Here is a 72,089-nt window from a genome sequence, read left to right as displayed (position 1 = left end):
CTTGTAGACAACCTCATGTCACCTGAAACAACATTATTTATAAAATGGCAATATTCTGAAAATTCTGAGAGGAGAAAACATGGAAAGTTTCTCTGTAGTATCCAGCAGGGGCAACCCAGCTTCTTTTACGCATTTTATAAAGATTGTTTTTATTTTAAAGTTACTTTATTTAGCATGGTCACTCCATATATATTTTAGAAAAACTAGTTTTTAATACCTACAACTGTTGTAGTATGATAATTTAGTTTCTTCTTTTAGTTCCACTTGAAGTAAGAAATTATTTTTAAGTCAAAATACTTAAAAACCTAAGATTGCGAAGCTTTAAGCAAATAGCTGTATTTGTTTCAGCAACAATAGAGATTTCTTGCAAAATTACTATCAGCATTTGAATACATTTGATAGCCTGTTGGGCACCTTCTGAGAGAATGCTGAAGGACATATAAAAATTGTTGCTTTGAACATCTGTAGAAACATTTTTCTTTTGCAAGAATCAACTGTTCCTGTTCATCTGCCTTGTGTCTGGAGAAACATTTCGTTGAACAGTATACTCTTTGTGTGGGTTTCCAAAATGCAGTTGTGTTAAATTATTCTTTCTAAAAACCGTCTTACCTTCGACCACAAACCCTGACCCTTGGCATTTTGGACTTTGGTCAACTAGTGAATGCTCCAGAATATTGAAAACTAGATGACCATGTTTGGGTGCAATACTAGCTGAAATGAAAGCTAGAAAAGACACTTTACTGAGATTTTCTGAATATACTTTTCATATTGCCTTAATGTAGCAGTAATGTGTGTATGCATTTGTTTCTTTGCACAGACATTTTGTCAAAATATTAAAACTCTACTTTTTTATGGCACATTAGCGTATAAACCTTACTCCTAAAGGTATTTATTTTTTCACTTTGTAAAAAGTTTCGTTTCCACATGAAACAAGAGCTCCTATATGGTAGACAAATTGTCTTTTTTATATATTCAGGTTAATAAAGGACTTTTTAAATAGAATTTGGCAGTAGTTTATTTACCCATTTACCTTGCATATTAATGTTAACTAAATGTTCAGTTCATCTTGAGAATAAGGTGGCAATACTCCACATTTAGCTGAGAATATGTCCCAATGAACTCACTGGGATTTACTTCATAGTAAACATGTATAGTATTGTGCTGTGAAGAGATGTATTACCAGGCATTTGTAGCTACTTCTCAATGAGTAGTTAGACCCTGTAAAAAAAGCTTTCTTTTATTCCCATTTTGTATATTCCATGCATTCAAAGCATACCATTGCAACCTGATCCAGGTGTAGCTTGCATACAGAACTGTGCTAAAATAAAGAAACTTATCCGCATTGATAATGTTGAACAGCATGAACCCATCCAACTGCTCAGCAGTTCACCTGGATACAGACCAACTCCTGCTTTGCCCTTGGATAGTGAAAAGGTGTCTAGTTCTAAAGGGATGAAAATTCAGGTACATGCAGCAAGGCAACTGACCACCCAATTGCCAGAAGTTGAAGTGCAATGAAATAAAAGTACAGGAGAAGAGCTGCAATGACCCAATGAGCTAGTCCACACAACATGGCTGACTTTAACCCACAACTGAGCCATGCGGTTGCATGCCAAGCACATGTGGTCATCTTTTAGACAATCCAACCCTAGATCAAGGCAATCGGGGGTTGCACGTGTCATGCATACCCAGCCATTGCGGGTTATTTGAGGGTTAAACCTCTTATAACCTACTAATTGAGGTTTGTTTAACCATTGATGGCTGAGTTTGCATGATATGGCACATATCTTGTGGCCACACTTACTGCTATATCAGAATAAGAAGGCTGTGTGTTATTAAAGAGGTTGAAGCAGCCTTAACATAATTATAATTTGAAAGTTGTCTTTTTGTTTGAATTATGGCACGTAAATCAAAATATCAAAACCTGATGAGGAAGCCTGCTTTGTGAATCGCAATCATGGTGTAGTTAGCCTTCATGGATAGAAAGTTCGACATCCTGAATTGCAAAGTACTTAAGGGTTTTTTTTAAATGGAAAATCACAGTTTTGGCAAATGTGGGATGAAGTTCACAGTACAAACAAAGGAAAATATACTCCTAAGCATGCATCTTTTTGAATGAGAGTTGGTTAAGATTTTATTTAGTTGGAAAGCTGGTAATCTTTTGTTTTAATTTAGTATACAACACTCCTAATACTTAACTTCTAAAAAAATACTGTAAAGTATTAAACAGCTGAATAAAACCACTAACGAACTACAAGTCAGTGAACTTTTTAAATTACTGAATGCGTGATACTTTTTTATTATTTAAAGATTTAATATTCACCTTGGAAAACAACTGGTCTTTCTGCAAATGCTTAAAAATACAAGTGACAAGAAAGCTTTTCAGATAAAGGAAACCTTTACGCATTGTGTGCAAATCTTGAATATTGACCATAATTCAATTAATAGAACTGATAGGAATTTTGCCCCACACCACAGTGTGGTTGTCAGTCTAAATCCAAGAACAGTAAGTCAACTATGATAGATGAAGTGTAAAGTTAAATGCAATCTTTATTCAAGAGCTTAAGAATATTTGATTAGTACTTGGAGTGATGACACTATTTAACCTTTTGTACAACTACTCTTAAAGAACAGAGAACAATTACATACAGATGCAGGGCTAGCTATGTACTTGATTTTTTTTATTTAGTCATTTTAAACATACAATGTATGAAAATTCTATTCATTATAAAATGGACAAATGGACAGTATTGAAGTTAATATGGAGAATTTCTTTGAGATGTATAAGCTATCCAGATTTCAGAGAAAGATAAAAAATGTGTGACTTAACAGCAGCTTAGCATTTCTGGCTGATGGGATGATTTGCACTGTTCTTGACTCCTTTGCCGGAAAAAACCCGTAAAACTTAGCTTTTTGGATTTGGAAAATAATTTTAACCCCCAACCATGCAACTGGGCTGAGCTTTCAGTTGGCCTGAAAATCCACAATGTAGTTTAAAAGGTAATGTTCCCATTTCTTTCAGTGGAGAAGAGGGCAGAAGAGAAGCTAATGTATGCAGTGCAAACACACAAAGTTTGTGGTGTCTTCAGGATTAACATGTGGCATAAGCTTTGGTGGACTGGAGTCCACTTCATCTGACACATGAAATGCTATGCTGAGTTACAAGGATGGAAGGTGTGGTAAGGAATTGTAAACTGAGGTCAGGGAAATGAAATGCACTGGGCATTTACAAAAGAGGTGGTCTTTGCATTGGTGTACTGATCAACACAGTAATAAAAACAACCTTTTTGTCCCAGTGCAAGCTGTTGAAAATGAGTTGAACATTGTGATGAATTGTAGTTCAGCTGTTTCACGTTGCAATCTGCCTTGACACCTTGTGGAGGATTGGAAATGTCCTCCCACTAGTTTTTGAATATTGCCATTTCTGATAGATTTGTCTCCATTTATTCCTTTGCATAGAGACTGGACTGTCTGTCCTATGTAGAATGCAAGAAGGCATTACTGGCAAATAATAGCATAGAAGGTGAGTAGGAAGTGGGCACCAATAGGTCCTTTAATAATGGTACCTGAATAGATATGGAGACAGACTTGGCATGTGAGTCTGCCACAGGGTCTTGTTCCTCTGTGCAGATCTCTTACATGATTGATGGCAAGTAGCTGTTTTAAGTTGCTTTCTAAGCAAGTACAGGCCTATCACCCAATGCCTATGAGAGACAATTGTCATTGTCTAGTATGAACTGTAGACTACTGATATGTTTTGAGTGGGTTTTTTAGCTGGGAACTCTAGGTGACAAAAAGTGCTGTTCTATTTTTCTTGTGGGTCTAGCCTGTAATTGATTAGTCCTAGGCACCAGTCTGGCCCAGTTGATGTGTTCTTTCAGTTAGTTGGCTGGTTATTGCAGTTTGAGAAATGTCAGATTTATATTCTTAACTTGTGAATCGCTCTTCAAGTCTGAGCAAAGATGGTTGCATCATAGGGCTTGACTGCAGGCATTGGATTTTGCAGTGTGTTCTAGGTGGAAACTGGAAGCATGTAAGTATTTGTAATGGTCAGCAGATTTTCGATATATGTAGTTGCACAGTAGTGGACAGAGAGTGAACCTGTTGTGTGGATTGGCCTAGGATCAAGTTGATCATGGGATTAAAACTGTTGGACTCCTGGTGAAACTTCACTATGGCCTCCTATCTATCAGTCCAGATAGTAAAGATGCAGTTTGTGCTAATGAAGATAGCTTGGAAAGAAAAGAACAGAACTGATATGGAACAGCCTGCAACAAATATACGAGAATATTGCTGGCTGCTCTTTGCAATGCTATGAACCAAGAAGCACAGTATGGCATCTACATATACAAGGAAATCATGTTCATATAGAAATCAGAGCTTTTCTAATTTTTGTAAAAGTAAATCTCAAACAGTAGGAGGAAGGTATCAAATTCCCCAAACACTGCCACAGTGCCACATACTATCAAAACCATTTTTGGGAGACCAAATTTACCAGCAATTTTTGTCATGACATTTTCTTTTTAGAGAAGTAACAATGGCAAAATCACAGAGGAGCCAATGTAACACTAAGTAAGGTGAAAAATTTACTCTCCCACCCTCGCAAACCGCTCCTGTAATTATGTAAATTTTCTTTCCAAAGGACACGGAAATTTGAGAATCAAATAACCTTCAGTTTAGGAAAAGACTAAAGCGTCTTAGAAATTCAGTCAAGCAGACAAAAGCATGGAAAGTGTATGAAAGTTCTTGCCTTAACTTTTGTGCCACGTAAGCAAATTAAGATATACAGTCTTATTGTGTTGTTCTACAAGGCAAGTTCCACGCACTTATACTTTCCCTTGACCTTTCGACTCCATTTGCCTTCCCCTGCAGTTGGAGGCAACAGTGAAGCTGAGGTAAATGCGATGTCAATGTTTAACAAGACATATGCTTATAAATTCTGAACTTTAACTCTGACAGCCACATTCTTGAAAAGTTTGTCTTCTGCTACGTGTGTTGAACCAAAAGTAAAAACAGGGAAGTAACTGTTCAGCATTATCAGAACATCACTTGCTCCATTCTGGCTGTAAATTATAAAAGGCTAACCTCTTGCGAAACTCAAAACTATGTGTGTTTACTTATAAGCAGAACTTAACCACCACCTTTCTCCTGAAAACGTCTAGCCTGATGAACATAGGGATACTTGTCCTAATGCCCAGTTGCCTCTAGCTTTGAGATGCTTTTTACAAGTTGCATCTATCAACCTTGTATACAGCCTACCATTACTAATGTGTGCTATTTTCTCTGATCCAAAAGAAAACAAGGAAAGCTAGTATGCAGTACATTAGTGCCCCACTGCCCTTGTTGCCAACGCTTCAATGTTGCTCTCAACATGCAAAGGGGAAAATATTGGGGCTGAAAAACTAAGGGAAAATGTGCATTCATGGAGCATAACTTGTAAGCACACATAATATACGCACCTGCATAATGTGTTTAGCTTATGTTAAAATGTCCATTTATTTATTTTGGTGCATAAGTGTCCTAACTTTCCTCTAAAACTGAAGGTGCTTTGATGCTAGAATGTATGTTCTAGTGTCATATATGTTCTGTTAGGGGAAAACATTTAACCAGGTATAAGTCATTAGAGCAGTATTAAGGAGAAAAACGATCAAACACTAGAATTGGTGAATAAAATTAAATATTTCAAGAAAAAAAATCTCCCGTTAAATATATATATATATATATATATACACACAGAAAGTTTTATGAACTTTTCATATTGTATTTTGTATTTGTGTTTTTAAATTGTTGGTTGTTTTATTATGCTCTTCATGGTTTTAATTTTTGAGAGCTTCGGCTATTGGGCGGTATAGAAATGAAATGAAATGAAATAAATAAATAAATAAGTTGATCAGTTCTAAAGCACACAATGTTTTGCACTTTCCATCTTTTATGTCCTGTACTTTGTTCTGTGACGATTATTTTGAATTGCTGCAGTTAAATAGAAAAGGCTATCAGTTAACAAACCTAAACTAAGATGGCTTATGAGCAAAGTGCACCTATTTTTAAATGGGCATCAATCTAAAGTCGATCACATATAGTTCACTGAGCTCCATTGACAACTAAGCAGAGCGGACGTACAAGTGACAATGCCGTGCAAAACATTTACTTGCTAAACCATTGCTGGGAACTCCACCTCACTGACACCCATATGAATGCACCCATAAAGAGGTTTTTTGAGGGTGGGGGAATTGCATAAAGGACACTGAGTGGAGAAGCAGAAGGCCTGCAGTCAGCATCATGCTATGGTATATATATACCACAGGAAACTGACTATTTTGCAGGGGTCTTTTGCAGCCATCTGTAAATTGAGGTTACTGACATACTTAATAAGCTGTTACACGCAACAGTTTCCAGACTGAGTATATTCTCTACAATTTTCCTTCCTTGCCCATATTCTGTTTTTTTTTAAAAAAATAACAACAAACCTCAATGCCTGTGTTTCCCACTATGCTGTTAGAAGCTGATGTGGAAGGAAGATGGAAATCCTTGAAATTATGCTGCAGTGATCGCCTTTCTGCATCTGGCACAGAAGCAGGAGGAGATGATTCAGGAGTGACTCATACATCTTCTTTTTTTGCTTTCGCAAAGTGTCTCGTGCAAAAGGGCAACTGGCATATGCCCATGATGAAGCTCTCAATAGGAGTAGTTTGTGCGTCTCCCCATGGGGAAGGTTTGAGTTCTGTAGTAAAGTGTGCAAAAGACAAGCTTGTTCAGACATGTTTATTTGGAGTTGCAGTTAGAAAGCAGAACTAAAACTGCATAATGTATCAAGTGCCTTCTTCAAAGATTTTTCTTGTTCTACACTTCAGTGCAGGGCTGGGAAACCATTGCCATCCCAAGGATTGAATTGGCTCTGGGCAAGCATGATGGAGCGAGGCAAGGAACACGCCACCAGTGGGCAGGGCCACATCCCAAAGTTCTAGATTGTGGCTCCCAGTGTGATTGCCCAGATCTCCCTCTCGCTCACATGCATGTGGACCACCCAGAGAGCTTCGGCTATTGGGAGGTATAAAAATGCAATAAATAAATAAAGTCTGTACACGCGCGTGCGCACACACACTTTTTAAAAAAATGCCCCCACCATGCTGCAATTGGCATCAATGTAGGCTTTTAAAAAGCCTGATGGCACTGGAGGGTTGGAGGAAGGGGTAATTTTTCAAGCCAGGGGTCAGTGTTGGGGAGGGTTAGCCCTCCCATCCCCAGCAGTACTCCCTCAAAAGATTAGATTCATCCTTCTCTTACTGGTTCCTAGGCCACTTTTCTGTTCTCTGTCTATTCTTCTGTTCCTCGCATTTGATGGACTTTAAACTACCTAGTGACATGAAAAGCAGATCTTTGTTTCTTTTTGCTGTTTGGGGTGTTAAGTCACATTTTCTGAAGTCCGTGTATTAGCAGACAATCAATGTCTTATTGTAAACATCAGGTAGGGAACAAAGAATGACATGAGAGCTGCTAAATAGTTAAGCTTCTGTTTTTATTTACCAATATGTTGCCAATTCTCCATTTGCAAAGTAATTAACACCAACACTGATCTTAAGCCAACTTAATTATAGGGATATGAGGTATGCAGTAACTGGGTGTCTGGGTCATGACCGTGTTGAAGCAAAAATAAAACTTGTTAAGTAGTTCACTGGTAGAACTTCTCTGGTGGAACACAGTACCATAAGATGTTGTGATAACCTCAAAAGGGGATTAGAGATATTCACAGGGAGAATTAGGCTGGCATTGGCTGCTAGTCATGATAGCTACATGCTGCCTCCAGGATCAGAGGTACCAGGAGAGGGCTATTTCCCTCATGTTCTGCTTGTGAACTTTTCATAGGCATCCGCTTGGTCATTGTGATGCTAAGCAAGATAGGCTTTGTTCTGATCCAGCAGGGCTCCTATGTTCTTACCATGGAAGTTGAGGAGTCCTCTTATTTTATTAAATTGATTGATTGATTATTTTTATTAAATTTATATACTGCCCCATAGCCAAAGCTCTCTGGGCAGTTTATAAAAGTTAAAAACAGTGGACATTAAAAAAGTATACGAAATTTTAAACCATCAAAAAATATAAAAACAACAGTATAAAACAGTATCTATTTTAAACAACAACAGTTCTGGGGTACATTAAAAAACAAACTTAGCATGTTTTTAAATGCCTGGGAGAAGAGAAAGGTCTTGACCTTTCTCTTTATTGTGGGGTTTGAAAAAACAATACTGTTTTCAGTAACCATACAACTGAATAGAATCATAGAATAGTAGAGTTGGAAGGGGTTTAAAAGGCCATCGAATCCACCCTAAAGCATACCTGACAGATGGTTGTCCAGCTGCCTCTTGAATGCCTCTACTGTGGGAGAGCCCACAACCTCCCTAGGTAACTGGTTCCATTGTCGTACTGCTCTAACAGTCAGGAAGTTTTTCCAGATCTCCAGCTGGAATCTGACTTTCTGTAACTTCAGCCTGTTATTCCGTGTCCTGCATTCTGGGAGGATCGAGAAGAGCGTTTTGGATTTTTTTTTTAATAAATTGAGTCAAATGAATGACAGACCATAATGAACAGTGTAGTGCTGACTAAAGGTGTTCACTCGCCTGGATTACCATACCTAGTGGAAAAAGACAACTAAAGGCTGAAAAATGTGAAGAATGACAAGGAAATTGTGAGCCCAATATACACAAGACAAAAAAAATTGAGCAGGCTCATTCTGGATTCAGAGGTAAAATTACATAGTCTCATGAAATGTGCCCAAGTTTTAAGTGACTCCATGTCCTGCTGCTGAAGACCAGAAGCAGGAAGATAAGTTATGACGTATAACATGGCATGTCTCTAGTGCCAAGACTGCTCCCAGGCACAGGCAGAATTTGAGAGTATGGTCACTAATAATTAAGCCTGTGCTGCTCAGGTTTTGCAGTCTATTTCAAAACTGAATCATTATTGGTGCAATGTTCCCTAATGTATGTGGCTTTTTTCCTAATTGTGTAATCATAATGGAGGTGTTGAGACTTACACATTTCTGTGTAAGGATGATGCTTCTGTTCCAAATTACTCATCAGAAAATCCTTGGAATAAAGACTGCTCTTGCACATTGAGAAAAGGGATGTGGTACAGTCTTCCTGGGACTTGTACCACTTCACAAAGGAATTGGGAATGATACGTTTGAGTGGCACCACATCAAAAATTCCTGTTTGTGGTAAGCCACAATGTCAGGAGGAAGAGATCTACTCTAGCCTTCTCTCAATGGTAGTAGTTTTCTGTATGGGCTTTGCAGGGGAACATTCAAAATGCGATCTCCCATCAGTGGAGAAGTATAATGCCAGGAATGATGCACCATGTGCTTTTTCTAAGGAGACAAATCATTCCTGAGTCTGTTTTTCAGTTGGCTGCAGGTACTATTTATAATTCATATGCGAGCAGCCCACAAATAAGGTGGTTTATTTTAAAATGTTTTTGAAATGTTTATCCTGAATATAGTCATATGCACCATTCATTTTATATGCACATATTTGGTAAACCTAAATTTGCAAATTGACAGCAAATTACTGTTTTGATCTCTCCAGGCAATTTACAACTGAAACATTGACAGGGGTAGTACTGACAAACAGTTGTATATAAATATAAATAAATAAAATTGGAATAATAGTGCATGTAAGGTTTGCCTGCATTTTTGTTGTTTTGTTTTTAAGTAGGAGAAAGTTCTTTGGTTCAATCAGTTCTTTCTTTTTTTCTCTTTCTCTTTTCAAAAAATGGAACATGAAGTTCCATGGTAAGCAAATTCTGTAATGCCAGTAAAAGCAAAGAAGTTATACAAATGTGATACAAATATGATGGTGATGATGATGCATTCAAAAGTGGACCAAATGGACCAGATCATGGTAGACTATACAGAAGCTCAACTCTCTCGTCACTCTCGTAACTAGTAGGGTTGGCGTTCAAGAGGGCTCCTTTCGCATGCACTGTGCAAAAGGAAAACTCTGTAGTTTGAAGAGACTCAGCCTTGTATGCTGATAGCATGCTGCTTTTTGTAAATGGCTCTTCAACTTCAATCCCAACCTTTATAACACAGGTTCAGAAGTATGGTTACTTCTCAGGGTAGTACACTACAAATTGGACCAAATCCAAATTGATGCTGCTAGGAAAAATATGCTCCAGGCCCTCTTCCTGCCCTGTAACTTCAAAGGGCCTATAGCACCTTTGACTTCCCTAGATATTAAAGCACCTAGGACCACCTCATCCATCTATCTATCAATCATCTATCTATCATCTATCTATCACACATACTATGTCATATGTATTGTTGCCTTCAGTGTTCCCTGTGTCACTGAAAATATTGACGTGAGAAAGTATGGATATAATTCCCCAATGCTCTTGCTAGTGATTGACACTGGCATTTTCGTGCCACTTATGTCAGAGAGTAATCGGAAGGCTGCACTTCACCAGTCCATTTTCATTCTTCAGGGAAAAAAAGCAACAAATCAAACTATTGGAAGGGTAATCAATTTGTTGTTGGTGATGGGACGGCAGGCACTGGATTTCTTTAATTGAATTCTTACTGACAGTGGAATTGGCGCAATCAGTTTAAGTGACTCAGTTTGCAGGAATGAATCACCAACGACGATTTGTAGATTTTTGCTAAGCAATGCCTTGTTTGCCCAAGTTTAATCAGAATGTGTTGAGAAATGAGAGCATATTATTCAAGCTGCCAGTAATTAAAATGTATAGAAATGTAATAAATAAATAAACAAATAAAACCTTCCCAGCCTACAGTTTATAAGAGCAACATACAGTATGTGCTTTACAACAGAGTGACAGAAGAGACACACCTTTCCTTTGCAGCGACTTTGAGAATATAATTTTATATGGCTAACAATAAACAAGGTTATGTATACTCTGCATTTTTTAAAGTATAAAATTGTAAAGTGGTCTTATATGCCAAGGAACACTTACTTTAGCATTGCCACAAACTTTAAAATGAATCTTGCCGCATGCTCCATGGGGACGTCCATCTGGCCCTATCAGTATTGGTCTTCCATTGGCTGGTTAACACACACACACACAAGCATGACAGTTCTGCAAAGCCTGTTGAGTGTGGCCAGGGTGACCATATGAAAAGGAGGACAGGGCTCTTGTATCTTTAACAGTTGTGATGAAGAGGGAATCTCAGCTGGTGTCATTTGTATGCATGAAGCAGCTGGTGAAATTCCCTCTTCATCACAACAGTTGAAGCTGCAAGAGCCTTGCCTTCCTGACCAGATACAAGAGAGACCAGAGACACCTCTTCATCACAGCTGTTAAAGATCCTCCTTTTCATATGGTCACCCTATAGCTGCTACTTTGGGTGTTTCATTCTGATTGATGTGCTCCTATTGCAGTTAGTTGGTTTTTACTTCAGTTCTGTTGCTTTGGAATTACTGACATTTTGTTACGAAAGTTGCTTATTTGCTGTCTTGTTGCAGTGGAGGCTGTTGGCTCCGATGTCAGTGGTTGGTGAATCTGCTCTGGGTTTCAGTCAGAACTCTAAAGGTGCTATCAAGTTCTGACTGAAACCTGGAGTGGATTTGCCGTCCCACTGACACTGGAACCACCAGCCTCCACTGTCTTGATGTTTCAATATTGTTTTGAATTGTTTATCTGTTGGTTGATTTGACTTTGATTCCAGGGAAAAGTGGTTTTTCTTTTTTTAAAAGAACAACGTAAGGGCGAGGAACTTCCTCTTTCTCATTCTTCTTCCTGGTTTTATCTCCTCCTCCTCCTAGTCTCTAGAATGTAGTGAAACCTGAGTTTTAGTGGTTTTTCAACTCTTGCACACAATACACACACCACTGGTTTCAGTGACCAAAACCTTAGGTTGAGAACTTAAAAAGCGAAGCCTCTGTATTGCAAAGGGTTTCAAAATGGAATCAGCCATCCGTTACCTGGGCTCTGGCAGGTAATATGCATTTCACATAGCAAAGCATCCGAAGAAGAGATTCACCAGGGATGAAGAGAGAATTTAATTTTCTGGGAGATTTGAGTCCTGTCTTTTTACAGAGGAACTATAAAATTAACAGATGGTATCCATTCCCTGGAGAGTGGGAGGGATCAAAGGATAGCTGACAAGCCTTTAAAGAAGTGGTAAGAGAACAGGCTTATGAAAAGCAACCAGTAATGGAGAAAGGAAAAAATGAGGCCATGTCTACACCAAAATAACAAATCCTACTAATGGGATTCATATTTCTAATGGTAGTGTGGAGGCAGCTTCCAAAGACAGAATCCCCCACACCTGTGAAGAAGGCCAGAGCAAGGAAAAAGGTGTTTTTGGCTCCTGCAGGCAGGGCTGGCGAAGACATTTTGCTACCTGAGGTAAAGGACAAGGTGACATATTGCCCCCCTACCCACCTAGTCTTCCATGTACAGAAGCCAACTAGAGTGGCAGTTGAATCGTACTTCAATACTGGCAGCGTTCTCCACCAAGCCTGATGCTAGTTTAGGGGCACAGGGCAGGATGTGGTGGTATTTAGGGGCACAGGGAAGGATGTGGTGGTATGGCTGTGGTATTGAGTAGCTCTGTTCTCCTAATACCTCACCGTTATTCTCTACTCAACCAACATCCACTGCCTGAGGTCTCACTCAAAAGGTAGGGCTGGCTCCACAGACAGGAACACACAAGGAAATTAACCAAACACACATATAAAGCTGGGGATGAGGCCTTAAAACAGCTGGAGCAATTCAGATTAAGAGAACAATCCTATTATAGCCCCAGACAGGACCCCAGGGGCCAAAGAATGCAGTGTATCTCCGTCTGCTGAGGGCCTTCTATATGCAGCCACAAAGTTATATGACACAGCCCCAGATTCACAGCCACTGTGGGGCTTTCTAGTGAAGATGCGCTTTGAAAAAGTTAGGGCCTTACCCGACTTTTTCAGTGAGAGCGAGGTCAGTTGCAGCTCTTCCACCATCTAACCTTGCTCTGAGACTGATCCGGGGAGCAGTCCTGGTGCAAGGCGACCAGCGATTGGCTGCCGGAAACCAGGAAGAGGGTGGTGGGTGGGTGCTTCTGGTACCCGGATGAGCCGCACACACCCGTGCTCCCTCCTTTGCCTTGGGATTACCTGAGGCCACCCCAAATAAGGGAAACTGTGGGGTTTGGGGGGAAGGCAGTGCCAACTTGTGTAGCAGGGCTGTGATGGTGCAATCTATCCAACAGCTTCTCAACCCCCAGCTATTCCTTTATCTCTGGGAAACATAAATGCTTTCAAGAGCATGTCTAAATGTTTCCCTTCCATTGCTGACAGTGAGAGGGACTGGGTTTTTTCCCTTTGGCCACAGAGAAAAAATACAGGAAGCCTCACCTCCTACCGGAGCATAGAATGCAGTGGAAATCTGGCCAATATAAGCCATTTTCCTTATATCTCTGCAACAATCCTAAACATGCTTACTGGGAAGAAAGTTGCACTAAAATCAGGCATTAAAGGCACAATCCTATACATGTTTAGGCAGAAAAAGGTCCTACAATTTCCAGGGAATGCTGGAAGGACTTTTTTAGTTTATTCATTTATTTACAACATTTGTATACTGCTCTATATCTAAAATAGATTCTGGAGCAGTGAACATTAGAAGTAAAATAGTAAAGATGAAAAGATAAAAACACCATATTTTTAAAAAATCTGTCTAAATGTGCATAAGTTTATGCCTGAAATGATTTTATTTTATTGTTAATCAGAATTAGCTGCACACTTTATTTCTTACAACCTAAAAATAATTTTCGGGGGGCGTAAGTGTAAGATGAGATTTTAAATTTAGAACAATAGTGTGCCTTAGCTGTGGCTTGCAGCATAGTCTCCAAACTGTCAAAAATCACTCATTTTGAAGCTAGCGTCAGAGGAGTTTTCCTTTCTTGCTCTTTCCATTTTGTTTTTCTTTATTGGAGTTGCTGTATTCCACCAGGCCTAAGAGAAACTGTACTTTCTGGCCCATTGGAGACGTTCTGTCGCTCTGGTTCGCAAAACCATTCAGCCTTATTATAACCCATTTTCTCAATGGAACACTTCACAGTATTGTGTTCTGTATTGGACTTTGTCCACAAGCTTCATTAGAAATAGTTTATTTTCCAACTTTGGCATGTTATGAATGGCCCTTTACCTTTTTAGCATCTGGTATCAAGTGTTCTCTGCTTAGGCAAATGATACTTACAAAGGAGCCTGCTGCATTCAGCCATGCTTTGAATAGTTTTGCTTTAGCTCAGTTTCAAGTTTAAGCTTCTATGGCATGTTGTTGTTTTATGCTATAAACTACTCAAATGTCATGCGATATCATCTCCAGTTTGCACATTTCTTGGAAAACCTCGCATGCAGATGACCTGTCAAAGACAGATCTTTTTTCAATCAAGAATATGTACAGGGTGTTTTAAATATGCCGTAAAAAGTTTCTGGGCTCATTCCAACTGTCTTTCCCAGCATCACAATCTAGGAAGAACTAGCTTCCTGTTGCACTAGCAGCAACATAGGCTACCACCCAATGCTAAACAGCCAAACTCTCATTGATAATATCAATCATTTCCCCGCTTTTATTTCTCTCTTGTTCGTTTGGGTTTTATCTTGAATGTTACAGCTATTTTTCAGAATGACGGCATGCCTCTATAATTTTCTCATATTCCAATGGTTTCAAAAGTGCTGTTCCAGGAAACCCCAGATTTCCTAAATGTGAAGGCCAGTAATGGCATGAAGTGGAAATGTGTCCTTTTATACAGGACACTCCTCTGTTTGAAAGGCTGCCAGAAGACTGTTCTCTATTTTGAAGACATCCTCTCTTTGAGGGACTGTCCAGCCCAATTCTGGTTTAAACAAACCATCAGAAGAAAAGATCTAGGCCTTGAAGGTTCCCATCAACTGCACCTGGACAGTAGACTGAGCAAGGCACCTGGTTGCAATCTTCCACACTACGGTGAGAGGTATTGCATTTCTATATAAATAATAATTTTAAATTTGAATCTATAATATAAATTAGCATATGAGTTTTATGCAAATAGATGTCTTCTCTATCCTTTTTTGATATGCATATCCTCTGTTTGGTAATTCAGAAGTGACTGCCCTAATGACAACTACCTTTCCTGAAAGTTACCTTGTCCTCCATTATTGTTCTTCCTCTGCCATGTGCAACCACAGGAGAGTATGGTGTACATTCTAGGCTGCACGGTTGGTTGTAGGATGGCCATGTGTTTTACTTTACAGAGGACAGCCCTGTTTGAAGCTGTCCTCTCTTTGGAAAGCAGTCTATCAATGTATGAGGCAGAACTAGGTAGGATGGATGGAATACCAGTCAGGAATAGTAGCTCAAGAGGCAAAGATGGAAGCCACACATTGAGGGAATAACTATGACTCATCACCATAATGCAGAGTCAGAGCTGTGCAGTAGGGAGAAGTTGGAAGCATGTTTAACTTTATTTCATAACTCCCGACTGGTTCTTTGGTGACTGCAAACACCACTTGAAACACAGTCCTAGCCCAATTTAAAGATAAAGAGACCCCTACGAAGGGAGCCAGCCTCTAACAGGGGTTAGGATTGCTCTGCCCACTGTATTACCTCAATTTAAGAACTGATGGTAAGAGCAGTTTGACAATGGTAACGGTTAACTAGAGGCATGATGGCTCTTCCTCATTGGAGGTCTTCAAACAGAGGCTTGATTTCCTGTATTGAGCAATGTTACAAAGCACCCTTCAATTCTCTGATGATTGAAATATAAATTCCTTTCCACTATGTCCATTACAAGACAATTCATTGGAATTAAAAACAAAACAAAAAAAACTCTAAATATTTTAAGATGGGAGGATAGGATTAGGCAAATTAACTGTAATTTTGAGTAATATGTCCCCATGTGTTAATATCATGGGAATTGCCAGCTTTTTACCAGTTGTAATATACTCATTTGGCATTTTTTAAAAAATTAAGTCAGGGATAAGTACTTTTTAAAGACATAATGGTACATTAGTTCACACACAAAAATATTTAATCCTCGGTCAGAAACGTTCCACAAATGTTGAACAGTAATCGTTCTACTTAAAAGCCAGAATGTTCAGAACACTGAATTCAAAAGTAGATACAAAGCTGCCCTCTGCTGGTGAATCTTTTGAAGTACGTCCTCCATGAGAGCATGAGGAAGAAGAAAAATGCCGATGGTTTGATTTATTTATTGGAATGTATACCCCACCTTTTCCTAAAGGCTCAGTCAAGGCAGCCTAATCCCAGTTCGCGAATACCCATCGAAATGGAATAATAGATTTCTATTGTTTCTTAAAGATACCCAAGCTTGAGTTTTTGTGAATTTTAACATATTTTAAAATATTTAAATGGTTTTAAATATTAAAAACATAAAAAAATAAATATGTAAACATTTTAAAATATTTATTTATTTAGAATATATGGTTTGATTGTTTAGATGCGGCACAGAGATTACATGGTTTAGACAAGGGGTGGTATATCCACCGGGGCCTTGTCAATTCTCTTCCACAAACAGCCAGGAATTCCATTGCGCAAGACCTATGCACAAAAGCCAGGAAAGCATCAATCAGTGCTTTGGGGGGGGGGGGGACCAGGGGATTGGGACTTCAGATGGGCTGCATTTGTTCCCCAGGCCTGAGGTGCTGAACCCTGGCTTTAACCGTGTATCTGAAAGCTTCATGTGCAATCAATTCCTAAGCATAGGTTTGCCTCATGCATTCAGAATGCAAATTCTGCATTAGCTTGTGTAGGGGGCATGTAAAGGCACATGGGTTGCCTCATCCCTTTCAGCTGTGCTCATTACAATAAAGTGAGACTGATATTGCTGATAACTTTACTCGCCCACTGTTGCTTTGTGGGCAGAGACTTTTGTTTCCTAGGTAGCCTGCAGGAGAGTTAATTGGGTTCCTGCTGTTTTGCCTTTAGTCAATGTATTTTAGCTGTCTGGAAGACATGAGCATTCACTGGCAGGATGTAGATTCACCTGGCTGATGCTTTACATTTCCATTGTGTAAGTTTCGAATTGCTTAAGGATCTGTATAAGACTTAAGGTGGCTACTTATGCATTGCCAAAAAAAGAGTGAATGTATACCCAAAAAGAGAACAAAAAAGAATACCAATTTCCAGAACATTTTCAAATGAGAATATGTTTGGGTGCAAATTTAGAAAAGATAACTATAAAAATGTAACACATCTCATCATAGTGGAGAAGACTGACTAGTTATGTTGCCTGCCCAATCTGCAGTGCAGGTGCTAACTGTTGATGTGCAGTTTCAAGGCCTCTCCTTCCATCTCATTCTTGACTTTAAACCAGATTTTGAAAGGACACCTTTTCAATTAGTGGATAACTTCAAATAGAGGACTGTCCCCTGGCAATTTTTCAAAACAGAGGACGTCCCTCTGTAAAGTAAGACATCTGGCCACCCTAATAAGACCTAGATGATAATAAGATATAATACTGTGATCTCGCTCTAGGACCATATTAGTCTTTTTTATTTTCTATATAATTATGTACACTACTATGGTAAGTATTGTACATATAATGTACTGATCTATGATAGTAATAATTTATCTAAGTAAGAGTTATTTTTTGTTATTACCACAGCTGTGTTATGAATCCACCAGTTCATAATAATTTCAACTATTAATAAATGTTCAACATGGCTGACGTTCTATGCTGCCATCAACACATTCCTTGTCTATAACCACTTTTGAGTGCAAGATCTGAACATCAATTGCATTGAAAAGGCCTTTTGAAAGAAGTATTACCGACTTTAGAGCAATTTCAAAATATTTTATTTAACAATAAACAAAGTGTATAAGCATTCAGCAACAAAGAAAAAATAAAACTGAAATATGTCAAGAGTTATATTAAGAAATTGTACATCTAATGAATAGGTGCAAGTAATGAGCCTTCTGTATCAGTTTGGGCTTAGGGTGACCATATGAAAAGGAGGACAGCGCTCCTGTATCTTTAACAGTTGCATAGAAAAGGGAATTTCAGCAGGTGTCATTTGTATATATGGAGAACCTGGTGAAATTTCCTCTTCATCACAAAAGTTAAAGCTGCAGGAGCTATACTAGAGTGACCAGATTTAAAAGAGGGCAGGGCACCTGCAGCTTTAATGGTGTGATGAAGAGGAAATTTCACCAGGTTCTCCTTATATACAAATGTCACCTGCAGAAATTCCCTTTTCAATTCTACTGTTAAAGATACAGGAGCCCTGTCCTCCTTTTCATATGGTCGCCTTAGGCTTGCAAAGCTATGTAGTTATTGCCACTATCATCTACTTCATAATTCCTCTTTGTAATTCTCTATTACCTGTGTTAAATGACTGAAATAATAATTTCTCCTGTTAGGACTTCCTTTGCAAAGCAGAACTTGTAGCAAACCTATGTGTTACAGGCTGGGTTTCTCTTTTTAAATCATATAATTTTAAATAATCAGAGGGATTTCTACTTAGAACATCAAAAATATAGGGAATGATAATCAACAACAAAACGTATGTATATCTTTTTTATATATATACCTCCCTTGTGCTGTAAGCTTTCATGCAGTAAATGAGAAGGAACTATTAGCAGAAGCCACTGATTGCATAAAGAGCCAGTCACTGAGCATAATAATTTCTCTTTATTAAGTTGAATTCATATGGCAGTGATTATAAACCTGCCTGGAGCAAAGGTTCATTTTATTATGGAGATTTTTTGACAATTTAATCTGGGGGAACTCAAGATGAAAGTGGAGCTTATTAGCACTGTGTGTCCTGAGAAAAGCAAATGAATAATAGCTTAGACTATCACAGTTTTCATCCCTAAGGGTCCCAAAGCACTTTCTGTATGGTTTGCAAATGTTTCCTCAGCCTTCATTTAAATGTGGCCACCTGTGGAGAGAGATATGGAAATAGAACAGCTAAGGCCTGGGTTCATATATAGAGGAGGAACCAGGGAGTAATCTATTATTAAAATAACAAGCACTTTGCCTTGAAAAGGGGGAAATTTTAGACTACAAGTTACACTTACATTTTCTAGTAGTGTCTTATTTGATAAGATAAGGTATAGTACATAATAGAGATAGCAAGCATAAAGGCCTATATTGAACTGCACTAATATTTAAGTAGCTAAGTAACCCTTTTCAAAGTACATTAACAGTGCTTCTACCACAGCAATTATTAACACAGCAATTATTAAGAACAATTATTAACACAGTCTGGGGGGGAAAACCTAACTTGCTTCCATTTGACAATCTTATAAGAATCTTAACAGGCATATATTGTTCTGATCATAATTTATTTCTCTCTCTCCTACTCATTTATCCAACAGTCTACAAGTCCAAGTAAGTCCAGGGTTTGTTTTGTATGGCTTCTATGTTGCTCATACACAACTGGTATTTAATAAGGATAATTACATTTGTGATGCCTCACACCAGTAGATGGTGCTATCGGGGATGTCAGTAAATATTTGATTTACTGTGACCCAGCCATGGTTAGTGTGCTTGTAGTAGTTTTAAATTGCTATGACCTAACAAATTCTGTTTCAAGTAAAATGTGTGATTTCATGCACATATAGTCCACAGTTAGGCAATAACTTTACTAGGACAACCAAAATGCCACAAAAGACAAACAGAACTGCAGAACTCTTCCCTCATGCTAGATGATACATTCAAGGTCTGCAGAACTCTTCTCTCATGTTAGATGATACATTCAAGGTCTGCAGAACTCTTCCCTCACGCTAGATGGTACAAGTAAGGGCTGGATGTGAGAGGGACAAAAAAGGCCAGATGTTATAGCCATGAGTTTTGCAGCTTAGACTTAGACCTGGTTCACAGAAAACAAGTTGAGTATGGATTATCACTGAATTGTGGGTTATTACGTGCAAAACCTGAATTATGCTTTAACGATGGGTTGCAAACCACAAACAATCCAGCGTTCACAACCCAAAAACAAACCATGGGTTCTCTTCCTGGGTTGTTCATAACTATAGTACAGGGTCTGCATGTAATGTCAACCCATGATTCAACAACAACCCATACTTAACCTATACTCCGGGTTGCTGTTATGTGCGAACCAGGACTCAGTTTCAAGATGGAGATCTCAGATTGAATGAAATAGTCACTTGCAGGTATCAGATTACACCTAGCACTCTGGGACAAAGAAACAATGGCTGGGCCTCCATTTCTGAAACCATAAAGGCCGGTTGTAACTCAAATCTTCCTCTTGCCTTGAATAAAACACACAGGTTTCTGGTAGGTGGAGAGCAGAAATAAAACATACTTGTCTTTATATTAGCAAATATTGGGAAGTATTGGTCAATATTTGTGTTGTATTGTGCAGTATTAGGGCTTGGTAGCCAGATATGCCCTCCTTGCCAGCTTATAATTGTTGTTCAAGGATAGTGCATCTTGTAGTTATAATACCCACCCAAAGAAGTGAAGAAATTTCTTGACAAGTCAAGACATATCAAGAACACCCTGAGATGAGGTAATGAATATGTCCTTAGTGCAATATTCATTTTTGCACACGGTATTTCCACCAATAGTGATTTTACAAATTAAGTTGTTTCACATACATTTTCTAGTTTAATGGACTCTATGCTCTCTTTGGCATATAGAGCAATCCTAGCGCTCAATATGCCCTTCTCTGTCTTTTCTATACGTGCATATCCATGAATAACTATATACCACTGATTTTCCCAAAACAGATATTATGTTAAACCTGTATTTAGCAGCTCTGTCTTAAAATCCAGATCTTAAAAGCGCCACCACCAATCCTCTTGGTTTTATTGTTTTTATGTACGTTGCCCTAGGGGCTTCAGCCGAAGGTCGATTCATAAATTTAATAAATAAATATAAAAATACATATTCCCCCTCCTGCTAGGATCCTGATCAAGGGACCTTTACCTACTTTAGAGTAAAAATGAAAAAGACAGAGCTGCTAGATATTTATTTAAAATAATGTCTATTTTGGTACACACTGTTCCATAAGTTTTCTTATATGCCTTGTCTCTATGTTCTCTTTTAGTCTAAGCATTCCAATTCCGCCATCTTGGAAATTGGAATGCTTACACTGATGGTGCTTAAATAAAATAATAATAATGGTTCTGCCATTAGCATATCATCTTATACACTGTGTTCCTCTTCAAATGTATTTGTATGTACATTTTTCCTACGTCTCTTCAAGCACTTTTCATTTGGTCCTGTATGCTTTTGACAAATTCTTCCTATACCTATTTAAAAAATCTAGCTCATTTACATTTCACTACCATTCCTAGAGGATAAATCGTCTTGAACTGGATGCTTCCCAGTTCCTGTTGGCTTTCCCCCAGAACTCAATTTAAAAGCTGCTCTGGATCTTTTTTGGTTTTAAATCCCCTTTACATTTGTGTGTGTGTGTGGGGAAATCCTACTGAAATTAAAAGCTGAAGCAATATAAAACGGCAAGTAATCATCTTGTGAAATATACAGAAAAACTATTTTTCATAAGAACAGTGCCATAAAATTAAATAACAAGTAAGGGCTGGGTCAAGATTTAAATGTGAACAACTGGGCTGATGTAAGTGGACTGCTTCCTTCTTCCGAGGGCGGCCCCTCCAGCCCCCTGAAAATGCTACACAGAGAATCAAGAGTCCCTGCTGAATGGCGTGAGCTGTGGTGATGATGGTGGGATACCCCAAAATCAGGCAGAAGCAAGACCTTTTGCAAGTGGCCTTTTTGCTCATGGAAGGTGCCGTCCTCTTACAGAAGGCAGATCCTGAATCCAGACTCTTGGTCAGCTATGGATTAGACTGAATCATGAACTTTACCTCCCACAACTCTGGAAAACCTACAATTCAAATACAACGGCGCCATCAATTGCTGCCAAAATAGGGTTGTGCCTACAATACTGCATGGAAGGTACATACAATAAGAAAGTACATTTCCCCCCTAAGAGCTATAAGTTTCTACAGCAAGGATGGGGAACCTCTGGCCTGCAGGCAAGATATAGCCCCATCTGGCCTACCAGCTTCTTCCTCAGCCCCTCCCCCTTCTACAAATGAAAAGCTCTTATCTCTGACGAGTATTTTATCGGAGATAAAAGTTTTCCCATGCTGTGCCTCAAGAAAGGGAGGTTTTGTCACTCTGCAGCAGGGCATGGCTCTTGCTTTTCCCTGCAGGACAAAGGAGGTGGTGCCTAGGGAAGAAGCTGCTGAGTGATTCAGGATGCAATTCTGGGAGTTGTAGGAATTTTTGCTATCCAAATCGTGCCCTCAGTCTGAGGCTTGTCCCGCTTACTTGTGATTAAATAGGTTGCTCATGCTTATTTTTGAGTAGATATACAGATTCTTGGTATTTGGATGCTATTTGAAAGTTCTGAGTGATTCAGTCCTGCTTACTTCTTCTGAGTAGGCTTAAAATCAGTAATAATCCTATTTTGGCCATGCCCACTTTGCCATTTGCTACACTACAGATGCAATGCAGTTCCAAAGAGCTTTCCTAGATTGGAATTCAACCCTTGGCTGAAAGATGTTTTCCACCCCTGTACTACAATACAATTGTCCCTGAGACTTGGCTCCTGGCATGCAATGCCCTTGCTCTACCCATTATTCAGCTTCAGATTATGATTAAATAATTAAATAAACAGTTAGTACTTACCTTCTCCTTGCCTAGTTGCTTAACCTGTCTGTCTGCTTAAGTGTTTTCCTTGATGCTTTATCATCTTGGACTCCTTTTCGTGCTGGTAGAACTGGGCTTCTTTGCAAGCTTGTTCTAAATGTATACGCCTGGCTAGTTTCTCACAACTTCTGTTGCTAGAAACTACTAGGTAAGGAAGATTATGTGAAAGGTGTTAAATGGGGAGGGCAAGTGGTTAGATGTGGTTAGAGAAGTTCATTTATGCAGACAAGGACATATAAGGCTTTAATATGGGTTTGAAAGGGGCAGTTATCTTGGGAGAATTATAAACTTCTCTGAACTCTCTTTAGCCCCTGATTTGTTTATGCATTCAAGGTCTGAATCAGAATTTGAAGCTGGTAAAAAGTCAACAAGATAATGTTCTCGGGCTTCTAACTCACTGCTCTTTTATCCCAGAAAAAAAGCCATGCAAACAATTTTTATTTATTTATTTATTGAACCTAGATCCTGCCTTTTCTGTGTTAGTGGCCAAGGTGGCTTAGAACAGCATCTACTGTAAAATATGCAATGAAAATATACATTTAAAAATAAACACAATACAAAATAATACAATGGGGTGGTGGCGTTGGAAAAAGATTTAAACCACCAAACAGAACAGAGCAGCAGTTAGTTTTGGGAAAGTAAAAATATCACAAGGCAACAGAACAAAAGTTCTGAACTCCCTGTCCAAAAGCCTGTAAGCAGAAGATAAGCTGGATATTATAGTTGGAATAATAATGATGTGTTAAAGGGTTTTACCTTTTAAGCTAGTAACAGACACAGTTCTTGTAGACTTTATTAGGTTAGAACTTTGCTGTGCAGTGAAGTATTGGGTTACACAGAGGCATGCTAGGACAAATAAGCAGCGGAAGGCCTTTAAACAACAGTACTATTGTTTCTCAGATAGGCAAAGTTCACCGTGATCTTGTTCATGTCTCTGGATAGTCAGCAAAAGTCCGCGGGGTGGTTCATACTACTGAAAAATGGCAAGTGCCTCACTTCTGAATACTGGTAATTCAAATAGCATTTGAAGTGGGGCTCATGAATGCCATCCACAGTTAAATTCATCAGCTCAGCTCCTGATGACTACATATAAGAACATAAGAAGAGCCATCCTGGATCAGACCATGCTGTTCACAGTGGCCAACAAGCTGTCCACAAGGAAACTCACACGCAGGACACGAGTGCAAGAGCACCTTCCCACCCATGTACCCCAGCAATTGTTAGACATAGGCATACTGCCCTTTACAGCCATGAGCATATAGGCATGAGGACTAATAGCCATTGATAGCCTTCTCCTGCAGGCACTTTTCTAGACTCCTTTTAAAGCCATTGTTGGCCATTATTATGTCTTGTGGTGGTGAATTCTATAGTTTAACTATGCACTGTGTGAAGAAGTACCCAGATCTCAATTCAAGTAGGATTCATGAGTCCCACTGAATGTGACATCAGAACCGCATGGTGCAGAAAATGCAGTTCAGAGCTAGTTCATACAATATTATTCCTCAGCTAGGGAATTTTGAAACCTGCAGATGTATATTCATATGAGAGGAGGGTACTATGCAACCATGGGTGGGCTTCTGGAATCCTAGCTCCCTCCAGGAATCCAACACCCTTTCCCTGACTGTCACTTAAAAAAGAGGAACTAACTCTATAGCCCCTTTATTTCTAGGCATTTGAAGAAATGTGTGCTGGCACTATCCTACTCAATTGCTTAGTAAGAAGTAAACCCTTTCCCACCTTCCAGTAAAATCCTGGCCAATTAGTATAAAGGCACTGGATTAGCAGAAAAACGCTAGGAACTTGTTATAAAATATTATAAAATTTAAATACATTTTATTAATTTTTAACACAAATGTCTTTAAACATATTAGGCTGCCTGAATTCTGAATGTGGCTATTCAGCATTAATTCTTTCTCTCCCTTCCCTGTAGTCTTAGGCCCTCTAACCACAACATTTCTGTCTGTACGCCTGTCTGTAGCTCACTTGAGTTTCCTCCTGCGAGGCTCTTTTCAAGTGTGCATGCAGATCATCTGATATAGCCAACCTTGACTACTGGCTGTGAAATGTGTGAACTGCTTCTGCTGAAAATCTCTACATTCGATGTGATGTGTGGTGATATGAATGTTCTATCTGTGAGAGCTCCATTCACAGATGTTGAATCTTCACTTGATACTGCAGTAATCCAATTATGAACATGCATATGGGTTCAGCACATTGTCTGAAGACACATGATTCAGCAATCTTACTGAAGCTAAGTGGGGGGGGCTGTCTATATGCTGTCTTTGCCCCAGGGCGGCTCTGAATCCACGCTGCATTGGTTATATGACACAGCTGATGATTTGGATCCACCTCAGGGCAAAGAGCCAAAGATAAGGAGCAGAAAAGTCAGGTATTTACCCTGACTTTTCCTGCCTGGGCGAAGTCACTATGTCTCTTCCCCATCTGTCCTCACTCAGGTGTTGCTCTGGTGGCCGTTCTCAGGTGAAAGGCGACCTACCATTTGTCACCGGAAACCATAGGAGAAGGAGGGGGTAGGCCTGGTGAGCCTAATGGCGCCCAGAAAGCCTGTGCTGCCTCCCTCCGTCTGGATAACTTGCCACCACCCCGCATCAGCAAAGCCACGGGGCTTGGCGGCAGAGCGGCGCCAACTCAATGCTGTGAAGACAGGGTCTGGGTCTGGTTAGTACTAGAGGTCTGACTACAGCCATTTGAGCATTCAACTTACTTTGTATGTGATCACATGCGCTGGGCTGTAGCACATAACTCCACCCCTGACGTCATTTGATCCCTCCTGTTGGTGTCCATGTGTTGAGCCTGAATGTCTGCAGAGAGGAAGCCTCTGTATACATGCTGTACACACGGAGGCCTCCATACAAACCACAATCCTGTCATACACAGAGCATTAAATACCCCAAATGGGGTTTATCTGGATTTCCCAGGTATGCCTTCTTGACTTCTATCATCGAAGAAGGGGGAGATAAAATAAAATAAATATGTGAACCAGTGCAATGCTGCACTGTTTACATTGTAGGAATGAAAATGTTGAGGGGTATAGGCTGACCTCCTTAGGGGTAGAAGTTCCTGACTAAAGGAAAACTTTCAGGAAAACACAATCAAGAAACCTACAAGTGTCAAGTCATGTTCCCTAAGGGCCAGAGAACTTATTGTAGAGCTGACAGTGAGGCCCTGAGAAGCAAGACCTGAAGAGTACAAATTATAATGAAATTCTCAACAAGCTGAGATGTAAAGATAAAGCACCAAACTATTATTTTTTCATACCTTGGCAGATAGTCACTGCTTTATAGCATTAAGTGTCAAGGCATGCATCCCTTTCAAATCATGTGTCTCGGGAGTATCTATCAAGGAATAGAGTAAGAAACTGCCCGTTTTTACATAGAATTATGTGTATAAATCATGATTGACAGACATTTTTTGCAAGTTCATCGTAAAACAGCATCCACTGAAAGTTTAATCTAGGTGAAACACAGCTAGTCCAAATTATTCCTCTTCTGATAGCCACTTTTGTTGAAAGGGCCCTATTTGTTGGAGTCATTGTTTTCAGTTATGCCATCTTTGGTATGTAATTAATATGGCAAATTTATATTAATCTTATTCTACATGCTACAGTGAGTAATGGCTCATGTGAGCTCTTAAAATGTTCAAGATAACCAGCAAGATATTGTATGAACTGCCTCATCTCAAACACCAGTGCATTTCTACATCTCTACCAGTGTAGTGTAATGGTTAGTGTTGGACTGAGACACCCAGATTCAAAATTCCGCTCAGTCATTAAATTCACTGGATGACACTGAATTAGTCACAGTCTGTCAGTGTAACCTACCTCACAGGGTTGTTGTGAGAAAATTATGTAAGTCACTGTGAACTTCTTGGAGGAAAGATGGAATTTAATTTAACAACGAAATTAAAAACACGAGGTCAGATTACCTATGGGAAAAAACACTTCAGTATACATGTGTTTACACAAGGCACAAGGCCTCCATGGGACCTTGCATTCCCAACTGCATGTACCATCCTATTTCTGACTGTTCATTAAAGCCTTAACAGTTTGTATTTAGGGGAAGAGTTTCCCCCACCTCTTTCCGGAGATTGCAAGCAACTTTGGTCCGTTTTCTCAAGGACAAAATAAACAATATACTGTTCCAGAACAGGCCTGCAGAACAAACGAAGCATGCCCGCTGGGGAAACCCTCCCGAAGCCCAACGAAATGGAGGAGACGGAGGGGGGAAAGGAGAGAAAGCGAGGACCGCCTGTTATTTCCATACGAGCATAAATACGGACGATTTGGGGTGAGGGGCGAATCACATGGGCGCTCCCGGTTTCCTCTGCCCTTGGGTTGCCCTCAATTCTCCTCCACACTCGGCTCCGGAATTTGGAGTTGCTGCGTCGGAGCCACTTCTGCCCGGGGCCTGATTTCCTTGCCACTCCCCTGAAAAGTACAATCCCCACCTTTTCGCCGGTCTCTCGCTCACCCGGTCCGGCCTCGGCTCTATCGATCAGATAATAGGGTTGCTGCCACCGCCGCTGCCGCCGCCTCCTGTTCGAAAGTGCTGCAGTGTCTCCGGCTGGCCGCTGCTGACCTGCATTGCTGTAGAAACGCGCAGGCACCCACAGAGCCGGCAGCCTGCAAGCCAGGAGAGGGAAAGCGAGGCCGGGAAAGGAGCCGGCGGCGGGACGACAAGCCACCTGACCTGCCCGCCGGCCGCGCACATTCCAAAACCGGCCCGTTCCTAATAAAGCGATGGGGCTTGGACACTGTCTCCCGGCGCTTCTCTCCCTATAAATACTCGCCCTGCAACGAAAGCAAGCTTTGGTAGCTCGCTTCTGTTCTGCCTACCCCAGACAAGGACCGGCAAAAAAGCAGCGGCGGCAAGAGCCAAGGCAACGGAGCCTCGGGCGAGGAGCACCCTTCCTCCAGCCTCACTAAACCAGCGAGATGCCCCGAGTCGATGCAGATCTCAAACTGGACTTTAAAGATGTCTTGGTTAGACCTAAACGAAGCAGCCTCAAAAGCAGAGCAGAGGTGGGGGCATTTCCAAACAAGCATGCTCCCTCCCCCCGCCGCGCTTAATACTTCGCATCTAACCTCTTTTCTCTTTATTTGCATTTCCCCGGCTAACAGATTAATCGTCCTGTCCTTCCCGTCTCTTGTCTTTTCTTCCCTAACCCCAAATATAACAATCCAGATCTTTCCATTTATGATCTCATAGGTGGGTTTGGTTCTTGTGCATTAGCTAAAGACACACTACAGGGAGTGTTTTCATCCATCCATTCAATTTATTTAATTTTCGCTTCGCCCTTTGCAGAATGAGATCCAAGGAAGGGTCCCTTGCATAATCCTTTTTATAGTGAACTTATCAAAGACGGGTCATTCTCCCTTCTCTCTTGAACGGGTCCACTCGGTCCGGCTGGTGCATCTGCGGGAGTTTTTGTCTTATATTTGCAAGAAACCAGAATGGGTTGGGCAGCATTGTGCTCGGATTTGTTTGTAGAGGCGCGGATAAACTAATGGCATGGCACATCATCTTGCAAGCTAATGGGTGGACTGGAGCGGGGCCGATGGCTTCAAGTTACAAATCACAGGCCTGCGGTTTTGAGTGAAGGCAGGGAAGATAATACCAGAGAGAAGCGGTTTTGTGAGGACAGGGCAGGTCAGGTGTCCTGAATACACACTCAACAGAGGAAGGGTGGACAAGGTCTGAATTTTTATAGATTGGCTGCATCCAAATAAAAAGATTCTTTTTGTGACTAGCAGAACTATTCACTGTGTGTGTGAAGCATTTGTATATTTATGGCTGAAGTGGGATCTTCAACAACCTTGAAAATATATTTAGATTTTTGATTAAATAATCAGTGCACTTAAATTTTACATATATGGATGTTGAAGATCCATAGTATCTAGGCCATAGAAGTAATAGTTTTATCTATGCATTTATTTAATTTCTATACTGCCCAATTGTCAAAGCTCTATGGGGAGTTCACAAAGTAAAGTTTAAAACTGTATAATATAAAAATAAAACATAATGTAAAATCCTAAAAAAGTTTAAAACAGCAACAGAATAAAACCAAAGTAAAACAAGTGACACTGCAACATCTAAAAAACACTAGGACAATGTTTTCAAAATTGAATGACTGCATTAGGCCACATTGCAGTATTGTGTCCAGTTCTGGTACCACATTTTAAGAAAGGTGTTGACAAACTGGAGTGTCCAGAGAAGAGCAGCCAGGATGGTGGGGCCTGAACCAAGTCCTATGAGGAACAGTTGAAAGAGCTGTGTATGTTTAGCCTGAAGACAATATTAAGGGGAGACATGATAGCAGTCTTCAAATATTTGAAAGATTCTCATTTGGCAGATGGAGCAGAGTTGAAATCTGTTTCTCCAGAGGGTGCACTAGATTAGAACCAAGGGATGGAAATTTCCTAGAACCAGAATTTGTCTAAACATTAGGAAAACTTCCTAACACGGAGAACTGTTTGATAGTGGAACAGACTCGGGAGGTGATGGGTTGGATATATTCAATCAGGAATACTGTAGCTGCGTCCTGCGTTACAGATCTTTTGTTGGGCAGGGGTTTAGACTAAGTCAATATTTCCAACCTGGTGATCTCCAGATGGGTTGGACTACAACTCTAACACATCTGTTGGGCACCAGGTTGGGAAAACCTGGACTAGATCTCCGAGGTACCTTCCAACTGTATGCTAACTTCACAAATGAAGTCTTTTAAAGAGGGAATCAGGTCAATTGATGAAGATTGGGTCTATCAGTAATTGCTAACCATGTAGGTAAATAAAATCTAATCTATGTTCAGTGGAAGCATGTCGCAATTTGGTTGGTCACCGTGGGAGACAGAATATTGGTCTATATCAGTGGTTCCCAAACTTTTTCAGGTCACCGCCCCCTTGGTTCCACAAACTCATGCCCAGCGCCCCCCTACCATACACTATAAAAATCATTATTCAGAATAGTGGTTTTCAACGACCCACCAAGGAAGATAATAACAATAAAATTCAAAACAGTAACAATTAATTTAATACTTTATTCAAAATCCAATTGGTGTGCCCCGCCACGCTGGCTGCAAACAGAGGTGTTCGCTCTCTTTTCCCTCCCTCCCTCGGCAAGCCTGGGGCAGGTGCTTCCCATTTAGAGGGGATTCTAGGAGTTGAAGGACTTTTTTCTGTCTAAACATTCATAAAATTGTGCCTTTAACTTATCATGTCACACTAGCATGAATACAGGAATCAAATAGGATTTCCTTCTTCAGTGGAACACACTTACTTAGGAGTAAGCACCATTTTGTTATAGGAAAGAATTATGTATTTTAATTAAAATTTTAAAATAATTATCTGCCACCTGGTACAGAGTTTTCCTATGGAAAATCTGGCTGGGACTGAAGTAGAGGGGCACTAATTTTACTGTACTTATTGTCTTTAAATATGGTTAAATATCCCACAGTTACCTTGCTATTCTATTTCTACAATTCATTTTCTCCTGTCTTTTCTTCACCCTCTCTTCGTTTTTAGGCTGAATCCTATGCACATTTACTTCAGAGTAAGTTCTATTGAGCTCAGTGGGGCTTACTTCTGAGTAGACATACTTAGGATTGTGTTGCAGCTCTGTTTTTATGGTGACACAAGATGCACACATACCACATTTACCAAAAGAACGCTTGAAAAAAGGGGGTTGGACACCCTGAAATAAGCAAGGGCAGATAGGAATTGTTTCAGCAAGCATTCTGGAAAAATGTGCTGCTGAATCTTCTTTAGCCAGGAAGGACCTGGGGAATTGCAATTCTCTCTCCCTCCCCCTTTTCTTTTCTCTCCCAATCCTGTTGTAGTCCAGGTTTTTGGGGGGGTGGGAGCACACACAGAGACACACAGCATCTCTCTCTCTCTCTCTCTCCAACCCCGCTCCCTCCAAGCCCCCCCTCTCTCTTCAACCCCCCCTCCCCCCAAGCCTCACAATAGCTGCCGGGCTGATTACGACAGGAGGGCAGCAGCTCAGAGGGGAGATGGCCCCAATCTGCAACTCCTGACAAGGGAAGGGAGCCTGGTGATACCTTGCAGCAGCACAAGCAGTCCTGCTCCCCACCCAGCCTGCTGGCTGACTGCTGTTCTTGGCAGCTGCTCTGCCGCCCGCCGTCCTCCACGTGCTCCTTCCTCTCTGCCACATGGCTGCTGCTCCTGCCTTGTGCAGCAACTATCGCGAGAGGTCTGCCGGGGCAGCTTGTAGGAGGGAGCAGCTCTGGCCGAGGGATCGAGCGGGCGGCGGTGGCTCCAGCAGGAAAGAAGCCCTGGGCCCTCCTAGGCAGGAGAAGAGTGGGCAGAGCAGCTGAATTCGCCGCTGTTTCCTGCTCTGCTGCCTCCTGTGGGCGCTTCCCCCACCCCCTACTTCTGGTGGGGCCGCTGTGGGCTTGAGATAGGAGGAGAGAGCGGCTGCGTGAATGAGAAAGGCCTTCCTGAGCAGGAGCGGTGTGGGGAGAGCAGCTGAATTTGCCGCTCTTTCCTGCTCGGTCCCTGGGTTTTAGGACCTTCTGGAGAGACCACCTCGTGCGCCCCCCTGCTGCCCCTTTGCCTCTTAACGCCCCCCTATGCAATCCCACCCCACCCCCCAAGGGGGCAATACCGCCCACTTTGGGAACCACTGGTCTCTATGGACCTTTGGGTCTGATCCTGGCGCAGGGCTTCCATTTTCACACACAACACATCTGTTTTGTTCTCATCAAAAATAACTTGGTTGGCTGCCAATGAAAGTGAAGTCTTCCTCCTCCCTCCTATTGCCCTCCCCCGTTATGTAAATTCCTGCAATATTGTTGGTTGTGGTCCAATGATTTGCACAATCATCTTAGAACTTAGGTCCATGACTGGAGGCTATTCTCTGATTAACCAGCAGCTGTCATTTCTAGCACAAGCATTTTCAAGTAAACAATCTCGGGTTATATCTCCGTAACCAGAATAATGTAAACTGCCCAGAGAGCTGTGGCTGTGGGGCAGTATAGAAATGAAGAAAATAATAATAATAATAATAATAATAATAATAATAATAATAATAATAATGGAAATCCCTCTGGAAAGTGGGTTTATAGTATCCATTAACTCAACACGCTTACAGTGATGTATGGTATGATGTCACCTTGGGAACAACATTCCAAAGATAAGGGGAATGCTAGAATTGTGTTGCCTTTTCTATGGGGTACTATAATGGTTAAAAAAATGAATGGTCAGACAATTAGTCAAATTTTGGGGGGTTAATATTTGCTTTAATTTTTATGTGGTTTATATCTTTGGGGGTAATTCACACAGATTTACATTGATGTGTATTTCTTAAAACAACCCTAACATCAAATGTTTTACATCCACTCCTAAAAAATGGAATAAGTAATGTAACGTTTTTGACTGCATGTATCATAGAGGTACACAAGCAAGGGAAGGAACTGGGATTAACTGTGGCTTGGCACAAAATATGGCAAATACTTGTAGTCCAACAACATTTAGGATTGGGCTCCATGCATGTTTAAGATTGGCTTTAAATTATCTCTCCTCCCCTCCCTCCTGTCATGTTCTGTTCTGGACCAAAGAGTTGTTTTTTAATTAAGGAAAATCTGGCTGCCTAATTTGGCACCACTGCCCACGATTAAATACAGATTGATTTCTCAAACCATTTCATGCTGTTAGAAATTGGAGAGAATATAAGATTATGAATAACTCCAGAATATGGTGCTTCTTGTAGAGAAAAATTAAAGATCGAAAAATTTCAAATCTTGAGCTTTAATAGCCGAAAAGTATGCTTCCACATCCTGGCCAGGGGCTCGAGGCAGTCAGATCTACAGCTCTCATGTAAGCTCTGTTCTGGGCAGGCGTACAGGGAGAAAAACGCAAAGGCAGGGTCAGAGGGAGGGCCTTGGGCTTTGTGAGTCAAGCCCACTCTCAGAGCAGCCATCTTGGTGGCAGGGATGGTGGTGGAGGTGGCAGAGGTGAACTCTCTGAAGTGGAAGAGGAGGAGAAAAAGAAGTGGCCACAGGAAAAGCCAGGTTTTAAAATATGGAGGAAGCGGAAAGGAGGTAGTCTTGAGGCCTGAGGGGAAGAAGCCATTGTCATTCACTGGTGATAGGTATGAGGAAGTGAGGGCCAAAAGACTAAAGTAACCATACAGCTACTGGGGATCTGACATAGTGGGAGTCAAGGAACAGTATGTTTCACCCTCAGTTACTAGCGCCCATGGCGACATGGGCATTATACTAGTATAATCAGATTTGGCACTTCAAGGAGCAAAAGTGTACCTAAATAGGTCGTTAATGACTAAAAAAGGGCCAAAATCTGTAATTGAGTGAATCTCAACAGGCATTTAGCTCCATAATATGTGGGTCACTTGGCTAATTGATGGAATGATCAAGAGGTTTTCTGAGCTGGATCTTCATGAATTCATATGGGGGCTGGGGAAATGATCCCAGTGATTTCCTGAAGGGCTTAAAATGTGAGAACCAGCATGCTGAATGTGTCCTGAAAGCAAAGTGGCAGCCAGAACAACTAAAATTAGTACTATCTGCAGTAATTTGGCTACCATATTCTGGACAAGTTGCAAAATTTGTGCCGCCTTCAAGGGCAGCCCCGTGTAATGCGTATTGCAATCCATTTGGGAGATTACCTGGCCATGTAATCAAGCATCCAAGCCGATTTATTTCAGGAATATGTGTAGTTGGTGAAAAAACCAAAGTTGATAAAACATGTTCTTTCTGCTGCCTCATCCTAATCATCCAGGAGAAGACCTAGATCTGGAAGCATTCCCAAAGTACACACCTGCTCTTTCCAGAGGTGGTGATTCCATTGGTATTATTTACAAGTAGTTAAGGTCAAATGAAGCATGTGAGTTGACTAACATGCCTTAGACCAGCCTACAGGATGTAAACAAAGTGGTTGGCTTGAAATATATGCTCCCTCCCTGCTATCTTACGTACGTGTTTCTTATTATAATGTAAACATGCATTATGGAACTATAGAGACCTGTGCGGGGAAAGAGTGGTTTAATTCACATTACCTTCTTTTTAAGTGTTTACATTTTCCTAACCTTATGCTGTTATTCTATATTTAATTAGGATTTTGACATAGAATAATTTATAAAAACTGTCATCCTTTGCCGGTACAAAGTGCAGAGTAAAACATTTATTTATTTATTTATTTATTACAGGTAGATCTCTTGCGCACCTTCACATTCCGGAACTCCAAACAAACCTACACAGGGATCCCCATTATTGTAGCAAATATGGACACTGTGGGAACTTTTGAAATGGCACAGGTTATGACTAAAGTAAGTACATTTTAATTCTTCCTCTCTTGCAAATAAAATTATCTCAGTGATCTAAATTGTAATCTATTTACTATGAGCTGTTCCATTTTTTTTTAATAAAACTAATCTGGAGTAAAAGGATTCTAGATTCCAGTCATATGACTTGTCTACATTACAAACATGTGACACATGATCCATCTGAAGTTAAGAATATTTAATGCCACATTTGTTGTGGAAGTAATTTAAGCATGTGTTTAACACTCTTATTGAAATCAGTACATCTTAAAAGGACTTAGCTTTGTGTTTGTCATTCCCAAACTAACTTAACTGTTATAAATCTGTGAGGATAAAAAAAAGGCTTTAACAGATTTCACATTACCTTGACAAAGATACAGTTTACTTCATAACTTTCATTTATAGTAGACATATTCTCTCATTGTGATTTTTTGTAAACTATTTTTTGGAAATAGTTTTTAATATATAGTACTTTTGGGATATTTTAAAAATAGCACTTTTGGGAAATGATGATTCTGAATTCGTTTCTTGTCTGTCTTTTAACTGCTTCAAAAATGTGCATGGCTTCCCATTGGAAACATACAATTGCCATGTTTAATAGACTGGTATAAAGTTAAAGTACTATGGACTGGACTCTCCTAAGTAAGGTAACTTATTGTAGGAAAGCAAAAGATGCATTTTATTTAATATGCACTGAAATAGTAAATGTTAAGATATATGTAGTTTTGTTTTCTCATATGTAAGCAATAACTAAATAAAAGTGTAAGCAATGATTATAAATTGAACCATTCAGTCTAGGGTGACCATATTTTAGAAACCAAAAAGGAGGACAACATGGTCGCCCCCAAGGGGGCATCTCCAGTACCAAGGGGGCGTGCCCACCCGAACATAGCCTTGGTCACATGTCTGATTTTACAGCACACATTTAAGACAAATCTGTTCTACATAACATCTTAATGTTAAAATCACGGAAATAAAGAACAAGTGAGAGATTCAATGTATCTGAAATTAACTTCACTCACTCCTACTTTTGTAGGTTTTGCTGTACTTGGAAGCTTTTGCTATACTCTGTGTGTTACATTCTCCCCTTCCCTCAAATATCTTTTCTGACTGTATCTTCACTCATTGCAAGCTGCTGTTGTTGTTAACAGGGTTTGCTACTGGCCCCAGATCTGTTTCAAATTTGGTATGGCTAAAGCTCTACCTAAAAGCTATCATGGTGCCAACTTTCAGCTCTTTATCTTTAAAAATGACAGTTTTAAAAATAATAATTTTAAAACCTCAATTTTTAAAAAATTCCTAAAAAATCAATGGATGAACGGATCTGTTTCAAATTTGGTGTGGCTAAAGCTCTACCTAAGTCCTATCATGGTACAAAGTTTCATCTCTTTAACTTTAAAAATGACAATTTTTAAAATAATAATTTTAAAACCTCAATTTTAAAAAAATTCCTAAAAAATCAATGGATGAACGGATCTGTTTCAAATTTGGTGTGGCTAAAGCTCTACCTAAATCCTTTCATGGGGCAAAGTTTCATCTCTTTATCTTTAAAAATGACAATTTAAAAAAATAATAATTTTAAAACCTCAATTTTTAAAAAATTCCTAAAAAATCAATGGATAAATGGATCTGTTTCAAATTTGGTATGACTAAAGCCCTTCCTAAGAGCTACCATTGTGCCAAGTTTCATGTCTTTATCTTAAAAAATGACGGAGTTATAAGCATTTTTGTTAATTCCCATTAGAGCTGCTCTTTGAAAAAAAATCCGGATTTCCCCTCCCGGATTTGCCATCAAAAACTCGGACAAATCCGGTCATATGGTCACCCTAATTCAGTCAGTTTATGCCCTGCTTTTTGACCTACAGGTACTCAAAACACCTAACATACACAAAAACACTATAATTTCATGCAATTTTTTTAAAAATCTAGTCATCAAATTAAAGAACTAAATGCAGTAAGTTACATTACTTTTCATCCATCCAGCTAACACCATTTCTTCAAAGTCATTAGACCTTCTGTTCAACAACAAAAATATAGAAGGGCTAATAAGCATTCCCAAACAACCTTAATTCTGTGGTGTTCGTTGTTTATGTTATTGAGGTCCCATCTGGTTGAGCTAGTTTTACTTTACTTTCTTTTTCTACACCACCTTGTTCGGTGTCTTAAGGGTTCCAACATATACATTTCCAGGAGGGTGTGTGGCCTGGCCCAGTTGAGGTGCAATTCAAGCCTGTCTCCCACTGATTGCACAACATGCAGGCCTGGGTTCTTTTCTCTTCCTGTCAATAGGGCTGCAGCACCTTTTCAAGGCTTGCTTTTTCAAGGGTGGACAGGGCCTAGTTCCTTTGAGCTAGGAACTAGGCCCTGTCCACCTTGATTTGTCAGGCAGGCCTGGGTTCTTGTCTCTTTCTCTCAGTTGGGCACCAATGTCTTTCTCTTAACAATGTCCAGGGATGGATGGGGCCTGGCCTAGCTGAGGTGCTTAGCTTATGCTTAGTTTCAATATATCATTGCATAACTGTATTTACTTTATGGCTACAAAGGCCTTGAGAGCCATTTTTGGTGGAATATCAGGATATAGATTTTAAATAAACAAATAAATCTAGTATAGACATGCTATTACACCACAATCTTTAATCCCCTTTTGTCTAAAATGTACTGCTGCTCCTCCTCCAATACTATTCAGTATTTTGCAAGACTGCAGCCTTACTCCTATATGGGAGTAAATATCAAGGAGGTGATGACAATAGTTCCGTGATATGGGATTCATGTACTGAACAAGAAATTTACCTGACACCTGCATTTGGGCAAACATGTTCCCCTCCCCACTGTTCCTTCTTTTATGTGTGGCAGAAGAAATCTGTGCATGGAATTCTAGTTTTGCATACAGATTGACCTGCAATATTCTTTAGTCAAATAAGAACCAATAATGTTTTGCCTTGTAGCCGTGGATCCCTTGTTTTGTCCAGCCACAGCAAACTGTATAATAATATTATCTTGTTTGTTTGTTTCTCCTAGTATGCAATGTTCACTGCAATACACAAGCATTACTCTCTGGAAGAGTGGAAGCTATTTGCAAGCAATCACCCAGAATGCTTAGAGGTATATTTTCACATAGCTGATTATTACATGTAATTACCGCTTTTTAAACTGTATTTCTTGGAATTTAGAAAAATATCTCATGTATGTAAACTGAAATAAATATGTGTTTGTTGCAAGGCAGTAATTTTGTAAGGGGGTAAATGCTTTTTTGTAAATGTAAGGGAGTGACAGGCCCCTCAACCGTCAACCTTTTCCACTCCACTATCTAGTGGGAAGAAGCTTACAGTTCTCCTAGACCAGGGATGTAGAATCTCAGGCCTGTGAGACAAATCTGACCCTGTTGGGGTGTGAATATATCCTCTGGGATTATCCAGATGGCTCCATCCCTTTCCCGTTCCCAAATTCATCCACCAACCACCGGTTATTTGGTGGTTTCCTGGATTGTACTATAAAGCTACAATCTTATGCATACTTATCTAAGTAATTAGAATAAAGTGACAAGAATGAGGACAATGTTAGAGAAGCAGACTTGAAGGATGAAAGTCAGTGACCAGTATAATGTAGCTAAGTATGCATAAATTAAAAGTCTGAATCTGGTGTGCTACTTTTGTAGATTTCTTGCTGTGCAGTGCAATCCTATGCGTGTTTACTCAAAAGTCAGATTCACTGTATTCATTGGGCCTCATTCCCTAGTAAGTGTTTTTAGGAATGCAGCCTTAAATAATAAATATATATGGAAAAACAAAATATTAATGGAATGTGAAAACAGATGGTATGTTATGTAGGCAACCCTATATTGAATCAGGCAATGCATTCATTGAAGAAATACATAAAAGTAAGTTGGCATGACAAAAATGGATAGAAAATAGGTTTGTTCGGTAGGGACTGAATATGAAAATAGCTTCCAAAGAAAGACACAATATTTTGCTAAAACAGAAATGGAAATACTTAGGAGACCAATCAGGAGACGAGGCATTGTACAATATCCCAAAACTATGTTGTAAGGAAACAGGTAAAAAAATCAAGAAAGGGTTTGGAAAATGTAACTGAAACAAATAGGCCTTTTAAAAAACCCAATCTGGAAATGTTTAAATGTCAGAAAGATACCTCTTCTGAAAAACAAAGTATTGTATTGATAGACCTGTTGAGTCTCAAGAGAAAATAATACTATGCATAAATTAGTGGATAACATAGCTGGGAATGGAAAATTCCCATTAATTCTCAAACTGGAGTTGCAGATCTTTAGACTTGTGCTAGATCTTTAGATTTGCAAAAACTTTCTTTCTTTCTTTCTTTCTTTCTTTGCTAGAGGTATATTCTAAGATTTACTGCCTTTGATATTCCCAGTTGGTTTCTTCCGCAAATAGATTCAGAGAGAATGCTCTTGACCTCGTTTGCATAAAAGCTACTGACCACTTTTATCCTCTCTTTCCAGCATATAGCAGTGAGCTCAGGCAGCGGATTGACTGACTTTGAGAGGCTGACAAATATCATAGAGGCCGTTCCACTTATCAAGTACATTTGTCTGGATGTGGCCAATGGATACTCAGAGCATTTTGTGGAGTATGTGAAAGCTGTCCGTGTCAGATTTCCAAAGCACACCATCATGGTAGGTCTGATGAGGAATGGATGGGTTTGTCGTTTGATGGAAGTTGTTGCTTTTCCAACAGGTGTTTTTTGTATCGTGCAACTTGGATGGCTCCACCATTTCTGGAAGACTGAATACTTCAAACATTTTTGTATGAGTATCATTCATTATTAACAGACATTCCCATTTTACAGATGGAGTTCCAAGGTTAAGACAGAGTAGCAGGGCCGGCCCTACCATTACACAGGCTGTTGCGCCCGCATCAGCCAGCAAAGTGGGAAGTGTAGAGAATTGCGTAGCTCTCCCCGCCGCTGCCCTTTCCAGGAGGGCCTGCCATCACCTCCCTGCCACTACCAGCAAATGCTCTGGATAGTCCCACCATCTGTCTCACATTGTGGCATTTGCCACAGGAAGAGAGCAACTGGCAGGGCTCTCTGTGGCAACCTGCTCGGTGCACCGCCAGCTGCCGCTTCTTTCAGCGGGCAGCTCCCACAAGGCAGGAGCAGCCAGGCGGACAGGAACAAGCAGCCAGTCAGGCCAGCTGGCCGAGCAAGTGAGGGAGCAGCCAGTCGGCCAGTCCAACAAATAGGCCTGCCAAGTGGGTGGGCAGGGGCGGTGCACTGCTGCCTCGCTTGAGGTGGCAAAATACATTGGACTGCAGTGCACAGTAGTCCGGATGCATGCAAAAAGTCCAGGTTTTAATTTCTGTTACCTCTAGGTAGGGCTAGGAAAGACTCCTTTATGGAACTCTGAAATGCTGCTGCAAGTCACTGTAGACCATACTACCCTAGATGGACCAATGACCTGACTAATAAGGCAGCTTCCTAGTCTAGTCTATTGAGCTGTTTCCTCTTCAGCCCCCATCCCCACTGCAAAGCACTGTTCAATTCAGGAGAGTGTGAAAACAGATTCTGAGTTGGCCAGGGGAATCTATTGAAGGGGAAAGGCTTTATTTATTTATTACATTTTTATACCGCCCAATAGCCGAAGCTCTCTGGGTGGTTCACAATTACATTCAAAAATATATGCATAGCTGTGGAACATAACCAGTGACTTGTCCAACAGCACCTACTGTCTGAATTCCTATTTAAGTATAGGTCTTTCATGTCAGAGCTGTATGTCTTCTGTGGACCAGCTTGGCTCTCAGGAGGATGGGCTGAATCAAGGCTTAGAATGAATATTTTAGGTTTTTACCTCTCTGGCATGCAGGTGTCAGATACAGAGTAGAGGGGAAGGAGATGTTTTCTGTATTGTGTTTGCTCTTGTAAATGTAGGAGGTAGGAAAGAAACAGCGGTGGGGGGGAGAAGGGCTAGTGGCTATGGAACAGACTGAGTTTAATAATAGAAGTTGTATTTTAGAGCTTTGTAGTTTACTCTGTTCTAGGTCCCCAAACTGAGCTTTCTTTCGGTAGTCAGCAGAGATCACTCAGAGCAAAATTGCAACATGATCTGGAGCCTTGAGCAGTGTTTCACTTCTTTGGATCCTGTAACATGCTCACCTCAAAGTCTATGCAAAACAACAACAGCAACAACAAAAGCAAAAACAGCCCACCGCTGCCTGCAGTTCATACCACAGCACATTGCTCCTAGACTGAGGAATTCTGACGCTTAGGAATTGAATTGAACATCAGAATTTTCATATAGCCTAGAATCTTCCCTTCCCTATCAGGAATAGTTAAAGCGTTTGGGGTTTATAGTTCAAGAAAAAGATGAGTAATGGAGGTGGGGCTTAATCACTGGTTATAAAACTGTAAGTGGAGACAAGTAAATTTTGCTTAATCTGAAAATTTAGGAGAGCGGGGAGAACAAAGTAAGTATTATTCCTTTAATGTGAACTATGCAAGGCAAAGGGACAGCACATTCTGGTGGCAGTAATTGCTTCTGCAGGATAGGGGCATGTATCCTTTGGGCTTCCGAGGACCCAGCGTGTAGACTGGCCCTGATAATCTTTGATTGCTGAAATAGGGCATTTGTACAATTACATGCCCACTTGAAAGGAGTCTTGTGATTTCTCACATCGGCTCCATTTGTATATGCAAATAAGAGCAGTGCACTGCATATGGAAGGCTTAAATAAATAAAAACTAACTCAGTTATCTTCTCACTGGAGCACTCATCTTTGGATTTATTTCTCATCTGTGATGTTCTTGCCTATATTTCAGGCAGGTAATGTGGTGACAGGAGAGATGGTAGAAGAACTTCTTTTGTCTGGAGCAGACATTATCAAAGTGGGAATTGGACCAGGTAAGCTGATTTGAAGTACAAACTGTGTGTGTGTGTGAGAGAGAGAGAGAAAGAAAGAAAGAATGAAAGAGAAAGAGAGAGAATGTCACTGCCTTGTGCAATAATGTTAGGAGAATTTATAACTTGGGCCTTAGCTAGACATAAGGTTTATCCCAGGATCGTCCCGGGGTCATCCCTGTTCATGTAAATGACACACAGGATATTCCTGGAGCAGGCAGGGATGACCCTGGGCAGATCCTGGGATAAACCTTAGGTCTAGCTAAGGCCTATATCTATATACACACACATACCAATTCATGTTGGATGTGTTGTGAGCATAGACTCTAGGCTGGTAAAATAGATGGGTAGCAACATATCCCGTGATGTTAGAATGCAGCAACATCACAAGCTACCATCATGGTGCTTTTCCTATTCAGATATGGGGTGCAGTGCAAAGATGGTGATGCTATAGTGAGTTTAGGTTTCAAAGATGTTCCTGTTAGGTTGTCTCAGGTCTCAGTCTCCAGGAACTTGCTGAATGGCCCTAGGTAAATCCTGTCTTCTAAGCCTTAGTTCCCTATATGTAAAATGGAAATTACAGTATTTTATTTTGAAGGGTTGCTGTGAAGATAGGAAAAATAAACACTGAAAGTACTGTATGAATGAATTAATGAATAAATAAATAACCACCTAGTGATCAGGCTGTGCTTTGATGTTATAGTACCATGAAAGAACCCACCCCCTTTCAGAAAGAACAGTGTTATAAGATGTACCAGTGTGTCAGTCACAAAATAAAATGGTAGCTCAATCTAACCAGACCTCTTCATCCTCATGTCTCAGAGTGGGAGCCCTATCCCATTTTTAGACTGAAATTAGGAGGCCCACCCATATCATTCCATTCTTGCCAGAAAGCCTGTGACAAACCTTTTCTGCTTGACTAGAAAAGTCATTAGCTAGCCTGACTCCTTAAGGCCAGAGACAACCATGATGTCATTGTAAGTCAAATATACTTTGAGCTGATGTGGACTTGCCATTTCTGATTTATTAATCATGTTAACGATCAGGTATAGGCTGCAGGATTGTACACTTGCTCCTACCTTTCTTGTGTATGAATTTCCTCACCTTTCTGTTGCTGATTTTAAAAAGGATTATAGGTTCATTGCAGTTAATACTAATTGGTCCCCTTGTAACCAGGATGTGTTTCAAATGCTGATTTAGGAGGAACTCTGGTAAGCGTTAACCACAGATATAGTGCTGGTGCTGATGTAATGGTTAACCACAGTAAAGGCTTGCAATGGTAGGACAGCAACTTTGCACAGAAGAGAGAGGTGAAAGAGTGTGCAACCTTGTTTCTTAATTGGGGAGTGCAAAGCATTTTACAAAGTTCTCAATGATACCTTGGTTAGAAAACTGGCTAAATGCAGGCTTGATGAATCCACCATTAGGTGGATTCACAGCTGGTTGGGAAACCATACAATGATTATCAGTGGTTTCTCATCAAACTGGAGGGAGTTTTTAGTAGGGTACAGCATTTAATCAACATTTTATATTTTAACATTTTAATCAATGATTTAGATAAAGAGTTGGAGGGAAACCACATCAAAAACAAAACTGGGAGGGAAAACTAACCCCTCAAGGCAAGAATGAAATTCAAAATGACCTTGATACATGGGAAGATTAGGCTGAAAGAAACAAAATGAAATTCAACAGATACAGATGCAAAGTTCTGCATTTAAGTGTCATCATCATATCAGATACACAAGTATAGGATGTAGGATACCCGGTTTGCAAGCAGTAGATGTGAAAATTACCTTGGGATTGCAGTTGATCACAAACTATACATGAGACAATAATGTGACACAGCTACGAAAAAGGCGTATGCAATTTTAGGCTATATTAATAGAACCATAATTTCTAAGTTATAAGAAGTAACTTTTCCATTTACTTCATACTAAATGGTGTCAAGAGGGAAACCATGTACTGAGTCGATTCCTCTGTAGTTCAAAACATGTCCATAGTGGAGTTTTGCACTGAATTGCTGTTAGGCGCAACTGTTATGCTGCTCTTCTCTCTCCTTGTGAATCCTGTTAGGTGCCATTTGTGGAGGCTATGGGCGTTGCGTTCTTCCCCACTACTAAAAAGATGTTGTGCTAGTTTAATAGGAACGACTTTCACAATCAACCCTACCCACATGGTTGTGTCACTTGCATGCAGCCCCTTCCTGTGTGGGCTGACATAATGAAAAGGTTGCTCCCGCATGGGTGCAGCAATTTATGGTCACCAATGGTTACATCTTTCCTAGTCTATTAGCTTCATCCCACGTACCAGTTTCCTTGAATTATCCCCTGCAGCGCTAAGATGCCGCCGTTGTTGTTGTTGCTACTGGGCGGCTAGATCCTTTGCATACCAGGAAATGGGTTTAAGGGGGGAAATGTAAAAAAAAATCATTAAAAAATCAACAATGACCCAATCTGATTCAAATTTGGTATGCTTAAAGCTCTCCTTAATATCTATTACTGTGCCAATTTTGATATATTTATCTTTAAAGCTTACGTAGATGTAAGCATTTTTTCCCCTTCAAATCCTGCTCCTGTGCCCCAGTGGCTGCTCGGATGATACGCTCGAAAACTAGTATCAAAATACGGCGAGGCTTTTGCCTTTGAAGCACAATTAAAGCAGGATGCATGGGAGTACTTCATAATAAAAGCAGATTATAAGATGGAAAACTTTGGAGTCCTTTGCACACAATTAGCAGTGATTGCATAGTATAATGCCAGTGTGATAAAGCTCTATATGATGTCGTGGCTCCAGTTTCATCTTCCTTTTTCATCTTTAATGTCCAGGATCTGTGTGCACCACTCGGATAAAAACCGGAGTGGGTTACCCACAGCTGAGTGCGGTCATTGAATGTGCAGATTCTGCCCACGGATTGAAAGGCCATATAATTTCAGTAAGTAGGATTTGCATTAAATTCGGCAAAACAAGCAAGAGTGTGGATTAAACATTCCAGCAAGTAGAAGTCAAGGAAAACCTTTCTATGATAATTTTTGAACATTAGTTGCTGCTCATAAGGACTCAGGAGATTTTCTAAGGTATGAATCAGAAACTTGCACCTAACCTCAGTGACTCAGAAGAAGTCCCTGAATTGGGCCTGACATAGGCTATAGGAAACAGACCCTGGAATACTGATACAGTACTCATTCTCATGGAGAAGTATTTAGGACACAGTAGCTTGGTTCACACATTACAGTGTGCTGCTACATGCTTCCCAATCACTCTGACTGTAAACAGGAGAGGCTAAACAAATGTTAGAGTTACATCTGAGCCAGGAACTCTGGCTTGTCTCTCCTCCAGCAAGCCAGACAAATAACCCAACAACAAACCATGAGTTATTTCTCTGGCTTGTCAGGGGAGAATTAAGTCAGAGTTCCTGGCTCACATGTAACATTGAATGTAATACTAAATAAACCATGGACAGGAAGTTGGTTGGTCATTTGGCCACCTCTGCTTGCAGTGGGAGTGATCAGGCAGCGTGCCCCAGAATGCTATCGTGTTCACAATAACCCAGATTTTTTTTTAAAAAAAAATATCTCTGGGTTATTCTGATTTTTGAACTGGGCCAATGTTTTGATTAGGGCTGTGCAATGCCTCGGGCTGAATCCGAGATCGGTACTGAAGCCTCGGGGTGCCTCAGGCTGATTTGCAGAGACACTGGGCCACTCCCCCCACCCACCTGCTTGGGAAAGCCGTAAGTCCAGGTGAGTCTGTTGGACTCACTGGACTCACCTCCTTTTCCTTCACCTCCCTCCCCAGTCACATTCCACCACCACTGCCACTGAGACTTACCTGTAAATTGTGTCCTTCTCCCAGAGAGCCATTCCTCTTATGGCCATAGATATAGTAAAAACAGAGAGCTGTCATGATATTAACTTTAAATCCCGGCTCAGCTCTCTGGGAGGAGGACACAATATATAGTTAAATCCTGGCAATGGCTACAGGTTGGAGGAAGGGGGCAAGCAGACTGCGAGCAAAGAATAAATTGCGTCCTCCTCCCAGAGAGCTGAACCGCAATTAAAAGTTAAGGTACGGCGGCTCTCTGTTTTTACTAAATCTGTGGACATAAACTGGTTCAGAACAAGATAAGCGAGAAACTGACCATCATGGTTTGTAGTGAGCTCCAGTTCCTTAGGTCTAATCTATCTATCTATCCCAGTTATTTATATGCTGCCTTCACCATCACCATGAGGCAGCTTTTACCATATCACCTTTGGATAGTGGATATATTTTAATGTGCCCTCATGTGGCTAGCGCTAGTATTTTATCAATCCATGCCAGATGGAGTCCCAGCTTTCATTGTTTTGGTGTACAACACAAGGGAACATTCAAACAACCTATTCTCCTAAATAAAAGTAATTTAGTAAAAATTACTCCATAGTGATCTTACAATGTCCAAATGTAACATCAGAGCAGTGCAGTGAGAAATACCACCTAAAAGGGTCCTCAAGAAGGTCGGTATTCTGTGGGCAGATCCCATTTAGTGTTCTGTTTTGGTCACTACATTTAAAGGATAGATACTTTTTAGAATATTTAGAGGATCTGGGCATATTTTGGCCTGCTCTATGAGTAGCTGGGCCAATAATTATGTGCTTTGGCCAGAATTTATTATTTACATCACGGCAGTGTGCTTCACTGTTTAAGATATCTCTCTGTGTTAGTTTGTAGACCACAGTCATGTATTGGTTTATGTATGCATTTATTTGGAAGATCTATATCCCACCTTTATTAATTACAATATTAAGTTGTTGAATATTAAACAAGCAACTCTTAAATGGCTCTTCTTCCCCCGCCACCCTTGCTATACTGCTTCTCTTATGTATGAAGTTCTTTCATACATAATACATCACAATCACTCTCTCAATCAATCCCTGCACAATCACCACACTTTTCTCTCTCTCTCCCTCTCCTTCTGTTCTCAATCCTAAAATCCTATTTCTAATCTAAACCCAATGTCATCTTGTCTCTCCCCCATCCTATCTTGATCTAAACCAAGGCAACGACATTCCTTCCTCTTCTCCACTTCACACCAGCCTAAGCGTCCATAAAGATTGTTCAGCGATGCTCTCTCACATGGTCACATAAGGATTACTTTGGGGACAACCAGCGAGCAAGAGAAGCCGTATAGCAAGGGTGGCCGGGGTGGGTGGGGGGGAGAGAAGAAATACTGATCCCTTCATGCCAAAAAGAGGCACCAATTTTTGTCCAGTATAGTGTGCAGTGTCTACCAGGACATCCCAGTGCTCACTGTGGAGACCTTTCAGCTTGATGCAATGACTTCTGTGTTCTCCAAGCAGGTGTTGCAGCTCCCAACCTTTTCCCATCCTTGACTTGGAAGACAGGCGTGCAGCCAAAAATAATAGAGCAGTTGCTTTGGAGGTCACTGATCAAATGTTGGATCAGAACAGAGATGGGCAATCTTGTAAGAGAGTCAGAATGGTCCTCAGCAATCCTACATCTGGCATGAGAGACATAGTTCCTTTCAGCAGCCAGGGCAGAACATTGGCACTGACTTCTTTCCCCCTCCCCCTTTTTTGTAGGATGGGGGATGTAGCTGCCCTGGAGACGTTGCTAAAGCTTTTGGTGAGTACTGTGTGCTGTTTGAGGAGTGTGAAGAGCATTAGGACCAGTCTAACATGACCTACAGTTTCTAGTTTAATATTTTGTCTTCAGATTAATTATCTTCGAAGTATCTTAGATGAAGAAAATCACACAATTCACTATAGGATGATATGGAGCAACCTCTGTCTGTTTCCTGATACCTAATAGTTAGAGACTAGATTTGGCATTTAGATATGAACGTCCTATCCTTAATTTTGGTAGCAATAACTATTCTGGCTCTGAGAATTCCGGCCCTTTGTATAGCTGTCCAGTTTGTCTCTGAATCGTGATCCTGGTTGTCATAAGTTCTGCAATTAGCACACAGTGGGCATTCTTCCAATCCTTGGTTAGCTTTCTGAGACAACTTTTTGCCCAGTATTACCTGTTGCTATTGTGAATTATTTATTTATAAGATAAATACATTGACTTTTAGGGGAAACCCTCCGAAGACAAAGTATGTATGTCTGTGTAATACTAAACAGACGGTGCAGTGCATAATAACTTGTAGAAGAGCTACACACTTGAAGAAAGGAAGCTGGATAGAATTGCTATAAACTTCCAAAATGCATCTGTGAAAATCCCATTGCAATGAATGGGTTGCAGGAACATTGCATTGTGCAGCAGAAGTGCTTGGGGGTTATGTCCAGTGGCTAATTGAACAACGATCATGCCTCCATTCATCCCTAAATCTACAGAATTGAGACAAGTAAAGTCTTAGGGATACAGATGAAGGGAGCAGAATCAAGAACTATTTTGGCATTTCAAACCAAAATGGTTTACACAGGATAGATGCTGTATGGAGCTAGTTGATCTTTGTGAGGTGGAATGATGGTGTGCTCATTGCTCAACTTTGAACTGGTTGGACGTTGGCCACCAAAGTGTTGAATTTAGAACCCCACCTCAATCTGTCTAGAATACTTCCTCTCCTACCAGAAGCTATTGTTTTGATGATAGTTCTCTTTACTGCATTCCCTATGCTGATACCACCCCTTTCTTTAATGCAATCTCTTGGAGGCTATTCCAGCTTCTCACTACAAGGTTGAGATCTTGCTACTAGGAAAAAAAAACACCTTTATTTCAATAGGAGTGTTTCCAAGAATTAAACAAACAAGAAACAACTTTAAAGGGTTGCACTGGTTTTCTTTCTAATGCTTTGCTTGCCTGCACAGTTTCTTTAATCTCATTTGATCTACATGCAATGGGAAAGGATGCCACCTCTGAAATGTGTGGAAATATGGATGTGAAATCTTGGCACCTGACTAGTCAGGATTAGAAAAAAATATATATCTTTCATCCAAGAACAAAGTTTGCCCTTAAAGAGGTCTGGCTGCAGAAAATGAGGGGAGAAATGCCAGAGATTTAAATGATAGCTAACTATCCTCTGTTGGCAGAAGAACTCAAAATTTAACAAGAGTGTTATTTCCCCCCCCCCTTAACAAAACCTTTAGGATTGTGACATGTTGCATTCTTTTCAAAACGTAAGCCGCCCCCACATAGCCTGTGAAGGAGAAAGCATTACTGATCTTTCATTTGGGCCAAGAAACACATAAATTTCTCCCTTTTCTTCTGGCCATCATGAAGTTGTGTATGTATGTTCTGATGCATGCCACCGCCATTTTATTCTTCTAGGGCCGTGGTTCTCAAAGTGTGAGGAAGGCCTTCTGAAGTGTGGGCAGTTGGGCAGAGGACATATACGAGTTCTTCTCTGACTGAATTTGTATAGCTGTCTTGATGACTCCTTATGCCCTCCCATATAATAAGAACATAAGAACATAAGAAGAGCCCTGCTGGATCAGACCAAGGGCCCATCTAGTCCAGCACTCTGTTCACACAGTGTCCAACCAGCCATTGGCCAGGGATGAACAAGCAGGACATGGTGCAACAGCACCCTCCCACCCATGTTCCCCAGCAACTGGTGCAGACAGACTGCCTCGAATACTGGAGATAGCACACCAGCATCAGGGCTAGTAGCCACTGATAGCCTTTGCCTTCAGGAATTTATCTAACCCTCTTTTAAAACCATCCAATTTGGTGGCAATCTCTACATTTTGCGGTAGTGAGTTCCATAGCATTACTTCCTTATATATAATACTTACATTGATGAGTAGGTTGTTGATACTGATGCACCCTAGAAAGGAAAGGAGTCACTTTTTTCTGCTGTGCTCTTTTGACTTGGTTTCTCTATTGCACAATCACTCAAGTGCTCTCTTTATTATTATTTATTTATTTATTTATTATTAGATTTTTATACCGCCCAATAGCCAAAGCTCTCTGGGCGGTTCACAAAAAACAATTATTCAATTATTCTTTATTTATTGTTAGTATTTCTGTATCACTTCTCATTTGCACAAATCCTGAAGCTGTTTACAAAAGAATATAATAAATACAATACAATAAATAGTACCACACTAGCGATTGATTCAAACGCTGATAATAGCTGGGGTGGGTGGGAAGCCCACATTTACAGATATTTAAATAAACACCTAAAACATGCCAGGGTTGAGGCCTGGCTTACCACAGAGGGGAGATCATTCCACAGGGTGGGTGCCACCGCAAAGTAGGCCTGTCTCCATGTTGCTACCAAACAGAAATACATAGGCTGTGGCACAGACAACAGGGCTTCCCTGAAAATCGTAGTGGCTGGGAGGCTGGTATAGGGGGAGATGTTGAGGTAACCTGGTCTCAAGTAGTATATGGTTTTGTATACTAATGCCAACATTTTATATAGTAAACCTAGCTTGGTAGCACACTGGCAGCCAGCGTAGATCCTTTAGCACAGGCATACTATGTGCACAGTAAGAAACCCCAGTCTGTAACCTAGCTATTGCATTCTGCACTAGCTGCAGCTTCCGAAACAGTCCTAAGACCAGTAATCCAACCTAGAGGTTACCAATGTCTGGATCACATTGGCCACACTATCTCTGTTTAGGAACTGATAGAGTTGGCATAGTCACCTAAGCTGATAGTAGGTGCTCCTAGCCACGGAGGTCATTTGAGCCTCCAATGACGGTTGATGGATCCAGGAGCACCTACAAACTGCAAAAAACTTTCTTTCTCTGTGCTGCCCACAGGAGCTGGTGCTGATTTCGTGATGCTTGGGGGCATGTTTGCAGGGCATGATCAATGTGCTGGGGAGGTCATTGAAAAAAACGGCAAGAAAATTAAGCTCTTCTATGGCATGAGCTCTGACACCGCTATGAAGAAGCATGCAGGAGGTGTTGCAGAATACAGGTACCAGCTATACTCACCCTTTGACACAGGGATCAGTTTTACTTCTCAAAACCTCATTTTGGAATGTTGTCACTGGCAGCCAATAGCACAGATCTGAGCGCAACTTACTGTCAACAGATGTCATGGTTGTACCTCTAGCTAGTACAAAGCTCACAACTCCTCACTAGCAATAAATTTGGAGGTAGATCAGTGTTTCTTCATCACAATGTTCCCCCTTAAAACTAGATATTCTTATATTATGGAGAACAGTGGCCACTATCCAGAACAGAGTTAGGAGTGCTTAAGCCTATTGATTTCAGTATGTTTAGCTGTGCGCTACTTTCACTATGTTCGCGTGTTTTGACAACCAATCAGTGTAAAAAGCGATGCATCGTCTTGCATGAGCAGGTGCTCTGCAGGCAGGTTTGTCGTTATGTGCGAACCAGGTCTTTGTGTAGGATTGTGGCCTCTGGCTTGCTAGCTTCTTACAAGTCAAGGAAGTATGCTATTTTGTTGAGGAATATGTAATGGCACCATTCGCAGAGCTGTTTAGCAGTCTCTGAGCAGGTTCGCCTGATCGCTGTGGCTCCTCGTGGCTTATTTAAGCCATAATGAGCTAGTCGTCTGAGGTGCCATCCTGAATATTTAAGCTGCGGCTTGTCAGTTTGTCCAAACCTGGAGACCGTGGGTTATGTGAGCATTAAACAACCCTTGAAGAACCCATGACTTGTTTTAGGATTATGTGACAGTTGTTTAACAGTGTACAATGACACAACAAGCTGTGATCAGGTTTGAATATTCAAAATGACCACTGGCATGCACCACACCCACCATGACTTAAGCCATGGTGGGCTTTTTGATGGTGCAAACTTGCCATATCAAAGTCACAGATTCTAAACCCTTCATAGTCATAAACCCCGGTCTGTCTATTAAAATGGGAAGAAATTTATTAAGAAAACAGTATTCAGCAGCGCCTTCAACTCTAACTCTAGATAGCATCATCTGATTTCTTTTAGATAAAATAAGGTTTTCAGGCTATAACAATTTACGAAGGCCCACTTGAAAGTTAGGCTGATCAGTCAACTTTCGCCTGAAGCCTGGCCTTCAAAAAATAAATTTGACCATATCCTGGGACAAAGTCCATGTCAAATAACTCCAGGCAAACTTAAGAAATTCAAAGTATATCTTATTCATTCCCCTCTTCCAGATTATGTTCTAGGATGAAAATATTTCCATGTTTCATATTAAGTATCATGAAGGTACATGATCTATTCCCCTACTTAGTTGATTAAATAAAGAATATATTTTTATACACTCCCAACAGTGGGGAAATAAACCCATCCTGGTGGTGTCAAGCAGACTGGATCAGCTTATAAGCACATTCTGAAGGTTTTCATAAGAAGCAAAACAGTTGTGAATAGTTAGTTTGTGACAACTCAGAAAAGCACTTTTAAGAAATTATATAATCTTTATTCCATTTGAAGATGATCCGTCCTCCACATACACAAAACATAGAACCGCCCAGAGAGCTTCGGCTATTGGGCGGTATAAAAATGTAATAAATAAATAAATAAAACAAATAAACAATTGTAAACACAACAAACAAATTTCCAGGATTGCCTTAACAACCTGTCTTACTGGGTAGATGGTTTTTGAGTTAGGAGCCCAAGCAAAAATGACTATAGGAGGGGGCTTGCAGTGTTGAAGGCCCACCTCCAATGCAGATTGAGAAATCACCTTTTTTAAAAATAGCAGAGAAATATGTTTTAGTTAATTGAAAAGAGCATATTCCACCAATTGATATAAACCCAACTTCATCTCCAGAGCTTCAGAGGGCAAAACGGTAGAAGTGCCTTACAAAGGGGATGTAGAAGACACCGTCCGTGATATCCTGGGAGGCCTGCGATCTACCTGCACCTATGTGGGAGCTGCCAAACTCAAAGAACTGAGTCGAAGGACAACTTTTATTCGAGTAACTCAGCAGCACAGCCAAGTCTTTCATTAGCCAAAGAGGAAAAAACTGAGCTTGGAGCTGTGAAACGTGCTGGCTTTACTTCTTCTTCCTCTTCTTTCTTTTTTTGGGTGGTGGTGGTGAGGGGGTTTGGCAATACAGCTTCCTGCTGGCATACACCAAGCTAGGAAAGAAAGTGGATTGATTGCCACCAGAGTTTATTGTAGTGGCGGGGTTAAGCATAAGGAGGATAAGCCATAAGCTGCCACTAGGTCTACGATCATAATTTTTTGTTCAAAATACGGCACTATCTTTTTTATTGCCTTGGCCTATTTAAATAAGAAATCTAGTTTGATCTTTTAATGATAACCCGTGAAAGTCACCCAGATCTCAATGCATAGTATCTTTGTCTGCTGAAAAAAATCCTGTTACAAATAAAAGCAAATCCATTTACAGTCAAATGGCCAGTTCTTGCTGCTCCTGCAAAAATAGCATGGGAGTCAGGAGATGAGGAGGGCCACTTTGAAAACTAAAAGGTGCTCCATTGCAGGGATGTTGCCCAGCATGTCAGTACTTCTAACACTAAAATATGCTGCTTTATTTTCACTGTGACATTAACTGCTTGATTTTTAATATGTGCGGATACATTAATGTTCTTTAAATTGTTGATTAAATGATTATATTCATTGTATTGTAATGCTTTGCTGGGGAAGTTGTTCCAATATAGCAAATGGCTACGCCCTTCGTATTCAGACAGAATATTTTAAAGAAGAAACATGTAAGATAATGATGGTTGCTATATTTCCCAAATCTTATTTGAGTAAGGACCAAGAACACACGACAGCTTCATATTTTTGGAACTTACTGTACAGGACTGAATAGGGAACCTCATTCTGTTTATTAAAGATCAAGTCCTTTCAGACACTACTGCATAGATTAGAGAAGGCCCAGTTCTCTTTTAAGAGCTAGCCAAGAGCATCAGATCCTGAGGTCTGAGCATCAGAACCAAGGTCTTGCAGGTGAGGAGTGGCAGCGTTGTCATGTCCTTCAGCCTGTAACTCCCCTTGTCAAAACTTCATTCTTATTGCCAGTACAAGCTGTTGTTGCAGGCCGTAATTGTGGAAAACTGCAGTGGTTTATTATAAGTGTTATTAGAGTGAACAAACCTAATCCCATAAAAGCGAGTTCCTTGGATAGGTTGAACCCTATTCAGGTATTCAGTTTTAAAATCGTGTAGCGGGAGAAAGAGGCATGTGCTCCACCCCTCCCCCTCCATTCCTGAAACCACACCACCCCCCATGTTGACAAGGAAGGTCTGTAGATTAAATGATTATGAAATTCCATGTAATTGGGAAGCCTGCCTTGCCCATTCTTATCGACCCCACATCCTCTCTACATGATTTTGTAATTGAACATCTGAATAGGACGTCGGTCATGCAGCCTTTCAGCTGCTCTGTGACTCCTATCTTCTGGAGGGTTGGGGTTCTTCACCTTCTGCAGGAACAATGAGTGGCCGCCCATCTCCGACCCTGGGGTCAATCATGTCACAGGCAAAGAAATCAGGTTTTGCCCTCACCATGTCCCCAAGTGCAGCTGCTTCACTTGCTTACATGGCTCCATTCATTTCTATGGAAGAAAATAAAAGGTCTTCTGTTATGAAATGATTGAACTGGGGGTAAGCTTCACCTCCCCTCCTGCCAATGGCAGGGTGTGCATAAATAGTGACACTGTTCCCTTCCCTAGGAGGCCCTGAAATCCATGGGCACTCCAGCAGCTCTCCTCTGAAAAGCCCGTTTTATCCTGGTAGGGTGGGGGGCGGTGGCGGTTGGAAAGCAAGATATACGGAGAATTTGTACAACTGAGCATGCTAAGGAACTACTATAATCCTCCGTTATTTGCTGATTATTTTACTCCCACAGATGATCTAGCCAGTAAAGAGGCAGATAAGCATATAAAAGCATCACTTGATGAAGTACAACCTTGGGAAAGAGATTACCATGCCAAATCTGCCACCAGGCTTGAATTTTCCTGGTATTGGGGTGATGGGACGTTACATCTCTGTGGTGTTTTTAAAGACACTAAAACCAACTATGCTGAAGGAATGTGGTCTATTATATTCAGGAACGGGCACTGGCCATTGTAATAGCCTCTTCTTTCTTCCCAATATTTTCCTGATGTTGAGCCTTAAAAATGCAGACAAATGTCGCCTTTCTGCATTGTAGAACTTGTGTCATTTTGCTTTAATGATGCTTACACCATATTTTTATAGATGTAAAAGCATTCCAGAATGAAACTGCACACCTCTCCTTCCCTTCCCAAGCTAGCTAAAGATCTTCCAGGAACATGGCTGTGCAATCGAATTCTAAAACCAGCATCCCTACTTAAGTGACCACCATTTAGTTCTTTAGGGGGGAAAAGAGCAGAAGGAGGCATGTGTTCATAAAATAATAAAATAGAACTGAGTGAATGTCATATATTATTACTGTATTGGTTGTCCATGCAAGTGGAAGGTAAGGTGTGGATATCTACAAATAATGCATATGTTGAAGAGTCCAGTTAATAATAATAAAAAAACAATTGTAGTACAGTGACTGCAGCTACACCTCTCATTAACACATAAGTATTAAAGACCTGGAAGCCCCACATCTGTTGTGTGATATAAACAAATGCATGAGAGAAAGAGCATCAGAGCAGCTTCACACCACAACATCTATGAATAAATACCAACTTATGTCTAGCAGTAATTTTTCACAGGCCAATTGTTACATTACTACAGCAGTGTGGGTGGTACTTCCCTTAACAGCTTCCCATACCAACCAATTAACTTAAGGCAGCAAGGAGCTATTGCTAGATGTGGTCGACAATGGTTTGTTGTTGCTAATGAACCCAACACAGTTGGAAGCTGCTATTTCTTCTGGACAGGCTATGAAGTGATCTTCTGTGTCCTGTCCCGTTACCCCCGCCTATATTTCCCTTGGGATGGCTGTTTGGAAATACCAGCCCAGGCACCACCTGAGGATGACTATAACATATAGTCAGAGGGGCTATGTTGGTGGGTCAAATGATACAGTTCCTTCTCTTGTGATCATGACCTAGCAAATGCAGTGCTGGCTTGCCTCCTTTATTGGCATGGCAGATGCAAATCTACACTTCACAGAAAGAGCTAGCTTTATGGCCTGGTTTGCACATGGTGTTAACCCATAGAATGGTTTGTTGAATTCTGGGTTGTTATTAGGATGTGAACTTTGGGTGCTTTAAACCATGGGTTGTCCTAATGTGTGAACCCATAACTGTGTGTTGTTTGTGGTTTGTTTCGCCAGGCTACACAGGCAGCAAGCAAGAGCAGTTAAAAAAAAGCTGCTCTACATGCCAGTATTGCAGCACCCCAAAGGCATTTGGGATATAGGAGGGAGCAGGTGAAGGAAGAGGGAAGCAAACAATCCAGGGATTGAAGAAACAAATCATGGTTTGTTCGATTATCTGCCAGACAAACAATGCTTAGGGCAACAAGACATGGGTTAAATAAACCATGGGTTAGCATTATTTGTGAACAAGGTCTATATCTTATGCACTGCAGTGCTAGGTTCTGGCATTGCCAGCATCACTAAAAAACATCTTAAAGGCAACTGATAACACATCCTAACAATTTTTGCACTGTTTTCTCATTTCTAATGTTTCTTCATTTTTATGAAGACAACATACAGTAGACAGTTTGGCTGTAACAAGTGAAAGCACACATAGCTAGATAAAAAGTCCAAGTGTTATAGCTCATTTCAACTTTTAAAGTGATTTGAAAGAATGCATGAATAAAACACAAAGATAATGGAAGTAAATTATTTCTAAATAAATCCGGAATTCTATGCATGGATAATTACAATTAGGTACCAGCTTTTTTCTTTTACATATGCTGGGGGTGGGTGGGGAAGGAAACTAGATAGCACTCATGATATATATTATATTGATAAACTGTATCAAACAGTTTTGCAGATAGCTGGAATATGCAGAAATGCATGAACTCCCTGTGTATATTTTATTATGGATAAAATAAATATATTTTGTTATGTTGTAGAAAACAAACTCCTTATCATGGAGGAAAAAAAACATGTGGACATATTGTTCTTCCAAAGAGAAAATGCCACCCACCTCTTTCTTAATTCAGACACAACAAAGAACACTGATTTGCAATTGGCACTGTTATTTTATTAGTACGAGTATACTGAAACAATAAACTTGTACTGGTATACAGACAATTTCTTTAAAACAATTTTGTTCAAATTTTGAATCAAACATTGTTTTATTATAATAATGAAATAATTTCTACCTAGAAAACCTGCAAGCACCATCAAAGAAAGGGACCATAAAATTCAATAAACAGACGCGAGTGTATCCTACAAATAGACACACCACGATTAGAAAATAGAATATGAATTCTTCCATTTTTTAATATTTGTTTTAAAAAAGCTAGTGCAAGTACAATATTTTACACTGGAATTACAGAGAGTATGCACGCATATGGAAAAAGTTCTCTTGTCACAATAAAAGCTCTTACCTATGTCTGTATGCACTTAAAAATTTTCTCCTCTTTTCTATAAGGTGCAAAACATTCCCTCCCTATTTCTCCTTTATACTGGCCATGTCAACTCAATATGACCTCAGCATAAAGCTATGATACCTCTTTTCCAAGGCCAACACTAGGCAGGACATTGAAAGTGTAATTTTTAATCACTTGTATAAGATTTTTAAAAAGCCCCTAGCATGAACCATCTATTGATCTGGGAAACTTTGTTCCTCAAGAATGTGCTTGGATGCTCAAAACTTTGACAAAATTACTATCAAAACCAAATGTAAGGCCCTGAAAGTTGCCTGCTTTAATGCAAGAGATCTAAAGTATTTTATAACATTATGTATTATTTTTAAAAAGAAATATATTTGTAGTACTGGATGATGGATTGACCAAAATTATAGTTTATATCTTAATAGATTAATAACCTTGAGGCAACAGTTCTGAGGTACAAATAGAAAACATGAGAACTATCGACCAGTTAAGTAAATGCAGATATTTATTGTCCAGACAATAACATTTTGAGGCATTTGAAATACTTAAGGCCAGCCTTCTAGGTTTAAACTTAAAAAAAGACAAACATAAATTTGCAAGTAAATCCAAACTAAATCCAATAATCAACTTTACAAGTATGTAAGCGAAAAAACATCTATATCGATGAATTAAAATGCTTATCTTCTACTGCCAACCGTTAGCCTTTAATTCTCAATATATATCAGAATTGTATTATTGTTTCTGGGCAATAAATAACGGCATCTATCATGCTCCTCCTTTGGCTTTTGGTTAGTGGAGATTTATTGGCAGCCATTTTGAAAAGTAATTCTCCCCTCAGTTATAGAGATATTAACTCAAGAGGAGCTGCACATATGTACATTGAAAGACTTCTAATTTTCAGAGAACTTTTGGTGGCCAGCTCTTCCACTGGTATAAATTGGTCTACCACTACTAGTTCAGAAAATAACTTTATAAGTTAACAAAATGAACACATCTAAACGATGATCCTATGTAATCTGATGTTTAGAGCTGAATTCAGCCCAGCATTTTCTGTACTAAGCTTTTAGTGGCTTTACAACAATTCACTAGCCACCATTTTCACACATACAATTTTGTTGGCAAAGTAGTGCCTTTGAAAGTGGCAAGTGCCTATGATCTGAACCTCTCTAGTGTCACTTCTCCCAGGCCTCAATGAAGCAGACCTGCAATATTCTCATCATACAGCAGTTCCAGCACCTGTGACTTAAGTCTATTGTAGATGACACCTCCAATGGCTGCCTATTGTATGACACAGGAAAAGGGAACAAGAGCTTTAATCAAGGGAAAGAAAATGAGCAAACAAAGCAACCTCGGATGAAGCCTCTGATTAATTCTCAATGGAAGACTCGAGTCCTTTCCGATAACAATCAGAAAAACCACAGAGTTCCTGAAATCCCTCTTGTAGAAACACTACACATTGCCGAAATGCATTTAATTCTGTGTGAGAGGCCATCATTCTGCACCTGAAGGGGTTATTTTAAAACAGAATTATATCCTTTCCATATTAAATGCCAGAATGGTAACTTGGATTATTACTATAATCTGCAAGGGAGAAGGAGAGAAGGATTCAGACAACTATCACCCAGACCCAAGACCCCCTCAAGGCCTTCCCACTGTAAATGGATTTTGGACCCCTTCTTTAGAAATACTGTATTCCTAAATTCCCTTCATTTTTGGTGTGTCAGTAATATACATTTTCCAACCAAATGAAAAATAATTAAAATCTGCACAACTGCTAGATTAACTGAAATTATGTCTTTAACACCTCCAGGCATAAATGGGGTTGGGGGGGTTTGTTGTTCTGTGCAGGGAAGGGAAAAGTGTAGGTTTACAGGAGACACTATGCTGTTTTGGACGTCTTTACTGGCTGCGAGAATCCCTTGTAACGAACACTTCTTGTTCAGTATTAAATTCTTTGGGTTCTTTCTTTTTTCTTTAAGAACAGGAAGTGCAGAAGATGTAGACAATCATCCCTAGAAGGAGTAAAGACATCCCAATCGAGTTCAAAATTTAAGTTAAAACAGGGACAAATAGTATAATTGTGAATCATTCTCACCTGCCCCAACAATGGGATTCATGTAATGCAAATACAAAAGTAAGCATAGTTGTCTTTGAAAAACCTGTAAATTAGCTATTCTTTGCAGCCAGAACCAATACAATCGGATCATCTAGACGTGAGAGTTTTCTATATACAAAAAACATGTAACTTTCACCCTTTCTCGGCTTTTGTACTTTTATTCATTTTTACAAACAACACACGATTTCAACATATCCATCGCTTTTCAAACACTGAATGAATCATTCCAACATTCATGTTTCTTTTGTGCAATTTTTTAAAAAACATTACCTGTACTCCTCTCAATGTGAGTGCTTCAAAAAAGTTTGTTTAAGCTTCTCATCAAATTAGGTTCACATAAAAAAATATTCCCACGAGTTATAGTGCTACAAGTAAAGATCCTATCGGTAAGGTAACACGTCTGAAGCGAGGTCGTCTATGTAAAAGAAATTGAACTCTGGAGTAGAAGTGTGCAACTTGTTTGGAATTTCCCTATCAACAGAAAAACACAATACTGCTCTTGGAAACTACAAAAGAAATCAACAGAATATTCCTGTGCTCTCAAAAACAACAGTCACAATTTGGGACACTATGCATTCCTCTTATTTTTCAGGAACTGTCAGGGTAATAAACATAAGAAAGCAAAGCGCTAACCACATTCTGTTTAAAACAGACATAGAACAATTTCCCTTTGTTTCAACTATCACAGTCTGTCCCAAGGCTGGACAACACTGTTACCTGTAATGATGGGGGTTGGGGTGGGGAGAAAAGAATGCTGGTCACAGGTTGCTGTTAACATTTCATAGCAGATGTGACACAAAAGGGCCCAATTTTTTTAAATTAAAGTGGATAAAAATGAGGGACTGGATCCAAAGAACTGTGAGCAGAAATAAAAGACACTAGATCACTTATGTAACCACTAGCAGAAGTGTTTGCATGGGGCTATAATAAGGTAGGGTCTATGGTCATTTGCATGCTTCTGCTTGCACATGGCCTGTAGAACAGCCCTTCCATGTGCAGAAGACACCTTGCACATGTGGAAGAACACTTTTGGATTTTAACCCATGGACTAACGCCACAAAGCCAACAGCATTAATTCAAACAGACACTACTGTGTAACTCAAGTTTAGTCCTAAGGATGCTTCCACTATTCTGCTATCATTGCATTCTGGGTCACATTAACAGCTGCTTTGCCTTCTTACAACTGCTGGACTACTTGTGGATAAGTCTACGTAGCCAGCAAATCCCTTTATTCTAGACTCCAGTGAGAAATACGCTGATCGAAGTGCTGCCATTAAAGCTGAAAGAACGTGTCCATGAGAATGTTAGAAGTCAGAAACATCTAAATATCCATCACCAAACCTCAGAGTATGGCAACACCTGAAATTGCAGATGCATGAAAGCACCTCCAAGTGATTATCGCTCCAATGCTGCAAAGAGAAATGCACACAAGTGGGTCTTGAATGAACCTGGCTAGGAAATTAAGCATTGTTTTTTTGAAAGAAACAGTTAATGGGTAGCTCTGTCCCGTCACAGCATACATTTTTAAATGCAGCTAGACTTATACTTTCAAAGGATTTGGGAGAATCATGACTATTCCCTTGTAGGATTGAGCCCTGAAGATGTAAGTAAGGCTTTGCAACACTGGTCTGGATGCATATGGCATCTTTTTTGAAAAATGGTTTAGGAACCCATATCTGAAAATTAGAAGAAACACCAATTAATTGTCTTCAAAACAGCATTCTCATTTCCTACTCAAACAATATCATTTTTTCCATTGCTTGGCAACATATCAAAGTAAAACAAGCCACTGTGCACAGAGTGAATTTCTCCACAACCAAAAGCTACAGTTCACACTAGATCTGATGTTTTATACTGCAATCCATGTGATAAATCTGGGACGTTAATCCATGACCATGGAGGAAATCCAAACATCTCCTTGGAATTGAACATCCCTACTCCAGAGCAGTAAAAGTGCTCCTTCTGGTCACATCAGTGTACCACACATACGCCAGCCCCATCCCTGAGTAAGAGGTGTGAAAGGTTTCTAAATGTTCCTTGATGTCACTTCCTGGCTCAAAACCCCCTCCCAAACAAATTTAAACGAGACACCAGGATCAAAATAGATGGATAAGACATGCATTTTTCCAGAAAAGGGAAAGGGGTGGGGGTGGGGGGGAGGAAGAGGAGAAAGATGCATAGAAGGGCATTAAAAAAAGAGTAGTTCAGCATTAACTTACAGGATACGAGGTAAGTGACATCTCACTCTGAGACCCCCCACGATGTGGCCCAGACAAACTGAAATGACGCCTAAGTTAAACACTATAAGGAACAGTCATTTATATATATAGATAGATATAGATATAGATATAGATATATTTATTTAGAAATTCCTATAAAGAGGTTCTGGTATTTATTTTTTCTTTGCCCTGACTAATTATTTATTGGTGATTGTATGAGTTTCATTGTAAACTAAAACAAGTCTGGTACAAAAACAAAGGAAAAAGAAAAGGGGGGAAAGTAACTGGTGTCAGTTAATATTGCCATGTGGACACTATACAGAAGCTTCTTACAATGACATTAATCTTAAAATGTTCTTCACAACTGCCAGCAACTATTTAATAAACGAGAAGGAAGTGGGAAGGGAGTGATTCTGTGAACTACAGTTTGCAGGAGCAGCCCCAGGAACATGAACAGGGTTAAAACACGTTCCATGAAATTTGGTGCCTTTTTCAAATGAAACTAAGGCACTTAGGAGCCCAAGGCTCAAAACCTAATCCAGTTGAGGACGAGGACAAAATGACATTAACAGGGTCAGAATTCACCATGAATCATTTTGGAAAAAGGGAAGTGTGGGAGATAAAGAGATCACAGAACTCAACTATAACAAGCACAACGTGGAATGTTCCAGAGGCATAGTAGGATTTTCCCAATACAAAACTGCCACAATTGAAAGTACATAACCCAGTTTGCATGTATGCTGTAACCCAGGCTTGAGCGGGAGTGTGCCGCCTCTAGGGTGCTCCTCACTTCCACTTTCATTTTACAACCTACATTCAAGCTCTGTGATTTGTTCTTGGGTTAATTCTGGGTTGCTTAACCTTGAAACAAGGTTCAGATGTCGTAAGAGCAACCTATGATCAGGGCAATCGTAAGTAGTAAAATGAAAGTGGAAGTGAGGAGTGGGCTGGAGGAAGAGCATTTGTGCTCTCCCAGTCATGCCTGGCAAATCTTGGATTAATTAACTCACGATTTGCTGTTATGTGCAAACTGGGTCAGAGTGGGCATGGTTCTTGTGCTCCTTTGCACAGGGTTGAATTTTATCCACATTTCTGATGGAAGGGGGAAGATTAGTAATAACAATACACGTCAAATAGAAGATGGTGCTGATAATTTTGCAAAAGACTGCTTACACCCATCTTAAAAGTGCCCTGTTATTGATTTGTAGTTCACTCATATTCACAGAATCTGTCCCTCCCCTCCTTTAAAGTCCTTTGAGGGAGGGATATTATCTTATATATTTCCTGCTTGGATTCCCTCCCCTTTAAATGTGGAGACCAGGTGAGTTCGAATAAGAGCTCTATAGAGCCCCTCGCTCCCTGTGCGCCATATCTTTGGCACGCAGAGAGGTTTTGTGCCTGCCATGGACCGAGGGAGGTACAGAACCTTAAATTTAACACACGTAAAAAGATAGCTGGGGACAAGGTCTAGCTCACATGTGGGTGAGTCTATATTGGCACATAAAATATTGCACATGCTAAAAAGGAAAAGCACAACAAAGGGGAATAATGTTTGTAAGGAGGCAACAATTGCAGGATTCTAAGTCCGCAAAGAAAACAGAGAACAAATACATTCCTATTGCTCCAACCTTTTATTATTATTATTATCATTATTATTATTATTATTATTGATTTTTTTTTACTTGTTAGTGTTAGTTTTGTAGATGCGGTCAGTTTCATATTCCCTGCTTCCTTATATATATGTGATGCTCTCTGAGAACACATGAGAATAGTGGTACTGATGGGAATGAGATAGGGAATTCTGCCCCATATCTTTCTATTCCTCTTACCATCAGAGGTTGTAATGAAAACAAAAACAAACAAATAAAGCCAAAATAAAACTCCAATAAACAATAAATTGAAAGTGCCCTGAGCAGAGTTTATGGAAGATTAAGCAAGTTCTCTGAGCAGAAACGTTGAAAAAAAATTACAGCACTAAATAAGCAGTGTGATTGTGAGGAGGAACCTGCTCAGCTATTTGGTATATTACTGAGAGGTCATAACAACAATTCAAGACAGATTTCAAGCTATTTTAAAATTTAAACATATTTTTGGTGCACCCCAGAAAATGGTACAAAAATGATTAGTTCTGGTGTGAGCTAACGTTCAAGTAACAAACAAAAAGACATAAGAATTGAAGGGGGTAGGGTGGGAGTTATTTTAAATATATATATATATATATATATATATATATATATATATCGTATTTAAGCAAGTTAGGGAGGAAAATGAACATTTGGAGGAATTTGTTCATTTGAGGTTGTATTCTGGAATTTAAAATTTCAATTCTTGATCTGCAAGGGCCTCACACTCACAAAGCCCCAGTGAACCAGCAGGACCATGTCTGAGGTTAAAGTCTTGATCATGAGAGATAAACTCCTGTTACACAAGTCTCTCAACTAATCATTGGTTGAACCCAGACTAAGGTTACAGCTTACCCTTCACTTGAGTAGCAGAGATATGTGACTTGTCTATTTCGGCTTCATTCACTCCCAAAACAAGGCCACTTTGAGGACAGTGGCTAACCCAAGGCAAGTGGAATGGTCATGCAAAATAAATCAGGATAAGCAGCACCTGTTTGTAGGGGCAACTTGCCCTGCATTTTACCTTACTTGCCCTGGGTTTGGATTGCATCAAAAAGTAATTCGAAGTGGGGAAAGAAGAGAATTCATGCCTGCCTGCCTGCCCACCCAATAAACTAGAACAAGAACTGATGTTAAAACGTTCTACCATTTTCACACACAACACTATTTGGGCTTCTCATATGATTTGTACCACATGTAGTCATTTTTAACATGGATAGAGCACACTAGCACATATTTTAGATTCACATTACAGACCAACTCAAGGAGGACCCAAATTAAGCCTCATGTATGAAAATGTCCAGAATGTCTTTCACCAGGAGATGCTAATATTTTATAGCACTATTTTAATTAACTGGGCTTTAAACTAGGCTGAATGCTTATTCATGTGAATTTTTCACAGGCTGGTATTGTTAAATCACTCATCAGTGAGTAGTCACCAGGGCTTTAATGTGGCTATTTGTCAGGAACTGGTTTCATGATGGAAGCCACAGAATCAGCAGGAGTCAGGATCTCTGGATCCACTCCTAAATTTGTTTCAGATTTCTGGGAACAGTAACAACACCAACAACAAAAGAGCTTAACTGGGTAAACGTTCTACCCATTGTCCTGTTTTGTACCAAACTTTGACATCTACATTGTACTACTAATGGAAAAGAAGTTATTCAAAGTAACAAAGAGTAACATTCACAATAATAAAACAATGGATTAGAATTAAAAGGTGGGGGAAACATAACTTGCTTCTGTGTCAAAATGACTTCTTATGGAAAACTCAGTGAATTTGAAGAGAAATTCTCAGAGTCTGTCCTGGTTCAGGGTGACAGATATGGTAGAAAGAAAATAAAGAGGTTGAAACGAAACCTAACCCTACAAAAATGGCCTAGAGATTAGGCAGGTTAGTAAATAATTGCTACATTTGTTTAAGCTTTTTCAGTCCCTCTCCCTTCCCCAAAAATTATTAGGTAAAAACTGCAGGAATACCACACAAATGATAAACTCAAGATGTGCAAATTGCAAGATTCTTTAAAGTCCATCTTTTTCAAAAACACTGGACAATAATGATTTTTTTCTTCTCTTTCTTTTATACTCTCTCTTATTCATTTATTATCTGTCAGCTCACATATGCCTTTAACTCTTTCACAAGCATTAAAGTTTTAAAAGTGCCTCCTATTAAGTAGTCCTTGTGGACAATGACTGTCACATACCAGTTCATAATTCACATTCATCCCTTTGAAACCACATGAAAAACTTTCAACATCTTGCTTGTGAAAAACCTCTACATACTTTGCATGTAGTTAACAGTGTTGAAGAGATCGGTTTTCTTTCTTTTCTTTGTTTTTCTCTGTCTCATCACAGAGATTAAAGTGAGATACAGTACTTGCTGAGTGTTAAGCCCAGATGCTCAGCAACCAAAATGTGAACAGCATTCTAAGTGCTTAAAGACATTCTATGTTCATCTTCGACATCCATTTCCTTGTGTCACACTGAAATTTGGGGGTGGGGGGGGGAAGTGGCACTAATTGTCCATCGTCAGGAACTAAAAACAGTACTAGAGTTAGACAAAGATTTGCAACCTAAATGCAAACAACTTTGATGTTCACTCTCTCCCAAAGGGGCAGTGCATATTTACCTTGTGGAAGCAAACGTCAGTGGCTGGCAACACTCAGTGAATCTCGCTAACCCTGTTCAGAAGTAATGAAGAGCACTAGCCGGGGTCCCCACAATTTGAAACTCGCTAGGCCTACGGCAACATTGTCCTACTTTAAAGAAATTCCCAGTGTTAGCAAAGCAAGGATCCGTCGCTACACCATTGCTATGCAACTATACTAGCAAGTGGAGATGAAATCTCTGTGTGGCAGTCTCTGAGAATAATAACAACAATAATAATAATAATTAAAAAAAATAGTGCAGTCAGACCCCCGTTGTGGGGCAGAGGATGGGGCTGGGAGGAGTGGGAAAATATGTGGCAAACTTTAGAAAATTAAAAAGAAAGGTGGTTTATTGTGCAAAGCCTCAGAGACTGCTCAGTTCTGTTACTGCCTCTGGACTGGATTCCCAGTAGCTGCTTGTTGAGGGAACCACCAAACCACACTGCTATGGAACTTCCAGCCCCAAGCTCTCATTGAATCAGGCAATAGTGTTCATCTCTGCTACAGTTCCCTTCCCATCTCCTCTCCAAAGACAGCCAAGGCTTATTCTGCTTCACACGTTGGAAAACAGAAGCCATGACAGCCACATTTGCTTCCAGAAGGGGCCGGAGGAAGCAGGTGCTGCCCTTTCTGTAGCTCTCAGTACAAATAATCACCGATAAACACTTCGGTGGGGGCGGGGGGTGGGGGGGAAAGTATGCACCAGTCTCCTGCATAATACCAGCTGCAACTACTGTATAACAACAAGGTTATAACATAAACCTAAAATAAGATGATAACATGTAAATACTGGGTTATTTTAGCCTACAGTACAGTAATCTGGATAAAAATGACAAGGGATAGCCTAATTTTCCTTTCCCTAAACAGATGTCACTTGCCTACATTAGACCGCCCTTCAATGCAAATCTTAACCTCCTGAGGAATAAAAGAAGGCTTGGGAAGAGTCAACGGTGGCTCCTCTTCCGACTTCTCTAGTTTCCGTGTTTCAGGGGCTGACCACCTCCTCTTCCTAGTTGCTGTGGGCTTGCTGGGTTCTGATTTGGTAAGCAGAGATGCTGCAGGCAATCCTATTTTGTCTGGAAACTTCAGTTCACCATTCTCAGATGACATCTTGGCGCTTCCCGGATCAATCCCATTTTCCTTCTCTGCATACCTATGTCTACTACCAGTTAGACTGTCATTCTTAGAGTGCTTCAGCAAGATGCTAGCTGAGTCCATGGACTGGCCCTTTTTAATTGAGCCATTCTTCAGATTCTTGAGTGTAAGTGATATGCAGACATCCCCAACTGAGAGTTTGGAACACGGCAAATCAAAGAGCTGGCTTGTTCTCTCAGGGCAGCAGGATGACCAACCTTGTCCAAATACAAAAAAGGGATATTCTACCAAGACTTCAACACTGACCTGCAAGGGGAGAAGAAAATTTGGGGGAGGGGAATGGAGAAGGGAGAGAAAGAGAAACACATGATCATAAGTTTGAAAATATGCATTTGCTTGTTCATTATTGGTGAATTGTCAAAACCTGCTGACTCCACTTCCAGAGAAAGTCATCTCACTAGCAGAAGTGTAGTCCCACAGCGCTAGCAAGTAAGGGAAGCTTCTTTATCGGAGTGCTCCTCCTGGCAGTTGCTACAAGTAGCATGAGCTCATACTTGTTCTCTACTGTAGCAGTTCTCCGAGACGTGGACATAGCTTTGGACATTCCAAACATGTTGTAGGAAGGGTGGGACAAGTAAAATAATCTTTACACACTCTGAAAACAAATTTGGGGTGCTGGTGCTGTGTAAGCTGCAAATTCCTAGGCAAATTCTGACCCCAATGTTCAACCAGTCCAGGAGTAGAGGGACACCATTCTTTCAGCTGGCTTAAATTATGGGGCTCTGTGCTTTTTGGTATGCAGAAAGTGAGAAGTGATCAAAACCAGTGGCAAAACTGGTCTTTTGAGCCCTTTTGGGGAGGTTCTTAGAATACTTTATATATCTTCCTTATCTTTTTCACAGCAAGTAGTGCCACATCTAACTTAAGGTATTCCACCAACACAGCCCACCCATTTGGGGTGAAAACAGGCTACCTTTGGGGCAAGTGACTGCCTAACACCATGGAATATGGTTGCAGAAGTTATCATACATATATCTGCTTCCCCATGCTTACATTTTGTATTCAATTAAGAGCTGGATAGATGCAATTTCATAAGCCACTTCTACTCCACAATGATTAACCCCAAGAGACCTTTCATGTAGGTTAATTAATACAAGTTGAGGCTGAGGGATGGTTGGGAATGGAGCCTAATTTTTTTATATTCTCCTGGGAATAGCAGCATTTCCTTTTGCTTAAAACATTTGTGTGGTAACAAACAAAGTAGTCTTGGGATCTACATTTAACCATGTTAAATTCTGTTCACTCAACTGTCAGCTTTCTGTTCTTCGTGATCTTTATTTCAGCAACCAGTAATTTAATGTAATCCTACTGTAAATTTCCTTATAATAAAAAAATCAGATTTTTAAAAATGCCAAGATGAAGATTATCATTGGACTTCTTGAGATGATCACCGTGACCTGATATGATCACAGAGGCATCACTCTTGTTTATATGAGCAGACTTGCATAGAACATAAAATTTAGTTTCAATGGGCTGGATACACATTTACGCTGATCACCTGCTCTGATGGAAGTGGACTTCTCTGCCTCTTCCTTCCCACCAGCCTCCTGAAAATGCTTTACAGAGAATCTGAATGGGATGAGCTGTGGTGTGTGTGTGGCAGAGGGGGCCTTCTGCAAGTGGACACCTTTCATGAACAGGCACCTTCTTTTCATGGAAGTCAGATCCTGAATTCAACACTATCTGCTTTAGTCACCTTTTTACCAATACTGTAGATTTACAGAACATTACCTACCTCTGTTGTATGGGAAATTACAGCAGTATGACCATTTATAAAGTCATTTACATGGAGATAAAAACAGGGAGGAAACTTTCATTAACAGGAGTTATTTTACTAACATTAAACCTGGGTATCCTGTCTGACTATGTAAATAGTTAAGAGCAAATTAAAACAAATTAAGAGCCAATGAATGCTGACAGTCTCCTAAATAAGATTGTCAATATTCACCACTGTCTGTCCAACAATCAGGGCCATGCACCAGTGAATGCCGATATTCACCTTCCAACTAGGAATATTCCACCATGTGAATATCAGATTTACTGCATTGTTTTTTAAGTTTCTTACTCAAAGAACATGCTTACTTATTCTAGTAAGCACAGTATTCTGTTGCATCTACTTAAGAGTTAATCAGAAACATGACACCTGTCTCTACGTTTAAAATCTTTTCATTAAGAAGGGAACCCTGGGAGGTTGGAAACTGGGCAACTGGAAAACTAACTAGAGTAAGCAAGTAGGTAAACGAAGCAAGTAAGTAATAAGTAAATCGATCAGTCTCAGAGGGAGGCAGTGCCAACCCAGTGTCATGAAGACAGCCCCCAGGTAAGTGAATCAAATGCTGGTTCAGTAGCTTGCTCTTCCCCCATGATTCAGGAAGGAAGCACTGAATGTGTTTCCTGTTCTTATTGGGGTTTTTTTTTTAAAAAAAGCTGAATATATGTTTTACATATTGAAGAACTTCAGAGAAGAGGATAGGGTAAGCTGGTTAGTAACCTCACCAGCTCCAGCCAATCAGTGGCTTCTGCTGCAAACAACAATGATGTTTTCCCCACCCCCCTAAGTTTGTTCTGGTGAGTTTTCTTCCAGTGAGTGTGCTTCTGCTATGTCTACCCAGATGCTCCCCTTAATGCCTACACATTTCAAAGTTAATGATACAGTATAGTCCATTCGAAAATATGATTCAGGTTCAGTATTATTCATTGGAATATAAAATTACTGCTACTTTGTCCAGTTAATAATGATATGCAGGGTTCCCAAGGCGACAGTGGGGTGAGATCTATATAAAGCTACACTTATGGCAAAGGAAGCTAATGCTTCTCCTTTCTGGCTCTGCTGCAGCTCCAAACCACATATAACGAAGAGTGAAAAGATAAGCCAGTAGAAGGTAAGGGCTGGTATACAAGAAAAGAGACTGAAAATCAGACTGGCTAAAATGCTGGAGGGAACAATGCTAAATGGAGAATGGGACAGAATGAATAACCTATAAGTGCTCTTTCATCACTGTCTTTTTGCACTTTGCGAAACTCCGGAGAGACAGAGGGCTCCATCACACCAGCAATTTATTGCACACTCCCCATGCATGGTATGCAGTTTTGCAGCCTGGTACCCACATGACATTGTCCACGTCCTGCACTCATTTTGGCTCTTGCCCTCCATGTTTCATTTCTTTTTGGAGCACAGGAAGTCTGGATTATTTTCCCTCCCTGCGAAATAAATGCTCTCCTCCTTCCCGTGTATTTCTGTGGTTGTGTCCTATCGACCACCCATCTATGTGTGTGTCTAAGGGTGGTCTCGCTAACAAAAGAGGAGGGTGGTGCGATTCCCCACGCAAACCTGAAGGGGGAGGGAGAGAGGTCCCATTTAACTCTATGTTCTTACTCCTGAGTAGGCATGACCAGGAGTACATTTTCACCTTTAAAGAAATGTGGAAAATGCACTGTCCTTGCCCACAGCTCCCTTATTTTTAAAGATAAAGAGATCAAAATTGGTGCAGTGATAACTCTTAAGTAGAGTTTTCAGCATGCCAAGTTTGAATGAGATCGGTCCATCCCTTGATTTTTTAAGGATTTTTTTTAATCCGTCCCCCTTAAATCCTTTCCCTGGAAGTTCACAAGTAGGAAGAATCACCTTTCCTTTCCTTAGTAAGCCTGTCTCTGTTCAATGGGGTTTACTCAAAGGTATGCATGCATGGGATTTTAGTATGACTTGGATGTAAATGCAGTTGAAATCAATGGGATTTACCCTTGAGTAAGGGAACAAACTTGGAGATGCACAGCTTTGCATGATCAATGGAAATGAAAAGCGATTTTTTTGTACTTGTAAACTTCCAGGAAAGCATTTAAGGGGATTTTTAAAAAAAAATCCTAAAAAATCAAGAGATGGACTAATCTCATTCAAACTTGGCATGGTGAAAGTTCTACTTAAGAGCTATCAGTGTGCCAATTTTGACCTTTTTAATCTTTAAAATTTACACAGGTGTAAGCATTTTTGTTAATTCCATTTAAAAAAAATTGTTAAAATCAAGGGTTGACTGAATGAATGAATGATGAAATGGCAGACCTTAGAACAGTTATGTTTCATCCACTGTACTGGATTCCATGTAAGTCCAAATAAATTGCTTTAAACACGTGTCTGCTTTCAAGATTATTTTATTTATTCAGTTAGGGCACAATCGTATGCATGCTTGGGAATGCTGAGAGTTGGTAGGATTCCTCCTGTCTAAACATGCATATGATTGTGCCCTTAATATATTTCTGCCCCACTTTTTAGTTCAGGCCCTCATGAGACAACATCCAATAAAAATGTAAAAACAAATGTGAATATGAAGATAGACATCCAAATAAATTATTACTACTATATAGACATCATTAGCATAATCAGCATTCTTATTTTCCAACTGTAATAAATCTATGTAATTGAAATAGTTTAAAATTATTATTACTGGACTTTTTTGTAATAAAGCACCATATGTTAGCTAGGTGCTATACAGATATAAAACCACAAAAATGAGTCCTCTAACCCCATCCATGTTTTCTCTAGATTCTTTGTATACTGTTTGCTTGTGCACCAAGGTGTTTTCTTGTCTCCTGAGAAATCCAGTCTGATCCCATAACATATTTACTTCCTAATATACTTTAGTAATAACTATTCTTTCAGGGGGGGAAATCATTTTTATGATTTGTCTTGGATATTTATAGACTAACCTTCATCAAATTATACCATGGCCATGAACAATAAATATAAAACAAAAAACAAAATAAAAAACAATAATATAACAATAAAAGTCAGTAAAAAATAACAACATGAAACACGCTGACCAGCTTAAAACGCCTGGGTACACAAAACATGACGTGGTATCATGACGTGGTGCTGAAACAATACCAAGGTTGGTGCCAGTCACAACTTCAAAGGGAACGGGGGCCACAAATGGAACAGAGGAGGCTTTTTTTTTAAACAAATGTCACAGAATGAGCACCTTGCGAGGAGCCTCTCTTGAAGAACTCAAGACACAGGCAGGCTAGTATAGGGGGAGAGGGATACAAATGTTTTAAATAAATAAATAAATAAATAAATAAATAAATAAGTATTCCAGCTGGACATCAGGAAAAACTTCCTGACTGTTAGAGCAGTACAACAATGGAACCGGTTACCTAGGGAGGTTGTGGGCTCTCCCACACTAGAGTCATTCAAGAGGCAGCTGGACAACCATCTGTCAGGGATGCTTTAGGGTGGATTCCTGCATTGAGCAGGGGGTTGGACTCGATGGCTTTATAGGCCCCTTCCAACCCTACTATTCTATGATTCTATGAACTAGTACCCTGGTGTTAGATGGCAAAAAGCAATAGAGCTGGGTGTCATCCATACATTGGTGGCACCTCGCTCCAAATAACATCTCACAGCAGCTTCATGTAGATATTAAATGCCATCAGAGACAAGATAAAACCCTGTGGAATACCACAGGTCAAAGGTTGTGGTTTTGAACAGTAGTTCCCCAGCACTATCTTCTGGACAGAAAAGACCGGAACCAGTGCAATACAATGCCCCCAAAACTCAATCCCACCAAGTGTTCTAGAAGGATACCATGCTACTGAAAGCCAGTGAAAGGTACAGAGAATTAATATTGTCACACTTCCCACATCCAGTTCCTCATCTAGGTCATCCACCAAGGTGGCCAAAATAGTCTCAGTCCCATATCTTGGCTGAAACTTGATTGAAATGGGTCTAGATAATCACTATCCAGATATTTGCTTTTCTTCACAACAAATCCTTTTTGTTTAATTCAAGGGTCACTGCAATGGAGATTGACTGACCTTAGCTTCTTAACTTTGAAGGACTTTATGTCCTAAAAGTGCAGCTTGGATGACTGAAGTCTGAGCTGGAAAGGGTTTCCCTTGCCTCTGGTAAGTCCTACCAACAGAGTAATTAACTTCCACATTTCTAAAATCTCCTGAGTATAACAAAGGGCTTTCATAGTGGCAGCAACAGCAACATCCCAACTCTCAGAGTGGCTGGATTTACACAGAACAGGAACATAGGAAGCTGCCATATACTGAGTCAGACCACTGGTCTAGCTAGTCCAGTATTGTTGACATTAACTGGCAGCACCTCTCCAGGGTTTCAGACAGGATTCCTTCCAAGCCCTATCTGG

General features: G+C 40.2%; 3 protein-coding genes across 10 annotated transcripts in view; 2 read left to right on the top strand and 1 right to left on the bottom strand.

Annotated features, from left to right (window-relative positions):
* Positions 1-1,002, top strand: part of MYLIP (myosin regulatory light chain interacting protein) — a 12,636-nt gene extending 11,634 nt beyond the window's left edge. The window contains exon 7 of the mRNA XM_063130410.1: positions 1-1,002. This exon is cut by the window's left edge and continues 334 nt beyond it. The gene's annotated coding sequence lies outside the window, so the exon portion shown is untranslated.
* A 26,577-nt stretch (positions 1,003-27,579) lies between these two features.
* Positions 27,580-52,081, top strand: GMPR (guanosine monophosphate reductase). The gene is made up of 9 exons (XM_063130407.1): positions 27,580-27,686; positions 33,847-33,966; positions 36,979-37,062; positions 38,438-38,611; positions 40,752-40,833; positions 43,656-43,762; positions 46,407-46,449; positions 49,539-49,698; positions 51,502-52,081. Exons 1-9 carry the CDS (start codon positions 27,600-27,602, stop codon positions 51,680-51,682), a joined length of 1,038 nt encoding a protein of 345 aa, XP_062986477.1. The 5' UTR covers positions 27,580-27,599; the 3' UTR covers positions 51,683-52,081.
* A 10,657-nt stretch (positions 52,082-62,738) lies between these two features.
* ATXN1 (ataxin 1) overlaps positions 62,739-72,089 on the bottom strand; it is a 259,174-nt gene continuing 249,823 nt past the window's right edge. For all 8 annotated transcript variants that reach the window (XM_063130390.1, XM_063130392.1, XM_063130391.1 and 5 more), the window contains one exon: positions 62,739-66,189. In XM_063130390.1, coding sequence (XP_062986460.1) covers positions 65,659-66,189 — 531 coding nt within the window. In that variant the 3' untranslated portion in view covers positions 62,739-65,658. The remainder of the gene's footprint in view (positions 66,190-72,089) is intronic.

This window comes from Elgaria multicarinata, chromosome 7 (genome assembly GCF_023053635.1).
Source record: "Elgaria multicarinata webbii isolate HBS135686 ecotype San Diego chromosome 7, rElgMul1.1.pri, whole genome shotgun sequence".
Lineage (NCBI taxonomy): Eukaryota > Metazoa > Chordata > Lepidosauria > Squamata > Anguidae > Elgaria > Elgaria multicarinata.
The sequence above is the reverse complement of the archived record's forward strand: the minus strand, read 5'-3'. Positions and strand labels throughout refer to the sequence as shown.

What these genes read in the sequence shown, in the direction of transcription:
- GMPR (XM_063130407.1), top strand. Translation starts at nt 27,600, where the DNA reads ATGCCCCGAGTCGATGCAGATCTCAAACTGGACTTTAAAGATGTCTTG. An exon ending in ATCACCCAGAATGCTTAGAG is followed by an intron (nt 37,063 to 38,437) that starts GTATATTTTCAC and finishes CTCTCTTTCCAG; the next exon opens with CATATAGCAGTGAGCTCAGG. An exon ending in CAAAGTGGGAATTGGACCAG is followed by an intron (nt 40,834 to 43,655) that starts GTAAGCTGATTT and finishes TTTAATGTCCAG; the next exon opens with GATCTGTGTGCACCACTCGG.